Source organism: Phascolarctos cinereus, unplaced genomic scaffold, assembly GCF_003287225.1.
Source record: "Phascolarctos cinereus isolate Bilbo 61053 unplaced genomic scaffold, phaCin_HiC Scaffold_1;HRSCAF=81, whole genome shotgun sequence".
Lineage (NCBI taxonomy): Eukaryota > Metazoa > Chordata > Mammalia > Diprotodontia > Phascolarctidae > Phascolarctos > Phascolarctos cinereus.
In genome coordinates this window covers 235,586,883-235,647,830 of record NW_027555514.1, presented here as the reverse complement: position 1 = coordinate 235,647,830, position 60,948 = coordinate 235,586,883, and the positions used below count along the sequence as shown (strand labels likewise).

Genomic DNA, 60,948 nt, shown 5'->3' with positions numbered 1-60,948 from the left:
AATAGAAAACTTTATTATTGACAAATATTGTGTTGCTTGATTTTTTTTATTAAATACTATTGTGAAGGCAAAGTACAGGTAGGAAGGAATCACCAGCACCAGTTGTTCTTGGCTCCCCCTTTCTCATGATTTTAATTCTTGATTTATCCCAGTTCCACAACCTCCCTGGTTGAGAGGGCCACTCACAGTCACCACTACATCTGACTTCTTTAGATTTTATTCTCCTGTCTGTCCTAGAGACAAGTGTAGGCAAATATCTCTCCCTGCAACCCCTTAAGGTAGTAGACACAAGGGTGGATTTGTTCCAGAAGACCTTTTGCTAAAGAAAATAAGGAGGAGGAAGGAGAAGAAGGAGAAGAAGAAGGAGGAGGAGGAGGAGGAGGAGGAGGAGGAGGAGGAGAAAGCATAGAATCAGATAATGGTACAGAGCACAGATTTCTCATCCTAATAACACCTGACATTTATTTAGTACTTAGAGGTCTGCAAAACTCTTTACATAAATTTTCTCATTCAATCTTTCAATAACCCTGTGAAGTAGATAATGTTAAATATTATTATCTGAAATTAGGGAATGAGGTGGCCTGGTGGATAGACATGGGAGTTTGGGAGACCTGAATTTGAATCTTACCTTTCTAGCAGTGTGATCCTGAACAAGTTTCTTAAGCTCTCTCAATCTATTCCCTTCATATATAAAATGGGGTTAGTAAGAGTACTTCTCTCACAGGGTATTGTGAAGATTAAATAAGGTAGTATTTATAATATGTTTTGCAAAATTTGAAGTACCATATAGATGGGGGAGATGGGGCCCAGGGAGGCAGCATTTGTTTGCCAATGTTTGATCTGAAAAGGTCAGTTAGTCATGTGGCTAGACTTGAGGACTGACAAATTGAAGCTTGCGTGCTATGCTGGTACCCACAGAATGTTGAAAGACCCCAAGAGAGGCCTCCATCTTGTTGGGTGGATGCATTATAGAGGCCCTATGAGAAAATCTGGACAAGAAAAGCACAGGATGAAAAGCACAGGTTAGTTGTGGTCTGCACTAATGGAGATAATAGTTACATTGTGAAGATCATAGAGGCCTTGAAATATTAAAGCTGTGAGGGGATGACTTTTTTCTTCTTTGAAGAAATTATCTATTCTTTTTACCGTATGTGTAGTAAAAGGTCATGGACAGTGTAATATGGGAAAGAGAGTATATGGAACGTTGGACATAGAGTCAGAAAGTCATGGGTTCAAATCCCACCTAAGATGTTTACTAGCTGTGTGATCCTGGACAAGTCACTTCACCTTTCTCAGCCTCAGTTTCCCCATCAGAAAAATGAAGATAATAATAGCACCTCCTCAGCAGGGTTGTTATGATAATCAGGTCCAGCTTTTGTTTGAACATTTTCATTTGTGATAATATATGTAAAGCCTTTTGGTGTAGTAGGTGAAGAACTGCCTCAAAGCTAAGAAGATTTTGGTTCAAATCCTGCCTTCGACACCCTGGCTCTGAGGCCCTCAAAAAGTCCTTTAACGGCTAAGTATTGTAGGCAGTTAAGACTAAGTTGCAGAGAAGATGTCATCTTGTATTTGTAAAGGAAGTTTACCAGTCAGAAAGTTCTGAGTTCAATTTGGAGCTTAATCATTTATTGGATGTGTGTGACCCTGGGCAAGTCACCCAAACTTCCGTTTGCCTCTGCTTCCTCATATGTTAAAAAAAAAAAAAGATAATAATAGCACCCACCTCCTAGGGTTCTTGTGAGGATAAAATGTGATAATTTTAAAGAACTTTATATACCCCCTAGCACATAGTAAGTGCTATATAAATGGTAGCTATTCATTGACTTCCCCATGGTGGTAGGAAGCAGGATTTGAATTCAGATGTCTTTTGACTTCAAGATCAAGTCTTTTTCCATTGCACCATAGTGCTTCTTAAAAACAAAACCAAAACCAAAATCCCACAAAATAGCACATATTTGCACAGTACTTTAAGATTTGCAAAAGTGCTTTGATCATAGCATCAGTCAGGGGTGGGGAACCTGTGGCCTCAAGGCCACATGTGGCCCTCTAGGTGCTCAAGTGCGGCCCTTACATGAATCAGGAATTTGTGCTGTGAAATTTGGATTCAGTCAAAGGGCTGCACTTGAGCACCTAGAGGGCCCACATGTGGTCTCGTGGCCGCAGGTTCCCTACCCTGGTCTAGACCCAGATCATGTTTTTGTTGTTATAATAGCCTAGGTGGTAAATATACATGGTTTATTTTCTTTATCTTGGCCCTGTAGATAGGCAAAGCTAAATGGACCTGTAGCTTGAGGTATATTTCATATGAGGCAAAAGTGCAGAGGGTTTCAATCCTACCCCAAATCTACTTACTGGTCTTATTTCTACATTGAGACCTGCAATTCTTTCTTTTTTATTTTTTTTAAATTTTTTTTTTATTTTTAGGCAATTGGGGTTAAAGTGACTTGTTCAGGGTCACACAGCTAGTAAGTGTCAGGTGTTTGGTCTGAGGCTGGCTTTGAACTCAGGTCCTCCTGACTCCAGGGCCAGTGCTTTATCTATTGCACCACCTAGCTGCCCCCAATTCTTTCTTTCTCTCCCTGGGTCATGATGTCCTCATCAGTGCCCCTTTGGGTAAGGAAAGCACTTCCCTGGCTACCTTCCAAGGTTCCTCTGATGGACTTCAGGAATTCTACATTAACCTTGAAGAAGACTTCTTTCTTCCTTCCCAAGGGACCATATGGTCCTGGAGCCCCTAACAGTTACCCTGCCCTGATCTATTTCTCTATGACTTTTGTTTTGTTTACTTGAAATGCATTTACTAGCAGGTTGTTAAAGCTGAATTTACGTCATCTATTATTTTAACATAACACATGAGTCTACAGTCCTAAAGTAGAACTCTGATCTTGTTGCTCTTCCGCTTATAATTCTTCCAAGATTGATCATTGTCTACCAAATAAAACCAAAACTCTTTAATTTGGCATTGAAGGCTCTTTGTGGTCCACATTTCCAGCTATATCTTCCATGACTTCTCCCAAACATCGTCTATGATCCAGTCAAACTTGATTCCTCTTACTTCCTACAACATCTTTCCTCTGTTTGGAATGTTGTTGAAATCCTATCCATTTCTCATGGGCTAGCTGAAATGTTACCTTTTCCAGGAAACTTTCCCTCATCTTTCCAAGTTATACTATCATAGAATCATAGAATATTAGCATTGGAAGGGAAATGAAGGAACTAGTGTTCAACTTCTTGTCCAGCAGTTCATAATACCCCTGACAGTGATGTCTAGTAGATAGCTTGAAAAACAGGCTTGAAAATGGGGGAAAAAAAACTCACTGAAATAGAATGTATTCATCATATTTTTTGTGTGTATAAAATTGACTCAAAGATGGCATTTTTGAGACACTGATAATCCTTCAACATACTCACAGTTCTACAATTCCATTGGTATTGTTACCTCTCTCCAGCACAGATCTCAATTTATTCATGTTATCCAGCACAACTCTTGACACTGTTCTCCTTAAAAATTCTCCACTGGTGGGAGAGGTTGTGGGAAGGTCTCATCCAGTGTACTGGAAGGACTTCCTCTGGGTCTTTTAATATTGGAAGATCACCAATTAAGCACATGGGCAATCCATCAGATATCCCTCAGTTTTGGTGTGACTGATATACTGCCCTTTCTGGTCATATATCCAGATCTTTGATGGTATCTTTTTAGGTATTCATGTGATTATTGTTGTGCTACAGGTAACTTATGATCACCGCCTTGTCTCTCCATTGGCCTTTGGGGAGCCCTCAATATTAATTCTTTTGAGATTACACTTCATAATTCACAGCCATACCACGTATCTAGAAGGGTACAGGTTATTAAAACACAGATGTTAGCTTTAAGGAGACATTCTAAAGTGCTATGGATTTTTGAAATTAATTCAGACCCTTTTCTTCCTGTTACTCAATTCTGGGCTCTTCATTCTATATCTGCAGTGACTATTCAAGATATACATATAGAGGGACCAACTGTATGGACTATCTAGCCAACTGTATGATATATCAAGTTGTAACATTTGTAAGAAGTCTAGACTGTAAATTCCTTGAAGGTTAAGGACTTTGTCTTATTCATTTTCTTAAATTATCCTCTTTTCCTTTTCTCCAACAAGGCTCTCAGTAAATGCTTGTTGAATTGTTGACCTAAAATGCAAGTATTCAATGTCTAACATCATCTTTTCCCTTATAAGTGTCTCTTTTAAGCTGTGCAGTATTCTCCCTTGTAAGTTAAATCGTTACCACTTCAAGCACTTGTCCTAGAGAATTTTTCCTCTTGAAAATAATTTCTTAAGAGTGCGGTTGCTAAAATGTTCAATGTCTTTCTCTCTAGTGCTCACATTTAGTCACTTTTCTGCTTAAAGCCTAGTTGACCAACATACAAAAGGAGGAGAGAAATAGCCTGGAATAGTGAGAAAAGCACTGGGTTTGGAGATAGAGGACCTGGGTTTGAATCCAAACCACTTCAGCTGTCTGAGCATGTTTCTTAATCTGTAAATTAGACAGAAAACACAATCTCTGAAGGCTTTTCTAAATGATATGAACCAATGAGATTTGTGTTGGGGGTTAAGCTCATAGTGGGTTGGGATAGGAGAAGCCTGCAGACAAATGGTTGACTGCATCCTTTTCTGAGGTACATGAGAAATGTGGAGGGATGTAGTGGAGAAAGGGGGGCCATCTTTCCCTTGTGCCAAGGGAATGTGAGTTCCTTGAGGAGAGAAAGGAAATAATCAGGTTTGTTGACATATAAGCAGTTGTATGCTGTTGTTCCTATTCTTATTCCTCTAGGAAGCCAAAGGAGCCTTTGGTCATGGCCTCTAACCAAATTAACAGCAGGAATGGACTGGGGAGTGAGTTGGGATTTCATTCTTGTTTGCACATGTGAGATTACTTGTCCTAAAGACTGGCCTTTAATACATGCTTTCAATCAATCAGTGATCAACAAACATTTATTAAAGTCATCCTGTATGTCAGGCTTTGTGCCTGTTTATGGGAATACAAAGGCAAAAGTGATGTATATATGTATGTATGTCTGCATATATATACATATATAAATAACAATTTACAAAATAGATATAAGATAGTTTTTAAAGAAAGGTACTGTCAGCTGGGGAGAAGGGGCTAAGGAAAGGCTTCATGTAGGAAGAAGGTGATACTTGAATTGAACCTGGAAGAAAGTGAGGGGTTTTAGGAGGTAGAATAGAGGAGGCAGTGAATTCCAGCAATGGGGAACCATCAGAGAGGGGAAATGGAATGTCACATGCAAGGAACAATGTGGTCGGTTTGCTGGACCATAGTGTATATGAAGAGAAATAATGTGTAATATGTCAGGAAATATAGGATAGGACAAGGTTGAGGAGGGCTTTACAAGCCAAACTGAGGAGTTAATATATGACCCTGGTGATAACAGGGAACCATTGGAGTTTATTGAGTAGGGGAAAGACATAGAACTGGGTATTATGGAAATCACTTTGGAACTGAGTGGAAGATGGCTTGGAGTCAGGAAGGGCTTGAGGAAGGGAGACTAATTAAGAGGCTATTGTAATTGTCCAGGTGAGAGTTGATGAAGACCTGAACTAGGGTTGTGGCATTGTGGGTAAAGAGAAGGGGTGGATTTGTGAGAGGCTGTGGATATAAAAATGACAAGATTTAGCTTTTGATTAGATATGTGGGCCTAGTGAGAGTGAGGAGTTGAAGATAATTCCAGTGTTTCAAACCGGGGTGATGAGAAAGATGGTGCTTCCCCTCAATAGAAATAAAGCAAATTAAAAGACAGGGTGATTTGGGGGGAGGGGGAGTAAACTGAGTTCTGTTTTAGACATGTTGAATTTGAAATTCCTACTAGATATCTAGTTTGCAATGTCTAATACCTAATTCATGAAACATAACTAGAGCTCCAGAGGGAGACTAGGGATGGATGTACAGATCTGAAATCGTCAGTTTAGATGTAATAAAACAATTGTGAGCCAATGAGGTCACCAAGAGCAGGTATATAGGAGAAAAGAAGAGGTCCCAGCACAGAGCCTTGGGGAACACTCACAGTTAGGGGATAGGAAATGGATAAAGATCCAGCAAAGGAGACTGAGGAACTATCACACAAGTAGAAAGAGAACCAAGAAGGAACAGTGTCATGAAAACCCAGATTAGGGAGAGAATCCAGGAGGAGAAAGTGGGCAACAGAGTTAAATTCTGTGAGAAATTAGGAAGGATGAGAGCTCAGGAAAGAATGTCATGTTTGGCAATTAAGAAATCATTGGTAATTCCTTGAGAGAATTTTCACTTGACGGATGATGTTAGAAGCCAGATTGCCAGGGTTGAGAAGAGAGTGAGAGAAGACTCATGAGTGTAGATGACATTTTTCAGAAGTTTGGCTGAAAAGGAGGGGCAGTGTAGAATGATAGCTTGAGAGGATGGTCAATCCTATATTGGATTGTTGGGGTTTTTAATGCAAGGCAAGGATTGGGAACATCTGTAGGCTTCGAAGAAGGAACAAGTAGATGGGGACAGAAGAAAAGGGAATGAGGGGAGGATTATTGTAGGCGCAAGTGATTTCCTGAAGAAGACAAGAGGGGATGGAAACAAGGATGCATGTAGTGAGTTTGGCCTTAGTATTGAGGAGGGCCACCTCTGCATCCGAGTGTGATGATGACTGTTCTCTCACAGCAGATGTTCTAAGCCAATCATGTGATGCTTTACTATCTTAGAGGCATCTGGATGGAATGGTTGATAAAAAGTCAGGCATATAGGCAGGGAGACCTGAGTTCAAATCTGACCTCAGACACTTACTAGCTATGCAGTCCTGGGCAAGTCACTCAGCTTCTGCCTGCTTCAGTTTCTTTAACTCTAAAATGGGGATAGTGATAGCACCTACTTTGCAGTGTAGATTTGAGGATCAGATAAGATAATATTTGCAAAGTTCATAGCATGATGTCTTCTGTATAGATGGTGCTTAATAAAATGTGTGTTTCCTTCCTTAGAGTTGGAAGGCCTTTAGAGATCTCCCAATAGATGATGAACTTTTTGAGGGCAGGGACTGATTTTTGTTTTCTCTTTTTATCTTCAGTGCTTAGCACATTATAGGTGTCTAATAAATGCCTGTGGAATTGGACTGTGTCTATTCTAATCTACTTATTTTACAGATGAGGAAACTGAGATTGAAGTGTAAGTGACTTGTTCGAAACTAAAGAGCTAATCAATGCAGAACAAGGTAAAAACAAGATTTCTTGATTTGCAGTCCAGGGCTCTTTCACTTGTATATCTAAGGACTCAGCGACAGAAGACTGACTTCTTATGGGCTGTCGCTTATATTGTTTTGTGTCAACCAGATGATCAGTTTATGAGAGGTACAGCGAGGGCTGTTCTTAAGGGAACTTAGTCAAAGCTTCCTTTTGGTGTTCTCCTTTCCCCAAACCCAAGTATCCAGTACCTTCCCGACTTCCCAGGAACCCTCCCTTAAGCTCTGTCCTAGATTTTAGCTTTCTTCATAAAAACTTGACTGACATCTGTTCTATTGCCTCCAGGCTTTGTCAGATGACTAGAGTGAAAAAAAAAATTTGTGCTTAGATATTAGTAAATGATAATGACTTTAATGTTCCTCAAGGATCTATAATATTTGATGGTGTGGAGATTCTCTCCACTAATACAGATTGCGACTCCTTTATAACATGGTAGATATTCTTCAGGAGTTGCTATGGACAAAAAATTCTTTTCTGGAGAAGATCTTCTCCAAAGTGGGCTAGACTCGTCTGTGGACAACAGCTATATAATCCATCACTGGCCTGCACCCCAGTTTTTCTAGCTTGTTTGGGGCTTTGGTATATTCTTCCAGCATCACCTTTGACATCCGAAGATTATCATCGACCTCCTTGAGAATTCTGAGTAAGGTCTTTGGCTTCAGGCCCGTATCTCAGAGGGATGACACTAAAGGACTTTGAAGAACAAAGAGATATTTTAAAGTGTGTTGGGGACCCTTAAATCATGCCAGGTAGGTAAGTGGTTGTTTGTTTATTCTGCTTATTTACTCATTGCATACATTATCTAAATTTCTTCGAAAATACAAATTGATCTGTAAGAGGTCGATGACCTAGGGGCAGCTAGCAGTGGATGGAGCACAGGCCCTGAAGTAGGAGGACATAAGTTCAAATCCAGCCTCAGACCAAACATTTGACATTTACTAGCTGTATGACCCTGGGCAAGTCACTTAACCCTAATTGCCTAAAAAAAAAGAGGTCAATGACCTGCTCAAGAAGGAAGTTCCATGAAAGCAAGGACTATTTCATTTAAAAAAAAAATCTTTGTATCTCCAATGCCTAACCCATAGTAGTTGCTTAATAAATACTTGTGAAATGGACATGGACTTAAAGGTAGAGGTACATGCCTTGCATAGGTATATTTGGTAGCACAATACTCTGATTACTTGGTAATTCCCTTTGTAACTGGCATGCCTCCCATCTTGTGTATTTGTGTAGGACCGGTTTTGTTATTGTTGTTCAGTCATTTCAGTTGTGTCCAACTCTTTGTGACCCCTTTTGGAGTTTTCTTCGCAAAGATGCTAGAGTGATTTGCCATTTCCTTCTCCAGCTCATTTTATAGATAAGGAAACGGAGACAAGCAGGATTAGGTGACTTGCTCAGGATCTCACAGCTAGTAAGTATCTGAGGCTGAATTTGAACCCAGGTCTTTCTGACTTAAGGCCAGTGCTCTATCCACTGTGCCACCTAGGATCAGAAGCTCAGCTAAATTCTGTCAACATCTAGACCACAGTTCATGGATGTGGAGTTGGAGAACTGGGTTCAAATCTTTACTGCCTGTGTGACCTTGGGCAAGTAACTTTCCATTTCTATAAAATGAGGATATTGGAATAGATCAGGAATTCTTAACCTTATTTTGGGTTACAGACCCCTTTGGCACTCTAGTGAAGCCTACGGATCCCTTATCAGAAGTATATTTTTAAATGCAAAAAATCAAATACGTAAGATCACAAAGTAAATCAAATATATTGAAGTAGTTATTAAAATACACATCTTTTAAAGTTCACAGAACCTATACTAAGAAATCCTGGATTAGATGATTTCTAAAGCACCTTTGAGCTCTGAAATCCTATAATTTTGTGCTTCTTTAAACAGCAATTGAAAGTTGGAGTACTTGTGTATCTATTCAGTACCTCTGGCACTTGGCTTAGAATTTCCTCCAAGGTACTCAAAAGCATGTTCAGGGCTTCTCTTCTAGTGATTATTATACAGGTGCCAAATGAACCTTTCATTGTAAAATTTCCATAAGAAAAAAAAAGTCTCAACCATTTTCCTCAAAAGCATCAAATTACTAGCTGGTGAAAAGGTGATTTGGTAATAGCTAGATTGTTAAGGTTTACTCTTCATTGCCACCTGCTGGTAAATGAAGTCAAATCTGGTTTGACAGAAGGGGGAAAAGAAGTCATTTCAGAATTCCAGGAGAAAGGACAAATAAATATCTTACTACATGGAAATCTTATGCCACTTACTGGAATCATTCTGGAAAATGGTGACTTGATCTTTTGCAACTAGGAAATTCATTTAGAAAAAGATTGTGATTACATAACCATTTTACCCATGTTCTAGATTTCAATCTGCACATATTTATAACGTACCTGTCATGCTAAGTGTTGTGTGAGCCTTTGGGAAATACAAATAGATTTAGGACATTTTAAGAAATTTACCCTGCCTTTAAGAAGCTAAGAATACAGCTAGGGACACAAGAATAATACGCTTGAAATAACCTAAGAACAATTTACTCTGTGGAATTGACTATAAGAAGCTGCAATCACTTTCTTCTGAGGAGGATAACTAAGCTGGTGGAGAGCCTCAAGATCATACCATGCTGCATTTGTTGAAGGAACTGTCAGTGTTTACCCTGAAGAGGGGAAGATTTAATGAAGATGTGATTGCTGTTTTCATACATCTGAAGGGGCTGTCACATGGGAAAGGGTTTATACATGTAATGCTTGGCTTCAGAAAATGAAACTGGGACCAATAGATTTTTAAAAACAAAAAAAAAAACCCTTCCTAGTTATTAGAGCTATTCAAAAGTGGAATGAGTGAAATGAGTCTTGTCAACATCATTGAGATTCCTTCCTCCCCAGTAGAAGTCTTCAAGGAAAAGCTGGAGGGCCATGTGATGGGTATGTTACAGGCGGCTATGAGTTGGAATAGATGACTTTTGAGTTCTCTTACAAGCCCAAGATTCCAGGATTCTAATTCAGGGAAGAGAGAAATATAAATGTGAGTTAGAGTGATTAGAGAAGACTCCTGAAGAAGCCCCCTCGGAATGTAGCTGAAGTTCCCGTATACACAGAAATCATGGACAGCTTTCTGAAACCATCTATGCTGAATACATAAAACTATAGCCTAGAGTTTCTGTGACTCAGTTCTTAGCAAGAGGAGGGGGGGGGTTAATTTGTCTTTCCAGTTTTGAAATGAACTAGCTATCAGATATAAATGCAATGCATCAGAGAGCTTTATGGCTATAAACAAAGAAGCATGAGAGACTGGGAATCTCAATGACAATTCCTCATATTCATGTAGCAGTGTTTGCAGAGGGCTTCTCTCACAACTGCAGGAAGTGCTGTGCAAGGCAATCTCAGCCAGTAAGTAGAGGAGGCAGGACCAAGGGTGTGCTGGCGACAACTCACACTGGCTTTTTGATGGGGATTGTTACATTTTCAGTATGGGCATTTACACCACAGTAATTGGCAACACTACAAATCAGTTTTGTTGATTGTCTAGACATAAGAAAGTAATGGAGAAAATGTTAGTAATGCAGATTAACCTTAAAAGTATGTCCTGTATACATTTTTTGAGAGCTGGTTGTTAAACATTTTATAGGCACGCCCCCAATAGGATTCAACCCCATCTCTCCTGACTTCAGGTCTGTTGTTCATTACACTACATCCCAAAATTACCAAGTCTCTATCAGCTTTACACAATTATCCCTTGTTGGACTAAACAGAGCAGTTGCTCCTTCATATTCACAGAGGCACCTTTGGATTTCTAAACCATTTCTTAGAGAGCTTATCTAAAAAGTAATGCCTAGTTCATGACAGCCTCCTGTAGGTTACAAATTAAGTTCTCTGTGACCCCCCAAGGCATGGAATTTACACACAGGCTGTGGCTGAGTTTCCGCAATCAATTTAAACACATTTCCTGGGCAACATCGTTCCTGTTCATCCAGTGGCTTTCTACCTTGATCAAGGATTTTTCTCACTTAATTTCAAGATTGAGTCAATGCAAGCGTCTAGGCCCTATTCACATCTACTTCATATCTTAGACTGATGGATTCAGTTGAAAAGCCCATCTCTTTGTAATTGTTGAGGAAGGGATATAGGATACCCATCACACAGTAGGAAGGGGTCAGGCGGCACAGAGATTTAAATTTCAAACAGAAGAGTTTTTATTTGATCGTAGAGATAACAGGTTGTTGCTTGAGTTTTTTGGGTGGGGGTGGAAGGGGCAGTGCTGTTACATATGATCAAACCTGTGCTTTGGTAAAATCACTTTGACATCTGTTTGGAGGATGGATTAGAGTGGGGCACCATCACTTCAGTAGCAGCAGAAGGAAGTCACTTAGAGGCAAGGGCCATTTCACCCTTTTGCCTCCTCCAAATATCTTTTATTTTTATAATTTATATTTTTATTACCCAAATATCCAAAAATCACTTATTAGCTAACCTACTGGGAGTGAGCCTTTCCTTACTTAGGCTGATTCTTGGACAGCAGGCATGGTTCATCATTAGGACTATACTTTAGGAAAATCACGTAATATTCTCCCTGTGCTTCATTTTTCTCATTTTCAAAATGAAAGGGTTGGAATATATGGCTAGGGACATTGATTCTAGCTCTGTGACTCTATGTCCTGTGATCTTCTGAGCTAGTGAAGATGTATTTGTTTGCTGCCAATAAATTAAAAATAGGAACATTGTTGTCTGCAACAGCTAACTTTTTAAGATACTTCACAATAATGTTCATTTTCCCTTTTACTTTTAAAAAAATATTTTCTTCTTTATTCTTCAACAGTGCCTTACACATACCAGACACTTAATAAATTATTTGTTTTGAATTATTTTGTTTTTTTTTTTCTGGGGGAAAAGTAAAGAATTGGGCAGAAAAAAAAAGCTGTTCTGATTGTGCGTCTGAATATCTCTGGATCCAAAATCCAGACTCCTCGCACACCATACTCTATTTTCCACCTCTGTGTGCTTGCACTGACTGTATTTCAAGCCTAGAATACTCTCCTTCCTCACCTCCCATCACTAGTTTCCTGAACTCCCTTCAAGACAGCTTAATCCCACCAACTGCAGGAGGCCTTTTGGACCCACCTCACTCCCAATCCCTCAGAGATTAACTTCCATTGATACTGTACATATGTGACATATACCTAGTTACTTGTATGTTGTTTCCCCCATTAGAATGTCAACTCCCTGAAGGTGGGGATGGTGTTTTTGTCTTTCTTTGTATCTCTGATGCTTAGCACAGTGCCTAGCACATATTATGTGCTCAATAAATGCTTGTTATCTGGCTGACTTTTTAGCATTTTTGGCAGGGGTTGTCTATGACTTGGTTGTTCCTAGAGCTGGGAGTCACAAATTCTCTTTTCTCCTTTGCCATCCCAGAATCAACTTTTTAAATAGACAGAATAGGCAGAAGTTTTTTAACTTAAGAGTAACCTCTTTGCCCCTATCTAAACTCCTATTTACTTTAGATAGATTTGATCAGATTGCTTTCTTAATATCTAACACAAGGCTGTGAATGGTTCATATCCAACCCCCTTTCTTCACTTGCCATAACCCTGCTAGAGATTTTGTTTATAAAACCAAGTAAATTTTTCATTGGCAGAATAAGGCACTGTGAGGTGATAACACACCTTTGGGAGAAGGAAGATAGGGCAAATTTCCTTGTAGTCAAAAAGTATCTTTGAGATCCTCCAAGCTTCACTGTTGACTGATGTTTTCCAGTCCCCATCCTCCAGAAATTTGGTGGACTTAGGCTATCCTAAACCATTCACTTCAGCCTCATTCCTGAACCAAAACCTGTGTGATCTTGGGCCACTCACTTTATTTCTCTGGACGTCAGTTTTCTCATCTATAAAATGAGGGAATTAGGTGACCTCTGAGGTCAAACTACCAGTGCATTATTACAGATTACAGCAGACTTCCAAAATTTTGGGGAAATATGTTCTAAAGGTATAAAGATCCATGGCTTGTTTTCCCACTAAAGGACTCTAGAGGACCAAATTCTGTCCTTTGGGAAGTCTGTCCCAAAGAGAGTCAGGCTTTTCTCATGTTTTTTTTTTCTTTCTCTTTCTTTTTGGGTTTGTTGCTAACATACCAAAAAGCCAATGATTTTTGTAGTACAATTTTATATTTTGCTATTTTACTGAAGTTATTGTTTCTATTCATTGTTGTTTAGTTTCTAGGATTTTCTAAATAAACTGTCACATCATGGGCAAAAGTGATGTTGTTTCTTTTTCGCTTGTTCTTATTGCGTCTGTTGTTGTTGTTGTCTCATTACTCTAGCTGGTATTTCTAGAGTAATATTAAATAATAGTGGTGATGATAGATAGTCTTGCATTATACCTTATACTTGATTGGAAATGCCTCTAGTATTTCTCTGCTGCAGACAGTGAATGCTAGCTCTTGATTTTTGATAGATACTTTTTAGCATATTTAGGGAAAGGTCCATTTATGCCTATACTCTCTCTCTCTCTCTCTCTCTCTCTCTCTCTCTCTCTCTCTCTCTCTCTCTCTCTCTCTCTCTGTATGTATTTAACATAAAAGGGTGTTACATTTTGTCAAAAAGTTGTGTTTTTTTTTCCTGAACCAAAGTTTGGAGTTGATATTTACAGAGGGCTTTAAACCTGGAGCGGCTTTTCTAGGGGCTGACATGGGAAGGGGTGCCCCAAATAAAATATTTCCAGATCTGAGATTCTGTGATTCTTCTCTTCTGTCTCCTAGCATTATAGAGACTGGATTCAAATGATTGAAACTAAAGTTTTTACCCTTCTGAATTAATACTAATATCATACTTCAGTCACCAGCACACCTCCAATTGCCAGGGCACTAGACAAACTTTCTCTTTGTTGATTTCCACTTTCCCTTGGGATATGGTGCTCCCACCTCCTGCCCCTTAGACAGACACCCAATGCCCTCCAAAAGTTTAGCACTTTCTAAAATTCTCCAGCCTACACAGGCCTGCTGTGTAATGCTCCACATTCCCCCCTTAATCTTCTTCTCCCCCTCAATTAAAAATGGCATTTTCCTGAATGTTCATCAGCCCTCAGCCAGGTGTGAAGGGTTTGTCTAGCATGGTAAGCCAAACTGAAGTGGGAATGAAGTTTAATCTTCCCGGGGGAATGTTTGCATTTTAAAAGAGGACCTTGTTAACCCAAATGATTCTCTAATTGCTTTGCCTCAGCACGCTAAGGACTATGGGACCTTTCCATCTGATGTGCAGCTGAAACTTCCTATTTGTTTTCAAATGTGAGCTCTGTGGGAGCAGAAACTGTTTGCCCTCTTTGATTTGGATCCACAGCTTTGCACATTGCTCACACTTAATAAATATATTTTTAATTAATTCATTTATTCTAGTTGCTGGAAAGAGGGAGTTCTTTGTGAGCAGGGTCAAGATACATGTAGTTCACCTCACCTACCATCAACAAGTTAAAAATGTGGAGGCCACTCGGTAGTCAGGAATCATCCACCCCTTGCTGCTAATTCACTTTTGCAAGGGGAACGCGCAAGGCTCAGGAAAAACAGTCAGGGGCCGGAAACCTCAATCCTCAGTAGGGAGGGCCTCCGGCTGTTTACTAAGTCTGAGGGAATGGACTAGTGAGGAGCAAAGGCAAGAGCCGGCCGGTGGTCCGTGAGCTACCTGCGAGCAGCAAACAGACAGTGTACATGTCTGTTATGGTGAGGGCAGCTGCTTATTAACTGTGATTATTGGGGAGGGAGGGAGGCAGAAGAAAAAAGAACTAAAGTGTAGAAATTACCAGACTTTGTTCCAATTGCATCTTGGAAGACCGGAGTTCAAATCCACTTCAGATAGTTCCTTAGCTAAGTGACGATCCTAGGCAAATCACTTAACCCCTTTGTGCCTCAGCATCTTCATCTGTAAAATGAGGATAGTGATGTCACCAGCCTCCCAGGTGTCGTGAGGATGAAATGAGATAGTATCTGTAAAGTGCTTTGTACTATTTTCTCTTTCTTTGTTTCTCTTTTGAGTCTTCTTGTACAGAATGACTAAAATGAAAGCGGTTTACGTGATTGCACATGTATAAACTATATCAGATTGCTTACCATCTCAGGAAAGGGGGTAGGGAAGAAGGGATAGAATTTGGAACTCAAAACTTCTTTTAAAAATGTAAAAAAATTTGTTTTAACTTGTAATTGGGGAAAAATAAAATAGATTTTTAGAAAGAAGTGCTTTGCAAATCTTAAAATACTAACCAAATGCTGGCAATAACTTATTATTAATATTATTATTATTTTAAGTTACTCCACAGTAGCCTAGGAACCTCTACCTTCCCCATCTCCCTTCTAAAGGAGCATAGTTACTCTTAGTAACTATGTAGTATCTACATTGTATCTCTTCGTAATTAGTATCCACTAATTCTTCTTAGATGATTAGGATCATAGATGTAGAGCTGAAAGGGACCTCAGAGAACCATTTCATTTGCAGATGATGAAACTAAGGACCAGGGATATTAAGCGATTTGCCCAAAGTCAGACAGGTAGTAAGCATCAGGGGTCCTTCAACGTCCTGAAAAAAAATTACCTTTGAAATAGTGAAAATAACATCTCACTTTTATGTAGTTCTTTTAAGGGTTACTAGCATCTGTATAATACTTTAAGGTTTGCAAAGTACTCAGGGTACCTCATTTTAACTTCAGGATAACCCTGGGAGGCAGGTGACATTATTATCCTCTTTTAACATATGAAGAAACTAAGACTATGCCAAATGACTTGCTCAGGGCCCCACAGCTAGTAAGTGTCTGAGGCTGGATTTGAACTCAAATCTGTCTGGCTCCACTGTGATGCTACCTAGATATCTAAGCTATCCATCGTGCAACATTGCTTCTCTTCGTTAGAAGTGTTGTGTTCTGATTCTGTTCTCCAAGAAGAAAATGCACCAGCCACTCTTCTTTGGGGAGGTGGAGGGCCGTGGGTGTGGAACATTGCATAAACTGTCAGACCTGGTTGATGTTTTAGTTTTGCTGAATGTTTTTTTTCCTTCCTTATTTTTTATTCCCTGCTACAAGGTGTGGTTTTCTGATTGGATGAGTGGGAATAGATTTGGAAATGAAGGGTGATATGAACACAGTAAGATACAAATTAGCAAAAATTAAAAAAAATATTTATTATGAAAAGTGTAGTCTAAGGCTGGTTAAGACACTTAGATGAATAGTTCATCTCAAGTATGAAATTGTAGATTTATAGTTTTGGGGACTTCTACCCTCCACAGGAGGAATCGTAGCTTAGGCAAGGACCACAGAACCATAGTTGTAGAGCCTAATGGGCTTTCCAGCGTCCAATAGTTTAACCTCTTCTTTCATAGATAAAGGAATTGAGTTATAAGGAGGTTAAGTGACTTACTCAAATTCACATAGATACTAAGCATCAGAGATGATGAGACAGAAAATCATATTTCTAGAATTTCTATTGCTATGCCAAGCTTTTGTTTTACTTTTTTATAGGGAGACAGTGTGGCATATGGGGTAACTCTTAGATTTTATTAACTTTAAGGACTATTTTTTTCTTAATGAAACACTTTTTTATAAGAGAAGTCATTGGGAAAATAGGATCTATTTAATGGAAATTTACTTTAGATCTAGCTTTGTTGGAATTAACCTGTTTTGTTAAATGAAAGTTATATTCTTAGAACAGACTAGATAAGGAAGGATCTAAGAAAATGAATAACATGACAGTTTTGGAATATATTACATTACATTTAATGTAATTAATTGATATTATATTTAATATAATGTAAACATAGGGTAAAGGATAGGGCCTGGACCTATGATTTTATTGATACAGGGAACTTTCTCTACCAATTCAGGTTAACATCTTTTCTGCAACTTAGAGTCTTAAATAATTGCCTAGAGCACTAAATAATATGAGTATATTTAACGTAATTATTTAAATTATAGTTTAGTAAACTATAATTCTAAATTCAGATCAAACATCATGCTTTTGAAATTCCAGCCAATTTTGTATTTCTTGCAGAGGCGGGGAGGAGTCTTTGAGAGGAGACCTGCTCTTAATATTCGGATACTCTTCAAAATTACCAGTGTGAATGGAAAGGAAGGAATTTGCATGAGAGAAGTTGCCAAGGTACAATTGATAGGATTTTGCATCTGATTGGATGGGGTTGGTTAAGGGGATAGCAGTGGGGTGGGGAGGTAGAGACTCTGAGGTTTTTAAACATTTGCCTGGGCAAATGAAAGGGTAGTGGTACCACCACCAGAATAAGGAGCATAAAAAGAAGGGTAGGGTTGGAGAAAGAAAATGAATTCAATTTTACACATTTGATCAAGTGGAGATCTCTAGTATGCATTTAGAAATGTGGCACTTGTGCTCAGGGGAGAAGTCTGGACTCTGGGTCTATAGATGTAGGAGGCATCTGCAGAGAGATAATAATTGAGGCCATGTGACTGGATTAGATCACCAAAGAAGTGGGTATAGAGAACAGATTTGTAATGAGAATTGGAGAAGCAGAAGGTTTTTAGGCTCTAGTGCAACTAAGAGAAACTTGCTCATTTCTATATTCAGGCAAATCCATACAAATACTATATAAGCCAGAAGGGATTGTCAAGTATCCATTTTTAAGAGTAAGTATCCTCCATCTCTATAGATCTATAAGTTCAGTCACATCAACTTTTATTGTTTTTTGGGGAGGGAGGGGGTTCAGATTATTATTTTAAAGTTTATTGAATATAAATATTGCTATTTTTTCAAAGTTATGTAGTTGTTGTTGAGATCAATTACATCCAAATTCATTTTAAAAAGTTACTGAATTCTTTTCACTTTGGGGGTGACTAGATCAATGATTTTGTCAGTGTAATGAGGTGTCAAAGAGGAACTATGCCGATGCAGATTAGCACCCTCTCCACAACTTAAAATATTCTAGTGTTGTTTGAGGGCACTGAGAAGTAAATTCCTTGCTCAGAGTCACATAGCCAGTGTTTGTCAGAAGCGGGACTTAGACCTAGGTTTTCCTTGACTCTGAGGCTAGCCCTCTATTTACTACACCAGGCTTCCTCCATCTGCTTCCCTCCTCCCCACCCCATTGATATACAAACATAGATACAGGTTTGTAGAGGTCATCCAGTTTAATTCCCTCATTTTGAAGATGAGGAAACTGAGGCAGTGGAAGATTAGATGCTCTGCTTGGTATCACACATGTCATAAGTAGCAGAGATGGAATTACATCCAGTTCATTCCAGTATAGAGATGGATTTTTTTTAAATGAACTAAATCTTCTGGCTACATAGCAATAGCCTCCTATCTATCTTCTCCCTTCCAGACTTTCTGCTCTCCTATTCATCCTGTAAAACTCTTCCACATATAATTTTCTTTAAGCACCACTTGGAACTCCATCACTCTCCTGTGCAAAAGACTTCAAAGGATCTTCTTTGCCCAGTCAAAGAAATCCAAACTCAGGCTGACATTTAAGGACTTGAAAGTTTGGAAAGTGATGTGGCATGGGGGAGGGGGAAGAATGTGACTTCTGGAGTAATAGTGAGAAGCGAATAAGCATTTATATAGCACCTACTATGTGACATTCTGTGCAAAGAGCTTTACCAGTAGTATCTCATTTGAGAATCTTGAGAGATATGTGCTGTTATTATCCCCATTTTACAGTTGAGGAAACTGAGGCAAACAGAAGTTAAGTGGCTTGCGCAGGGTCACACAGTTCGCAGGTGTCTGAGGCCAGATTGGAACTCAAGTCTTCCTGACTCCAGGCCCAGTGCTCTATTCACTGTGCCAACAGCTGCCCCAAAGGATCAATGTTTGAAACCTAATTATGGCATCTATTTCTTATGTGCCCTTGGGCAAGTTCCCTTCTCTGTATTTCACTTTCCTGTCTGTAACAGAGAGTGTTGGACTAGATGAGCTCTGTTTATGTCAATTTTTCATAATCCAGCCCCAGTGGGCTACACCTATATAAAGTTTAGCTAAATAATGCCCTCTGACCTAATTGAACATGCAGTCTACTTTTTCAGCTTTGCTTCCTGCTAGTATATATATATATATATACATATATATATACATATATATATTTAAAAAAGACTGAACCAAACTGAACTACTTGCAATCTTCAGATACTTGTTTCACTAATACTGTCTCCATTCATTCAATTCAACTCAATAAACCTTTATCTATAGGAACCTACTATAGACATACAATCCTTTTACCTAAAATGTTCTCTTATTGCCTTACCTCTCCCTCTCATATAATCATTCGATCATACATTTAGAGCTAGAGGAAACTCATAGGGCACTGAATCTAACCCCTTTGTTTTTATAGTGAGGAAAAAAGAGCTGAGGGGGAATGAATTACTTGCCCAAGGTCGCATAGGTAATAAGTGGCAGCACTGGAATTTAATCCCAGAATGTTGATTGTTATTGGAGAAAAACTCTCTAATTAAGCAAGCAAGCTAGCAATTTAAAAATGCCTACTATGTGCCAGTCCACTGTGCTAGGTGCTGGAGATTAGAAGACAAAAATTAAATGTTCCCAGGGCAAATCTTGTCCAACTATGAAGAAAAGGGGGTTCTAGGGACTCTTACTTGACTTGTGGGTTATTTTAATTGGACAAATAATATCATGTGAGAGACCCTGACATTTTTATCCTCATACTTATGGTTAGAGACCACTGCCTCAGATCTGCCTTGCCTGATCAAACCGTCATCCACCAAGGCTTAGTACACGTTATGATAAATCATCTCATGGAAGCATATTTGTTTAATATCTCATCCTCCCAGAGCCCATTAACTATGTGAAGAAATGAATCCTTATAAGGAGAGATCTAGACAATTGCTCCTAGGCAAAATGTATCAGACTTATTAACAGCAGCCTTCTGGAAGCAATGACCTTACCTTTGTTGTCTAACATATTAACCACTCAAATCATGGGAGCTGTGAGTCAGCTAAGAGCCATGGGAGATAACTTTGTGTAGGTAGTTAGATAAATTGGTATAGGTAGGTGAGGAGAGCCTTCCAGAGGCTTTCAGTTATGTTGTAGAGCTATCCCCCAGCTACTGGCCTTAAGACTCATTCTGAGGAAGCAAAGTCTTCAAACCAAAAAGGGATAAGGAATGATTACACTATAAGGAATCACCAAAGACCAGACACCCACAGTGGAAACCCCACAATGACCCAAGACAAGGCAAGGCCAGGAGCCAAAAACAAGATCTTGCAAAGTCAGATCAAAAGTTGGGAGAAAATATCCGAAGTTAGGTGAACATGGAATTCTTTAACTGCTAAATTCTTTAACAATGCTAAATGAAAGAACATGCAGTGCTATAGATTTGGGCACCATAATAAGTTTTGCATTTGCAATTTGCATTTGCTAATTTCATTTTGACAGTCACTTTCAACTATAGACATTGGATAGTGACCAGCAGCAATGCTGCTAGCTGTTTATGACAAGGTGTCTGGTGGACAGCCTAGGAGAACCGGCATAAAGTCACCCTCTTCCATGTAACATTGGATTAGTTCTATGGAATAAGGTAAACAGCATGCTAATGAAGTCCAGAGATGACCCTAAATTGTAAGGAAAGTGTCAGCACAAGTGAGGACAGATGAATAAAATTAAGGGGCCAAAAAAAGGTTAAATACGAAGGTGAGAAAAATATAATACAATTTGACTTGGGGGAAAAACATTCTAACGTGGGAGTGAATATGTATTTGAGAACATCCAGTGAATGGGGAAGTTTCAGAAAACTGTTTAAGGCTGAAGGAGAAGTAGCAAGTCCCAAAGTCCATTGGTATGAGACTTCCTCCTCATTGGTGGAGTTCAATTCCTCAAGCCTGTGAGGGGCAGGGTGGAGTTGTTGAGAGAGACAGGGACAGAGACAGACAGAGATAAAAGAGAGCTACAGACAGAGAAGCATTAGTATTCACTAATGAGGAGAGAGTCCCATACCAATGCGAAATGCTCAGTAAGAGAAAAAGCTATGAATAACTTTTGATATATAAGACAGTGTGATATAATGGTTAGAAGGCTGAGGTTGGATTCAAAAAGACCTAGATTCCAATTCTGTCTCAGAAACAGAATGGCTGTGTGATGGTGGACAAATTACTTAATCTTTCGGTTCCCCAGGCAATTCCTCAAGATAATAGGTTGCAGATGTGGCATTGTGGTATTAATCTATATAAGTGGAGGGAATTTTCACTTTGGGAGTTCACCACATTGTTGAAATCAGATTTTTAGATTAAAAAGATGAAAAATCTGTAGGTATTTTGAACAGATACTTTCTGAAGGGTTGAATGAAATGTGGAATATACATCAAAACTAATTTTTCATTGAAATTAGAGATATATTTCTACTGAAAAAATTTGGGGATGGATATTGGGAGTTGAGGAAATAGTGTCAAAGTTGCTGTATAAAGGGAGCAGCATGAGGATGTTGACAATTGGTCTGCAGGGTCTATCATGACCTGTGATAAGAGCAGCAAAAGGAAAAGAAAGAGGCAAAAGTGTAATTAAGGGACCAGGGTTACTTTTCCTGTTCTCTTTGCTCTTGCTGCTCTCTTGTCTCTGCTCTTGCCACACCTGGGAAAGATTTGTGAACTCTTATGAGCTCAGAACGAAGAGAGCAAACAGGGAGCAATTACACCATTACCAAAAAGCAGATGGGAAATGCAATTCCATTCCTAAGGTTATAGTGTAACTTAGTGGTTAGATGTGTTTATACTGATTTCCCTGTGGGTGAAGGGAAAATGAGTTTGAAACCTCCCCGGGGAATTCTGGGAGTGGTAGTCCTAGAGATGGACAATGTTCTCTCTGGTTCCGCTTTGAAGTCTGAGCTAGGCTGGGGTGGAGTTGCATGAGGCTTAGTGTTTGAATCTCTCTGTGACAGAGAGGCCAGAGTGGAGGAGGAAGAAGGGGTTGGGGGAAGGATAAAGGTGGACAGAGAAGAATTATGATGGAGAGAACAAGTGATCCAAATGGGCAGAGCATAAATCCTATCAATAGGGGCTAAGACTATAATGTTGAGGTGAATGTTCTAACAGAAAGTCAAATCCCTGACTTAGAGGCAACTGAACTCTTTTTCTCTAAGAAGCTAAGGAAACCAATCAACTCTCCCCTTCTCTTTTGTTCTTATATCTTCCTGCAAATGACAGGCATTGACTATGAAATTTTCGTGTTCTTTAAATCTGTTTATAGTTTATGATTTAATTAGTGTCTTTGAAAACATTTTCCCTTGACACAAAATCTATGATCACTTGTAACTGCTTTGTGATGAATGTCTATATGTTAATTCTGTATCAGGGAGGGCAAAATGGAGGATGCCAATGACTGGATGAAAATGCGTGAAATTTCTCCAGAGATTTAAGCTGTTCTACAAAATGTTAATTTCTCCTTAACTTAGGGCTTTGCAAAGTGAACTTCATCGTTATGCTTTTCCTAATAGTTTTGTAAGCTCTTAAAATAGTAGACAGAGTGAGACCAAACTTAGGTCATTCATCATTCTAACTAGAGCCTGATCTAGCTACTACATATGGACACCCCTGGGAAATTCCTGCCTCTGAAGAGGAGGGGTTGGAATTAGGCACAGAGTAAGGGTAGGTCAAGTTCCTTGGGTCACCTAGTGGGAAGAGAAGAATGCCTGCTACCTCTGGAGGCAGGGAGAGTTATTTGAAATTCCAGCAGTGGGAGGGAAATGTCCTCATACATATAGCCAAACAATGTCCCGCATTGACATCTGCTGGTTAATAATAGGGGCGTAGATGTAGAGGTTGAAAGGACCTTTGAAGTCATCTAGTCCAGTGGTGTCAAACTCGAATGGAAACAGGGGCCACTAAACCATATACAAATGGATCCCTGCTAGCTGCATGTTGATGTAAAAAACCCCCACCATATTTATATATTTATTTTTTAAAATTTTTAAATTAATGACAACAACACATAAAATCAGATAGGAACTACATTTACTCTGGTTTGAGCCCCACATAGAAGTGCTGTGGGCTGCATGTGGCTGGTGGGCTGTTTGTTTTATACCTCCTATCTAGTCTACCCCCTTTGGTTTATAGGCAAGGAAACTGATGCTCAGAGAGGTGAAATAGTGGGCCCAAGGTCACACAGTGACTGGCAGAGGCAGGATTTGAATGCAACTCTTCTGTCTCCAAATCAATCACTTTTTCCCCACTGCAATTCAATTCAAATTCAATCAATATTTCTTAAGGTCCTACTATGTCTAAGACATTGCCACTGGAAGTAGAGATTCAAAGATGAAAAACTTCACAAATCTTGTCCTAGAGAAGTTTATAATCTAATGGAAATATAACACACATGTACGTGCATGCATATATGCATATGTATAGATATGTATGTGTGTGTGTGTGTGTGTGTATGTGTGTATATATATATATATATATGTATATATATATGGAGAGAGGCAGAGAGAGAGAGAGACAGAGAGAGACACAGAGAGAGAGGGAATACCAAGTAGACTTTGTGTTGCAGGGTATGGACAAAGTACTCTCAATTTGAGGAAGGAGTGATCATTTTCATCTGGGTAGGGGACAGAATGGGGATCAGGAAAGGCTTCACTGAGGAGGTGACATCTGAGCAGAACCTTGAAGAAAGAAAAATATTTCAACAGAGATGAAGTAGGGGCTCTTACTGGGGTGGGGGGCAGGCACAAAGTATATTTTGTTCCTTGTACTCTGTATAGCAAATGGGAACTTCCAGTGTGAGTTGTCCAGTTTGGATGGATTTTAGAGCACCAGAATGCAGGTAATTAAGAAATGAATCTGGAAATGTGGATCAGAGTCAAATTGTTGAAGGTTTTAAATGCCATGCTGGGAAATTTGTATTTAATTCTACAGGCCACCCACTTGGCCACTGACAAAGCCACAGGGAAGCTTATGTTCATTTTGTCTTTCCTTCAGTTTTATAACTTGAAGAGTTACAAATACCTCCAAGCAAATATAATATATAAAATCTTTCCCCTGTTTTCAAGGTTACATTATAACTAAATCCCTACATTAGGTTTTTATGTAAAAATAAATTCTCTTGGAAGTCTTATTCCATTGAAGCACTATATAAATGATGTTATTCTTATTATTGCAAAAGAATGACAGTGACCTTATACATCTGGTTGCAGAACTCAACCTCCCCTCCCCCCACCTCTAAAGTATATTTGTAACTTTGAGGTCAGGTACCTCATTTTAAAGCACAGTAGAGTAATAAAAGAACTGTAAAGTGATATTTAAATCCAAAGTTCACTCAGAAAGGTTAAAGGAAGCAAATAGGTGAAACTTCACTAGGAAATAGCTAATAACCTACAAATGCTAGAGAGAAAGAAGAAATGTCATGCTGAAAATAAAAGAAAGAATTTAGAACTGGGTGGGGGGATATGATTTCTAATATATAAGCATGGTTTCTAAAAAATAGCTGGGTTTAAAGGAAAGACTAGTCTTGCAAGTAGAATATTCCTGAAAATTAACAACGCAGAGCACTAAAGGACATCTAAAGTTTTTTGAACCCTAGAATTCTCTGAGTCTGAGATGATATTTCCAGCAAGGAGAAAATTATTCAGTCATTTTTCAGTTGTGTCTGACTCTTTGTGACCCTATTTGGAGTTTTCTTGGAAAAGATACTGGAGTGGTTTGCCATTCCCTTCTCCAGCTCATTTGACAGCTGAGGAAACGGAGACAAACAGGGTTAAGTGACTTGCCCAGGATCACACAGCTAGTAGGTATCTGAGGCCAAATTTGAACTGATGAAGATAAGTCTTCCTGACTCCATACCCAACACTCATCCACTGTGCCCCTAGCTGCTCTTGCAAGGAGATAATAATATGGTCTTAATTCAGGGTAAATAGGCCCTGAATACTAGTATGCTATCCAGAATGAAACTCCAATGAGACAAACACAAAGGATATCATTGAAGAAGGAAAAAAAATTGCTGTTTAAGGAGATTGATATGAATTTCAAGGAAATCATTGATCAAATTAGATTTAAAAAAAGACATATGTGTGACCTTGGGCAAATCACTTAACCCCAATTGCCTCAAAAAAAAAAGAGACATATATAGATAATGTTGGCAAGGGCAAGTAGCTGAGTATGAGTACAAGAGTGGCATTGTCCTGAAAGAATTTCATCAGGGAACACTAACTCTCTGAACGATCTGAAGATCAGAATGAATAGTGAAGAGGTGGGGGAAAGCTTTTAATTTTTCTTAGCTTTGTTAGGTGCCGGAGAAATATCAAAAGGGAATAAGACCATTGTTCAGGGTGGAGCATACAATAATAGCAGCCTATGGAGAGAAGGCAAAACTACTCAAATCTTAATTTGTGTTCTCAGAACAATTTGAGAAGAAAAAATAAAGATAGTTATCAGGAAATTGAAACCCAAGAGAAGTGAGGAGATGATTAAGAGAAAACCTCCCAACAGGTTCAGCTCCTTAGTCCTAGATGAATGACATCCCAGGACAGTGGAATTACTGGTAGCTATGACCCAACAGCTGGTGATTTTGGAAAGATCATGAAGAATGGGAGAGGTCTCGGAGGATTAGATAGAGAATGCAGTCTTAATTTTTTTTTAAAGGATGTAATAATGATGTAAATAACCATAATACATAGTACACATTGATACAGCATTTTCAAATTTTCAAAGCAGGTAATCTCATTTGATCCTTGCAATAATCCAGGGCAATAAGTAGTATTATTACTTCCATTTTAAAGATAAGGAAACTGAGGCTGAGAGAGGTGTAGAGAATTGCCCAGGCCAGGTCACACAGCTAGTAAATGTCTGAGGCAGGTTTCAAATTCTGGTCTTCTCTCTCCAAGGCCAGCAGTCTATTTACTGAACTACTCTGCATTCACTCTGATGTTATTTATGTGACAACAGTAAGTCCCTTACTCTTCCTGGGCTCCACTTTCTTCATCTGTAAAATGAGAACATTCTACTAGCTAGCCTCTGAGTTTTTTCTCAGCTTATATATTCCTATAAACCTATGATTTTCACTTTGTTTCCTGGTAAAATTACAAAATATTATTAAAGGAATGGTTTGTTAGCATTCAGAAATGGGAGTAATAATCATTGAAAGCCTAGCATGAGTCAGTAGGTTGTATTAGGCTAGCCTCATTTTGTTTTCTGACAGGCAGCTAGGTGGTGCAGTAGTTAGAGATGTGAGTTCAAATCCATCCTCTGAAACTTGCTAGCTATGTGACCTTGGTAAGTCACTTAACCTTTGCTTACCTCAGTTTCCTCAACTGTGAAAAGGGGGTAATAATATCTCCTAAGGTTGTTGTGAGGATAAAATGAGATAATATTTATATATTTTTTCTTTTTTTTCTAGACAATTGGGGTTAAGTGACTTGCCCAGGGTCACACAGCTAGTGTCAAGTGTTTGATCTGAGGCTGGATTTGAACTCAGGTCCTCCTGACTTCAGGGCTGGTGTTCCATCTACTGCATCACCTAGCTGCCCCGAGATAATATTTTTAAGGCATTTAACACAGTGCCTGGCACATGATAGGTGCTACATTTATTATTCATGTTGATAGGGTTCTTTGGATCACCAGGAGAATCACGTAGATACCACATGTGCAGGTTTTAGGAATACCTTTGACAAAATCCTTAATAATAACCTTGTGGAAAAGACATAAATATGTGGGCTAAGTGGTGGTACATTAGGTGAATTTGGAACTGGTTGAATAACCAGAACCCACAAGTAGTGATTAATGATCTATGTCAACCTGGAGGGAAGTCCCTCCCTGGTAGAGAGTGCCAGGAATTTGTCCTTGCTATACCATGCAACGTTTTTATCAGTGATTTGGAGAAAGCCAGGGTGTGATTATCACATCTGAAGATGACATACATCTGGGAGAGATAGCTAGCACATTACTCAACAGAATCAGGAAATAAACATATCCTGCCAAATTAGAAAATTAGGCCACATTTATTAAAAAGTGAAATTTAATAGAGAAAAAGTCATATGCATGGGTTTTTTTAAAAATCAACAGTTTATGTGCAAAAGACATTTAAAGTTTTAAGGGAACGCGAGATCAATTTACATCAACTCTGTGTCAAAATCCTTTGGCTCTAACATGGTAGCTAAAAAAAACCCCTTATTTCAAACTTTTGCATTAACAGAAGCATGTTAAAATTGTATCTGGTATCCCTCTTTTCTTGTTAGTATAGTAAGTTTGTAAGTAACTAATATAAAGGGGCAATAACAGGGAATAAGATTGCATAGGGGAACCTGGAAGTCACATGCTAACTGTCCCAAAGATCAAAGGAGCATAATTTACAAATTTTATCATGTATTAGCCAAAATTCACATCCTGGTAATATGTACTGAATCAGCAGAAGCCATTTAGGCACTGCTGTCAGGCCATCTGGTTTTATGATATGTAAATCCCAGACAAATTCCAGATCTCCAAAGTTCCAGATCAGCAGAACATCAAAAGGTACTAATAACTTTGAGATAACTTGGACATGTTAACTCTAAAGTTTTACAGATAACTTTGAGATGGTTTGGACATGCTAACAAACTAACCCTAAGATGGCACCGATAAGAGTTAGCCTGTTCCTCCCAAAAAATCATATGAAAAAGAGACCTTAAACTTCTGCCCACCCCCCTCCATACTCTTCCATCTCCATTGAGGCCATGCTATCTAGTGCATCCAATTCTAACTCATGATTATGTCAATGATTCCATCTGCCTTTCCTCTTCCTCATTGTCTTTCCATGCTCCCTGCCTCCATTTATCATTCTATCCCCTTCCCCACCACATCCCCATGCAGTTTGCCTCTGTGCCCCTTTCACAATTGTCTCGGTAACCTCTGTGCCTAAAGTGTGATTACAGCTCAACTTCCTACTGCTTTCATGGGCTTTCCCAGTACCCAAAGAACTGGGTGTGACATAATTTCATAAATTAATTCCAAATTCAGAGGCATAGCTACACTAAAGCATAATGGGAAATAATATGATGGTACAAGCAAGGTCCCACTCTTCAGACTAGGCATGAGTGGAACACCCCCACCATCCTCAGAAGAAGATAGCGTCAAAGGAGAAGGTTGAATTTCGCTAACAGTCAGCTCATTGGACTGCCCCCATTCAGTTTTCTCCCCACCTGTCCTGGCCTTTGGTTTACACCAGCTTAAATCTCAAGTTAAGGCTTCTTTATTTCCTTCCTCAGGAAGCAATTGCCTCTGGCCACCAGTGACTGTACTATAATTATTAGCATTATGTGAGCTCAGTCTTGAGTGAGGAAAAAATAAGATCAGATTCCTTGAAGAAGCTGCCTATGGCAAAAAATGTAAGGTCCCCTGATTATACCAAAACTGCCTGGTAAAGGACTCTAGAGAGGGAAGAGTTGCAATAACAACTGGAAAAGACATAAGAGAAGCAATGTGGTGGAGTAGAAAGAGTGGCATTTGTAGTCAGACTCTGAGTTCAAATCCTCTTTGTCAATTACTACCTGGATGACCTTGGCTAGGTAACTGAAGCACCTTAGGCCTCAAAGTCCTCATCTGTTAAAGCAGAAGGTTGAACTATAGAACCGTTAAGGTCTTTTCTTGCTCTACTATTAGGATCTTGAATTTCTGTGATCCATTGAATTGGCTGCCCTGTGAGGTGAGTTTGCTACTCACTTGTACTTGGTTCAGATGGTGTTCAGAGTCAGTTGACCTGGCCCCTGACACCACTGGGAATCTACTAGGTTAATTTATTGGGTAGCTGGAATATCTGTCAGGATTCCCGAGTCAGTACAAATTGTCCAATCCCTTTTATCACCAGGATTTTTTGACCAAAGTGGTTATCATAGGGTCCCACCTAATGAGAAAGGCTATTCACCATACTGGCCCCTATCTCACAAAACATAGTCGCGCATTGGACGATGCAGAGGACAAAAAGGTTACTGCAGAACTCTAGTGTATGACCTTCTCAGAAACTTGAGGAAACTTTTGACTTACTCCTTAGAGCAGAGATTGGTAGCTAGCAAATTTGCCAACTCTAGCACAGGTGGAGAGGACTGTGATGAGAATATGCCAGCTTCTTTTAAGTCACACTTGGCACGGACTACTTCATTCTAGTGAATCTGTTTTTGGAGGGCTTGGCTGTGCTCCTATGAGAGGCACTGTGGTATAGTGGATATTAAACTAACCCTTGAAGCCTGGAAGATATGGGTTCAAATTCTGCCTCTGAGAGATACTATGTGACTCTCTCAACACTCTAGGAAAATCTCTTCTAATTTGCAGAGAAGATACAGATTTGTATGGGTAGAAGGAGTTTTCCATATTAGATATCCAGTTCTTACTCTCCTCCCTTCAGAAAAAAATAGGCCAAGAGTATGTGGCTACTGATCTTCCCATAAGTATCTGTCAATGTGCATACAACTAGTCCCAACTTGGGTTACAGTTGAAGCTGTGTAGGGGCCTCCATTACTTCTCTGATTCATATGTCAAGAGATTATATTAAAATAACCCATTGCTGCTGAAGTTCTGGTCCTACTGGGTTTGTCCTGCCCTCCTTCCTCCTCATCCTGCCCCCTTTCTAAGTTGTAAGATGCCATTTTGGTGGTGGTAGACCTCCCTGACCAAGGGTGCTGATTTCCTTCTCTGTGCTTGGCTCCCACCTTGGCTGAAGCCACTCAACTATCTCTGAAGGAACTTTTGCTCTTCCAAGGTCTTCCTTCTGGTTTTACTTTGAATCAAGGTCATTAACTTATATCACATATCTGGACTGAACAATTCATAGCCATCTAGGTAAAGGTTCATTTTTTACCACAAGTGTATTACTAATGGGTACTCCTTGCAATGGAAAAAACACATAAATGAATCCTGGAATATTAACTTCAGTGCTACATTTCCTACCAGCAAGATGAACAAGGAAATGATAGATTCAAAGAGAGTCAGCTTTAACTCCGTAGTATGCTGGCAGTGAGGTGGGCCTAAAGAAAGGAGATGGGAGTCAGCCCTCAATGTGAATGCTTTAGTATCAGTAAAGGCCTTTCATTAATGCTATCATACAAAGCCAAAGTCACAGACACCACTTCACTCCTCAAATTGGTATTGTAATGGTAGGGATGGTATCTATTCCGTAGCTCCTCTGATGATGGGACAGCACCCACACATGCAAGTAGGTTTGGGTGGAAGAGGCATCCCACTGGAATAAAAGAAGAAAGCTTTGAGGCAAAAGGATTTGCTAGAGCTAGCTTGAGTCTTGAGCTTGATTGTTAAATTTTCAGCATGAGCATTTACTCTTTGGAAATCAGCAAACACTATAAATCAGGACTTTATTAAATTTTTGTTGTTGAATACCTAGACTTAAGAAAGCAGTGGAGAAAACATTTTTTTAATAATTTAGATTCAGCTTAAAAATGTATCTTGTATTTTTGGAGATCTGGTTGTTAACCATTTACCAGCAAGCCCCTGTCCAATGGTAAAGATTGAAAAATGCAGCTTACTGACACTTCCTATATCTTGAAGCACATTTTTTAAGGGCATTGAAAGATCATTTTCAAATTTTAAAGCTATGTTAAAGAAAGACTCCAAAAGAATGAAAGAAATATAGATAGTTTTGCTTTAAGAAAAAAAAAATTCAAACCAGAAGACATTACTGACCCATATGCTTACTTTCTCCTCCTTATAAAATCTTTATGAGAACATTCAATACATGTATTAAAGGTGTCCTCAATTAAAATATGAGAAAGGAATGGACAGGTTTGCATTGACAGTTCACTACAGAGACTACATCTTCATAGTCACATAATTGAGAAGATGTAGAGAATAAAAAACACTACTATATCTATTGCTTTTTCATTACAAAAAAATTGACTTAATAGAGCAAAATTCAACTTAAAGGCTCTTCTCTAACAAAGCGTCTCTGATTCATATGTTAAGACTGCAAATGAGTCAATCAGTCAACGAGCAATTATTAAGTACTTGCTATGTCCTAGGTACTCTGCTAATTGCTGGTGATAAAAAAAGATAAAAAAGCAAAAATAGGTCTAGTTGTCAATGGTTCCTTGTCTTTGTTCCATGATCTTCTGAGTATCAGTATAAAATGAGGCGTTAAATAGGGAGACAAGCTTATCAAATGTGACTACCAGGGTCATGGGGATGACTGGTGTAGAGTCTGAATGAAAGAGGGATCCCTATAATGATAAGGTCTTCCTAGCGTTCCTCTTTGTGGATGACATGCCATAAACTGCATGTACCACAAGACCTCTACAACGGGATCCACTACCATTCCTCAAAAGTGATTGATTGAAGGGTGGAGCCAAGATGGTGGATTAGAGGTAGCAACCCAGCCAAACTCTCCCGATATTCCCCTGCAAACAACTTTGCAAGTTGAATTTTGGAGCAGTAGAGCTAACAAAAGGTCAGGGTAAGATATTTGTCCAATAGGAGGTCAGCAGGTGAGGTCTGTGGCACCAGGTGACTGAAGCACCAGTAACAGGTCTTGGAAGCAGCTGTGACAGAGACAGCTACAGCCTGGGCAGCTCTCGGCTCAGAGATGGCAAAGGGGTTAGACAATTGGTCAGAAAGAGATTACAGGGACCTCTCTGCTGGCACAGGGTGCAGCTGGTGCTGACTGGCAACTATTGTCCACGCACAGTTGTGGGTCCCAGGTCCAGGGTAGAGAGGAGCACTTATGATTAATGGATCACAAAGGAGCAGAGACCCTGTTCACAGTTACAAAACAGAAAGCAGCACCAGAGCTTGTAGTTGTAGGAAAGCAGGGCACCTGGTCATAGTTCCTAGGCCAAGAGGGATGCTAACACTTGTAGCTACAGAGGAGTAGGAGTTCTTCTTGGGTAAAGATCAGAGCAGAGAATGAGAGCAGTGACCACATCTCTCCCTGGATCACACTACCCTGGAAGCACCTAAAATTTGCAAATTTGCAGAACTAGCTCTGCAAACAGCTGCAAGAAAAAGCCTGAAGCTTGGGACAGTGCCTCCCCACCCCAAGGTGACCAGAGCCCAACTTTAACATAAAATTTAAAGTCAAGAAATGGGTTGGAAAATGCACAAATAACAACAAAAAAAACTTGCTCATAAAAAGCTACTACAGTGCAAGGGAAGACAAAGACACCAACTCAAAAGAAGATAACAACATGACAACAGCTATAACCAAGTCTCAAAGAAAAAATGCCAATTGGACCCAAGCTTAACAAGAATTCCTGGAAAAGTTTTATAAAGAGATGAGTGGTAGAGGGAAAAGAAATGAGAGTGACACAAGAAAACTATGAAAATAGAATTAACATCTTGGTAAAAGAGGCACAAAAATGCTGAAGAAAATGACACTTTAAAAAAACAGAATTGGCCTAATGGGAAAAGAAGCACAAAAATTCAATGAAGAAAAGAATTCATTCAAAAGCAAAATTGGTCAAATGGAAAAAGAGGTACAAAAGCTCGCTGAAGAAAATAATTGATTAAAAATTAGAATTGGAAATCTGAAAACTAATTACTTCCTTAGACATCAAGAAAAATAAGACAAAGTCAAAAGAATGAAAAAAATGGAAGAAAATATGAAATATCTCATCAGAAAAGCAACTGACCTGGAAAACAGATCATGGAGAGATAATTTAAGAAATACTGAACTGCCTGAAAACCATGATTAGAAAAAGAACCTAGACATCATAATTCAAGAAATTATAAAGGAAAATTGTCCTGATATCTTAGATCCAGAAGGTAAAATAGAAGTTGAAAGAATCCACCTAAAACTTCCTGCAAGAGGTCCCAAAATGAAAACTCCCAGGAATATTATAGCAAAATTCCAGAGCTCTCAGGTCAAAGAGAAAGTGCTTTAAGAAAGAAGTAATTCAAATATTGTGGATCCATAGTAAGGATCATACAAAATTTAGCACCTTCCATATTAAAGGAGTGGAAAGCTTGGAATATGATCTTCTGGAAGGCAAGGGAGCTAGGATAGCTTTTTTTTTTTTTGCATGATTTCACATGTATAATTGATGTTATATTGCCTGCCTTCTCAGTCAGTGGAGGAGGGGCTGAAGGGAGGAAGAGAATTTGGAACTTGAAATTTAAAAAAAAATGTTAAAAATAAATAAATAATGAATCTTAAAAAATTTTTTTAATTAATTAATTTAGCAATCTATATAAGAAAAATGAAGTGAATGAATAAAGCAGGCATTTGAGTTAGTTCAGTAGTGTATTTATATTGGGTAGGTATTTCAGATGGACAATGAACTGAATCCAAAATTGAATAGGAGAAGAATGGACTAGATTGTACTTGGGAAGTACTGCAACACTTTCGATAATTCCATGCCATTTTTCTTGTAAAAGCCAATCTTTTTCTTTTCTTTTCTTTTCTTTTTTAGGCTAGGTCTCACTCAAACTGGAAGTGAAGGGACCATTCATGGGCCTGATCCCAATACTGATTGGCATCGAATCTTTGACCTGCTCCATTTTACTGACCTGGACCTGTGGGCCCTTCCCTAAGCATCCTGATAGCCCTATGCTTCTGGGGGCTTGCCATATTGGTGTTAGATAGTGCAGACAACCAGTTAGCTTTAGTCCTTCTGCAACTTACAATTCCTGATCTCAAGAGATCCCTCAGAATCAGTCACCCCCATCAATGGGTGTTGCAGGAATGAGCCACCATGTCTGATCCAAGCTTGTCTTATTAAAACACCAGTATTTTCCTAGAAAAGCTATGTGGCTGTAAATCATGGAATGCCATCATCAATGAATGAAAAAAATAGCATTTATTGAGGACTTACTGCAACACAAAGCACTGTACTCAGCATTAGGGATACAAATAGAAAAGAAAGTCCTTGGCTCACGGAACTCCTGTTAGAAATACACGACACAGTCTTAGAAAAATCAAAATTGTATTTGGCTTTAGGGACAGTAGAAAAATGTATGTTGTATTTAAATATGCTATATATTCCCAGTGATGAGCTATTCCTAAGAAGGGCCACAAAAGATCTCACTAAACATATGTATGACCGTCAAAGGAAGCAGGATGATCACATAGAGATATTGAAGAAAGATGGATGGACAGCCCAAATATTGAATTGGTATCAGTGAAATACTAAGAGGCCTTGAGAAAGGCCTCTGTTGGGTGGATCCTCTATGGATGATTTTTTGGAGGACATGCAGAGGATTTGCACAGGATAAGAAGGCACAAATGAATTGAAGTTTGCCCTGGTGGAGGGAGTGCTCACATCTACAAGATCAAAGATCTTTTGGAATATCAGATTGTAAGTTGGGAATGTACAAGGTTTGACAGAAGAGTCTCAATGAAAACATTTAACATGTAATGCACATCAAAGCACCTGATTTAATATTTAAAGATCTCCCAAAATCAATGCTTTAGATGAGAATGAATGGATGGATATTAAAGAGAAGCCAATTTTTTTTTATCATAACAAAAGAACTTTCTAACAATTAAATTTATATGAAAGTAGAATGGGTTGTCTTTTTTTATTTTATTAATTTATTTTGATTTATCAACAATTACTTCCGTATTCTCTTCAGTTGGAAATTTTTCTTCCCCTTCCTCCCCCCCCCCAAGACGGTACACAGTCTGATATAGGCTTTACATTTACATTCCTATTAAACATATTTTCACTTTAGTGAAGTTGTAAGTAAAAATTCAAACCAATAGGAGGAACCATCAGAAAGATGAAACAAAACTCAGCAGAAGGTAAAAATAAGTGATAGCGATTCAACTTCCATAGTTCTTTCTTTGGATGTGGACACCATTTTCCATCACAAGGCCTCTGGAGATGTCTTAGAGCCTTGTAATGCCGAGAAGGGTTCAGTTTAACAATATTAGTCATCGCGTAACATGGCTGTCATTGTGTACAAAATCCTCTTGGTTCTGCCCACTTCACTCAGCATCAGACCATACAAGTCTTTCCAGGTTTTTCTGAAGTCAGCCTGTTCATCATTTCTTATAGCACAATAGTATTCCATTATATTCATATACCACAACTTGCTCAGCCATTCCCCAATTGATGGGCATCCTCTCAATTTCCAATTCTTTGCCACCACAAAAAGAGCTGCTATGAATATTTTTGTACATGTGGGTCCTTTTCCCATTTGTATGATCTCTTTGGGATATAGCCCTAGAAGTGCTATTGCTGGATCAAAGGGTATGCACATTTTTGTAGCCCTTTGGGCATACTTCCAAATTGTTCTCCAAAATGGTTGGATCATTTCACAACTCCACCAACAATGTATTAGTGTTCCAATTTTCCCACATCTTCTCCAACATTTATCATTTTCCTGTTTTGTCATGTTGGCCAATCTGATAGGTGTGATGTGGTACCTTAGAGTTGTTTTGATTTGTATTTCTCTAATCAATAACGATTTAGAGCATTTTTTCATATGACTATAGATGGCTTTAATTTCTTCATCTAAGAACTGTCTGTTCATATCCTTTGACCATTTATCAATTGGGGAATGGCTTGTATTCTTATAAATTTGTCTTAATTCTCTATATATTTTAGATATGAGGCCTTTATCAGACAGACTGGTTGTAAAAATTCTTTCCCAATGTTCTACCTTCCTTCTAATCTTAGTTGCATTGGCTTTGTTTGTGCAAAAACTTTTCAATTTAATGTAATTAAAATCATCCATTTTGCTTTTCATAATGTTCTCTATCTCCTGTTTGGTCATGAATTCTTCCGTTCTCCATAGATCTGATAGGTAAACTATTCCTTGTTCTCCCAGTTTACTTATAGTATCAGCCTTTATATCTAAGTCATGAACGAATGGGTTGTCCTCAAAAGCAGTGAGACTCCTGGTAATGAAAATGGCTGAGGCTTGCTGATTGCCTATCCAGGGATGTTTTAGACAGGATTACAGTTTAAGGTAGGGGCCATCTCCAATAATCCTGACTGATATCTAGCCACTGGACCTAGATGACTCCAGAGGAGAAAGTGAGGCTGATGACTTTGCACAGCTCTCCCTCACTGAAATCATACTAATTTGCAAGTCATGGCATCATTTCCCTGATGTCATGGTCCTCTTTGAGAACAAAGCACAAACCACATGGATGAGAAATAACTTCCGGCTATGGGATTCTGCAATTCTGTGAGAGTCAGAAGCAGGGCCATAATTACCAGGAACCACGGGGTTAAGATAACTAAAGATAACTGAGATAACTAAAACTGGTGTTTTCTAAATAACCTTTTTTTTCTTCTTTTTTTGGCTAGGCAATGGGGTTAAGTGACTTGCCCAGTGTCACACAGCTAGTAAGTATTATGTGTCTGAGGCCTGATTTGAACTTAGGTCCTCCTGAATCCAGGGCCAGTGCTCTATCCACTGTGCCACCTAACTGCCCTTAAATGACCTTTTCTAAAGAACTTCTTTCAGTTTGTGGCTCTTCTCAGCCCATCTTTGTATTGGGCTCAGTCCTGATTTCAGCTCTCAGGTTTTAGTGCTGTCTGCTAACTCCTGCAATTAAATTACTAGAGGGCTGATTGTAGGATCTTTTTCTGTAACCTACAAGTTTCTTCATTAACTCCTTAAAAGTCAATGATTTTGTTGCAAAGAGTAATTTGAGCTAAGGCTGTAATATTCAGACCTGTGATGTCATGGGAGTAAAATGCACAGACAAACCACTCTTGCCCTTTAGTAATGCAGGCAACTCAAGGTAAAAAGAATTCTGGGCATCTGACGAAAGGATTGTTTTTGATATTTTACCGCGAATACATCTTGCAAGACAGAAAACTTGTCATGAATTTATTAATCTAGTTAATATACAACTAATTAAATGACTAATCAGTACTCTATTTCTTTAGTAGAATAAATTTAAGTATTTTGGAAAATATTTTAGTAGGATCATAAAACATCCCCATGTAGCATTGCTGCATTCTAATGTATAACTGTTGAGTTTGTGCAATCAGTCTTTGTGTTGCAGACACTACAGATACATATGAATGAATAAATCTGTACAAAAATGTAGCGATGACAATAAATAAGATAATTTTTTAAAAATATGTGTCTAATTCTAGAGTTGTATCTAGGAATTATAGCCCCTGGGACAAATTCATTTGAGCTGGGGGTAGAGGGAGGGATGATAGATGGTATGAAAGGCAGTGTCTAAGGTTTGACAGCTCCTTTGTGTGGATGAGGTCAATTCAAGACAGAAGTCATGGGAACCGAAGAGGTAAAGGAACCGGGAGGCCAAGATCTCTGAAGGGTGCTGGGGCTGGGATGGAGAAGACGACATGTCAAAAACAATAGCCAGCTAGCATTTATACAATGCCTTAAGGTTAGCAAAGAGCTTTACAAATATTATTTCATTTGATCCTCGTGACAACCCTGAGAGGGAAATACTATTATTATCTCCATTTTACAAGGAGGAAACTAAGGCTGGTAGAGGTACAGGGACTTGGGTCACATAGCTAATAGGTATCTGAGGCAGGATTTGAATTCGGGTCTTCCTGACTCCAACTATAGTGCTCTCTTCATTCAGCCACCTAGCATAATGAGAAGGAAGAGTTGGAAGTCCATAAATGATAATAATGATAACTAGCATTTATGTAGCATTTTGAAGTTTGCAAAGTACTTTACATATGTTACCTCATTTGAGACGCAACAAATTTGTGAAGCAGGTACTATTGTTATCCCCATTTTACAAAGGATTAAACTGAGGCTAAATGACATCTCAAGGTCACAGAGTCTGGAGTAAACTTTAAACTATGAGAGGTGGTTGCTGAGCAATGGTGGTGGTGGTGGGTACTCTGAAAATGGCAGAGGGGAGCAAGGACTCTGCTGACACTTCCTCCTGGCTGTACGTTTCAGGGGGTGGGAGAAAAAATCATGGGCTAAAGGATATAGTATCTTTAGAAGAAAGCTAAGTTTCTATGAGCACCAGATGACAGAAGAAATCCGAGAGGAAGAGAAAGATCCAGGATCGTATGATCATAGATACCCACTTGGCAAGGACTTTGGAAGCCATTAGCTCAAACTTCTCACTTTATAAGTGAGAATATTGAAGTACTAGATGTGAAGTGATTTCTTCCAGGTCATACAGGTAGTAACTGCCAGAGACAGGATTTGAAGTCAGATCCTTCCTGCGATTCTAAATCTCGCAATCTACAGTGATGCCTTCCACATTGCTACTTTCCCCTTCATGGTTTCAATATATTGCAGGTCAGCATAAGAAATTAAATGGGAATTTTGGGAGAGTTTTGCAGAAGCTGCAGATGACACACAAAGGCCAGCAGACAACACAGAAAAAAGTTTAGAAACTCAGAAATGCATATGTGTGTGTGTGTCTGTGTCTGTGTGTGTGTATATATATATATACATATACGTATATATGGTATTGTATAACATCAACATATTATGTCTTTTAACACTGTAAACACCCCATAAAAGAAAAAGAAAAAAATCAGACTTCTTCTCTGGTATGAAGGGAGGGCCAAAAAATTTTATGTGGATTTTCCAGATCACGGGGGTGTTGTGTCCCTAACCCCAGTGATGTGGAAAGGATAACTGCATATTATATACCATAATGAAGAATGATCTCACAGGGCTTAGTAGAAATAGAGAGCAGCAAAGTAGAGTTACTGGGGATGAGCTATGAGGCAAAGTGTCCTACATTGTGGTGGGATGGGAGGTAGTGGTAGGTTTGGCCAGCAGATCTTACAAAAATTCCAAGGGATGGTTTCCCCAGGCCAGGAAGCTCATGAAGGTTGGGAGTTCCAAGGGTGAACTGAAGAGTGGGACGCAGTCAGGCAAGAGAGCTGGCTGGTCTCATCTTCTCTCTCTCCCCTGCCCCTTCCCTTCCTGGAGTGGCACACGTGGATGTCAACATGTGGGGCATAGACTGGATCACATTGTTCTAGTTCTAAATCTGTCTAACTTACATTATAGTCTATATTTTAGGGGAAAAAAACCTGCTATTGCACCCCAGGGGCTACAGTACTTTTTTACTTCCTATTCTAAGGCATTTTCTTGGACCAGGTTGTCATGGGATACTGTACCCTTAATGAGATAGGGCTCCCTGTTCGCACACTCATTGGCTTGTTAAATCCACTGTTGCAGTGTTGCAGGGACAATTTTACTTATGCCTCACATCTGGGGCATTGCCAAGAGAGCAGAGAGTAAAAAGGCACTCATACAATATGAATCAGATCTGTGACAGGTAATTTATTCCTACATACAAAACAAGCTAAATCAATCAATTATCAAACACTGTGTGCCAAACACGTACTAGGCACTAGGGGAGACAACACGTACTATATGTAAGTATATAACATACAAAGTAAATAAATATAAATATATGCAAAGGTGTTAAATACAAGCTAGTTTAGGAGGGAAGGTGCCAGAGCTGTGTCTTAAAGGCTGAGGGACTGAGGGTGTATATTCCAGGCTTGTGGGATGATCAGCACAAAGGCAGAGAGATGGGGAGAGAGAGAATTGTGTGTGAGGAATGAAGAGAGGGCCAGTTTAGTTGGGTCCCAGAGCACTGGAGACGGAGTAATGTTCAATGAGGCTAAAAAGAGAGATTGGGGCTAGATTGTGAGCAGCTTTACAAGCTAAATTTAGGAGCTTATATTTTATCCTAGGGGCATAGGGAAACCACTGGAGTTAATTGAATAGGGGGTCACATGGTCAGATCTGTACTTCAGAAAAATTGCTTTGGCAGAAGAGTGTAGAATGGACTAGAGTAGTGAGAGACTAGGTAGGAGCACCAATTAACAGGTTGTGGCAATAATAAAAGCAAGAGGTTAGGAGGTCAAGAGTTAAGGTGAAAGTTTCATGAGTGGAGAGAATGAGTGGATACAAGATAAAATATTTGCAAACATGCATTAGCAAAATAGGATTCAATGTCTTAATTTGTAACTTATTATATAATGTATATTGATGATACTTTAACTTCACCAGACTATAAAGCAGTTAGTGAGATTGCTGGTTGGGCATTTACCATATCAACTCAGCCATGTTGTATCATTGTGCTTCAAACCTGAATCTCCCCTGCATGTCACATTTGTCTGCTTCTGTAGTTAATTAGTCATATGTCTGCCATAACCGACCATTTCTCGTATTGAACCTTGTACCTCTCACCTGTTTGAATTCTCAAACTCACCTCTGAATCTGGTCAAGTGTACCTTGAGAACTGTTTGGTTACCTATTCAGGAAAGGAAACAGGAAACAGGAAAGAAAACCAGAGGGCCAGAAACAAGTTTGTTTAGTTGAATCCATGCTCCACATGGGGATTGGTGATAGAGGTGAAAGGAACAAGTGACCCTAATTCTAGGGTCTTTACCTAAAGGTAAAGGGTCTAGACCCTTTACAAAGGAGTCTAGTGACAGAAGGCACTACTGGCTGCATACAAGATTTGTAGCCAAAGGGAGCAAGCTGGAAGTAGTCAACACTTTTAACTGATTTAATGCCCCATTCCCCTGCCACTGTCATGGGGAGGTGGGGAAGGGGGCTGACCAGGGGACCACTCAGAGCAACAGTCTTACTACAACACAAAGTCTTTTCATTGCTGGGCCATCACCTTGCTAAAAGTGGACCCCCAAACACCTATATGATCACCTGCACCAGGGATCTCAACAGTGGGCATGCTCCATTGCGGGTAGGGTGGGGAAAGGTGCAGTATTTATGGATGGTCGTTACTATATTCTTCCCTGAGTTAAATATTTGCCATTTTTGGAAAATATCAGATTGAAATTAGGCATAATGTTGTATGCCTACACATAATAGTAATAATACTAATTAATAGTAGGGTGCATTTATAAAGAACTTTATGTTTTGCACAGTGTTTTATGAATATTATCCCATTTGATACAATAACTCTGGGCGGTAAGTGCTATTATTATTCTCTTTTAGAAATTAGTAAACTGAAGCAGACAGAGGTTAAGTGACTTTCCCAGAGTCACACAGTTAGTAAGTTGTGTGAGGCATAATTTGAACTTGGGTCTTCCTCCTCCGGGTCTATTCACTTTACTGCCTGTCTAGCAATAGGGAAGGCTGAAGCTGGTGAACCTGGGATTTCTGAGGTGTGGTAAACTAAGTCAAGTGTCCAATTAAGAATAGCGCCAATATGGCAAGCCTCTGGGAGGAGGGCTGTGTATATAGGAGCAGCAGACTATCCAAGAAGCGATGCACCTGTCTAAATCAGAAGAAATGGAGCCGATGAGCAGTGGGACCAGGCCCATGAGTAGCTGTTCCACTTCTGGCCCGGGCGACATAGGGAGAACAAGTCCCAAAAAAAGAAGGGGAAAAAGAAAGTTTTAGGTTAGATGCATTTAACATGTTTGTCCATGTTTCAGTGTGAGGAGGCTCCAGTATCATCCTTGATGTTGTGCAAAGTTCATCAAACCTCATTACCTGCTTAGCACTTTTAAACAGTCCTGTTCCAACTCAGGAAAATAGAGAAAAGGAAAACAAGCAAAAAAGAAAATTGGAATAAACAGACAACTAACAAAGGGAAAAAAATTTCAAGAAAAAATAACTTAGAACCAAGCTTCCCCTTTCAGAGGGAATAGTCCCCAGTGAATTCACAGAACACATGTGCTTTAGGGATCACAGAGATTGATCCAGAGTCCATTGGATGTCACCCTCCTTCTACCTTCAGATGAGATAGCAAACTTTTCGTTGCTGTTCTTTGTACATTTCAGTTGTGTCTGACCCTATGACTGCATTTGTGGGGTTTTTTTTTGACAAGGATACTGGAGTGGTTTGCCATTTCCTTCATTAGTTCGTTTTACAGATGAGGAAACTGAGGAAAACAAAGTTAAGTGACTTGTTCAGAGTCATACAGCTAGTAAATGTCTGAGGCTGGATTTGAACTCAGGAAGATGAGTTTTCCTGTTTACAAGTCCAGTGTTCTATCCACTGTACCACCTAACTGCTCCAGAAAGCAAACTATCCTGGGTGAAAATGCTTCCATGCTTTCTTTTAGCACCTGGGGTGATCCAACTGGAAGTCTGGACAACATTTCCCTAAGTATCCCTTCTACACTGAGAAAATCATGTTTTTTCCCCAGGGATCCCTATACAGATAATGAGATCCCATTGGAGGTTCAGACAAAAAGTTTCTCTCTGAATCACAGAGTACTCCAAATTATCCCCATTGGATTCCTGCCACTGCATAGGACAACCCTCATGCTGTTCCTAACCCATCCAGTGATTTGACAAGAAAGGTTCAGGTCAAAAAAGAAGGAAGATGAAGTCAGGTGAACCTGGAATTGATTGATTTCAGACCCTCAAAATTCAGACCATTCCACCAATCTAATCAAGGGGCTGGAGTTATTACACTTGTACCCACATGGTCATCAAAACCAGGAATAGCAACACTGAGCATGCCCTGTGGGGGATAAGGTTTTCCCTCTCCTCATACATAAAAGAATACTGTATAATACAAATATTAGGCAGCACTGAAGAATGAAGTATATTTTACACCAAATGCAATCAAACACTATTTTATATACATATCACTCACTGAGGATGTACTTCAATGTATCAATAATCATACCAGCTTAAGGATGCTTAAGCTCACCTGCATCAGTGCCTCACCATGTCCAGTTATCCTGCATGATTCTGGTTTTCCCTCTAAATCAATTAATTCATTAAACAAGCATTTATTAATCATCATCTATGTGTCAGGTATCACGCTGGACATTAAGAACCCAAGGACAAAAAGCAAAATAATTCTTACCTACAAGAAGCCTGCATCATTTAGGGAAAAAAAAAAACAACCAAAAACACATAAAATTAAGTATGTGTAAAGTAGATACAAAATATTTCCTGGAGTAACAATAACAATAATCATGATAATAATAGCAAACATTTATATAGCAATTACTATGTGCCAGGCATTGTGCTAAATGCTTATGATTCTTATATCATTAGACCCTCACAACAACCCTGTGAGGTAGATGTTGTTGTTAACCCTATTTTACAGATGAGAAAACAGAGGCAAACAGAGGTTAAGTGACTTGGCTGAAGTCACACAGCTATGAAGTATATGAGGCTGGATTTTAATTTAGGTCTTCCTGATTTCAGGCATGGCTGTCTATCCTCTGTGCCACTTAATAATTGGGAGTGGGAGAAGGATAGACTTGCAAAAGAAGGTGACACCTGAACTAAGCTTTGAAGAAAATTTGGGATTATTAGAGGCAGAATCATTCCAGGCGTTGGGGTATGGTCTTGGCGAAGGCAGGAGGTCAGGAGATGGAATGTCATGTAGGAGGAATAGGAAAGAGGCCAGTTTAGCTGGAATAACCTAATAAATAAAGTATAAAGAAGAGTACATAATGTACAATAATTCTGGAAAAGAAAGCTGGAAAGTTTCTCTGGTAAAGGTCTTACCTCCCAGATATATAAGGGAACTGATTCCAATTTAGAAAACAAAGAGCCATTTCCCAATAGCCAAAAGGATAGAAACAGGCAGTTCTCAAGGGAAGAAATGCAAGCTCTCTCTAGCCATATGAAAAAATGCTCTAAATCATTAATAACTAGAGATATGCAAATCAAAGTAACTCTGAGGTTTCACTCCCACCCATCAGATTGGCAAAGATGACAAAAGAGGAAAATGTCAAACGTCAAGGCTGTGGGAAAGCAGGCAGATGAATGTGCTGTTGATGGAGCAGTGAACTGGTTCCAGCCGTTCTGCAAAGCAATGTGGAATTCTGCCTCAAAAGCTACTAAACTGCATACCTTTGACCTGGCTCTACCATGACTTGGCCTATCCCCAAAAGAGATCAAAGAAAGAAGAAAAAGATCTATAGGAATAAAAAATATTTGTAGCATAGTAGTTCCTTTCATAGTAGTTCCAAACTGAAAACGAAAGAGTTGCTCTTCTGTAGAGGAAAGCCAGAGTAGTATAATATTATCGTGCCATGAGAAATGATGAAATGGGAAGACCTCTGTGAATTGATGCTGAGCAAAGTGAGCCAGAGAATAATTTATACAACAATATCATAGAGAAAAATAACTTCAAAAGACTTTAGAACTCTGATCAATGCAATGATAAACCATGAGTCCAGATGGCTGAACATGAAACATGCCACTTTACCTTCTGCCAGAGAAGTAGTGGACTTAAAAGGCAGAATGAGTCATATATTTTTGAACATGGCAAATGTTCAAATTTCTCTCCTGTCTTGCTTAGTGATCTCATTGAAATTAAAGTGGTTTGTTGGGCCATGCCTATTTGTTATGAAGGTTCCACTTAATTTAGTTAATTAGTTAATAATTACTTATTTGCTGTTCCTCGGGAGAGCAGTTGGTGAGAAAGATAAATACTTAAATAAACAAGCAGACAAATAAAAAAGGAAAGGCTGGAGCTAATATTGTGAAGAGCTTTTAAAGCCAAACAGTGGAGTTTGGGTCTTATTCTGGAGGCAATAGAGACATTAGAGCTTTGCAAGGAGAGGAGCAAAATGGTTATACATCAGTTGGCATCTGTGTCAACGATGGATTGGAATGGAGAGAGATTCAATGAAAGGAAACCAATTAGAAGACTGTTGTAGTAGTATAAATGAGAGGTGATGAGAGTTTACGCAAATGGTGGCTATATAAGTGGAGAATGGGATACACATAAACAATGTATATATGTTTATCCCAACATCTTTTTTTATCCCACATGTGTGTATATGACATTTCACATATATGTATATATCACATCCCTTGTGTGTATATATGTATATACATATATGATACACATATAAGCTATATGCATGTGTACATATATGAGACACATATCCATGTATGGTATACACCCATATGCATGTAAGAGATGTTGTGAAAGTAAAAGCAATAAGATTTGCTGCCAGGTTGTATACAGGGAGTAAGTGTGAGTAAGGAGCTGAGGATGACAATCAGGTTGTGAGGCTGGGTGACTAGGAGGATGCCAGTTAATGAGAAAGTCAGAAAGAGGAGAGGGTTTTGGGGGAGGGAATAAGGAATCTTGTTTTTGACATATTAATTATGAGATACTCATTGAATATCCAATTTGAGATATCCAAAGAGGTATTTGGTGATGTGGGACTACAGTTCAGGAGAAATATTAAGGTAAGATCTGGAATAATTTCTAAACCAAGATTACGGTTGAATTCATGGGGACTGATGAGATCACTAAGCAAGATAGTAGAAGAAAAAGAGAAGAGGGGCCAGAATATAGTCTTGGGGGACACCCATGGGTAGTAGACATGAGCTGGATGAAGATCCAGCAAAGGAGACTGAGAAGGTACAATCAAATAGAAAGGAAGAGAACCAGGAATAATCAGTGTCACAAAAACCCAGAGAGGAGAGTGCTTACTGGAGAAGACAGTGATCAGTAGGGTTAAAGTTTGCCGAGAAATCAAGGATGAAGATTGAGAAAAAGTTATTAGATTTGACTATCAAGAAATCATTGGTGACTTTGGAGAGGAAAGTTTCTTTTAATGATGATGTCAGAAGCCAGAGTGCAGAGAATTTAGAAGAGTGGAGAGGAAGGAGAAGCATTGATTATAGATGGCTTTCTCAAGGAGTTTAAGGGGAGAAAAAATATTTATAGGATGACAGCTTGTGTGGGAGGCTTGAAGAGGATATAAAAAGATTTGGAAAAGTTGATGTGGTGAGTGAGATGAAAAACTGATTCAGTTCAGTCATTTTTCAGTTGTGTCTAACTCTTTGTGACCTCATTTGGGATTTTCTTGGTAAAGATACTGGAATGATTTGCCATTTCCTTTTCCAGCTCATTTTTCAGGATGAGGAAACTGAGGCAAATAGGGTTCAGTGACTTGCCCAGGGTCACACAGCTAATAAGTGTCTGAGTCTAGATTTGAACTCAGATCCTCCTGAATATAGAGCCAGTGCTCTATCCACTGTGCCACCTAGCTGCCCCTGCTTCTTTACACTCTTAAAAATTATTGATGACTCTCCCAAAGAGCTTGTGTGTGTGTGTGTGTGTGTGTGTGTGTGTGTGTGTGTGTGTGTATGTGTGTGTATGAATTATAGGTCAGTCAGTCAATAAGTATTTATTAAATGGCTATTATGTGCCAGAGACTAAATCTATCAATATTTACCATATTAAAATTAAAATGTTTTAGTATAATTATGAAAATAGTTTTGACCTCACAGACCTCCTGAAGGAGATTCAGGGACACCCCCCACATTGGTCCCCAGACCATGCTTTGAATACCACTAGTATAGAGAGTGAAAAGAGTCCAGGAATGAGCCTCCACAGGGAAGAAAGTTTTGTTTTTTCCCTCTGCTTTTATAATACTATATGGATGCCAGCTAAACAGGCTGTCCATCTGTTGTGCCTCACTCTAACTGTATAATCCTTTTACTTCCTTTTCTTGTCATATATGTCTCTGATATGGAATTTTACCTTTTATGCCAATCCTTACTGGCAATATTCTGCAGTCTGCTTCACCTTTTGGTTGCTAATAACTGTAGTTCTTCTGAGATCTTGATGTCCCATAATGTATAGCTATGAGGCATCAGTGAGGATATACTGGGTTTTTTTTTTTTAATGGGCTTTTGTGGCAGTGGCTTATGATTATTAACAGTACCATTTCCCAAATGTAAACCAGCCTATTCACCTATTGTCCTGAAAGAGTTAAATCAGTTGCTAATTTTCTTCCATTGAGTGGCTTATTCATTCAAAGACTCTGGCTCATTATCTGGTTATTATGGATTATTGGAAATAAAGGTGCTATGGTTAGTGTATGTGCTCCCCAAAATTCTGCCTCTGCAAAAGGCTGTTTTTCACTGGTGTCTTTACATTGGGTGAAACTACATTGAAACACAATGAAATCAAAATGGCTTTGAATGCCCAGTTAGTCACAATGGGAATACAGTGCATCATTGTCAAGTACTGAGTAATGTTAATTGTCTAGCTCTGCCAGTTTAAGAAAAGAGATAGTGTGAAACTAGTGAAAAACTACAACAATAGAAGGCTACAATTGTTTTTCCCAAAGATTAGCTCTTCAGTTCAATTCTAAAGGCAGGACATTTCATGTATGCAGATTCAAAAAAGTTGTTTAAGAGGTAGAAAGGGTAAATTTCTTAGGCTTTTCAAAATGGTACACTTATAGGAAGTACCATTTTAATAAGGTCATGGAAATGGCAGATTTGGGCGGGGGGGGGGACAAAGTGCCCATATCTTATTTTCTGCCACTAACATTCTGAAAATTTGGATAGTGGGATAAAAGGATACCATGCCTTGTCCACCAAATACCCAGAGAAGGCAGTGTTGCATAGGAAGATGTGAAGTCAGAGGACCTACCTAGATTTAAATTCTGGTTTTGCCACTTCCTACTTTGTGACCTTAGACAAACCACTTTATTTCTTTAGGCCTCAGTTTCCTCTTCTAGAAGAAGCAGAGGTGGAATGGACTGCATCTCATGGAGCCTTCCTGGTTCTGGTTGACCATGAAGGAGCTCTGGGTTTTCCTTTCAGCTATGTGGTGACTCAGTGCTAAACAGACTTGGTTTTAGTATCAAGTGACAAATTCTGAATGGTCCCTTGATCTTCCCTGCCTTTTAACAGCAGTAGGGATACAGGTGACACATTAGTTAAAACAAGAAATAACTTCTGACTCACTGTCTTTCAACTTTCCCATGTGGCAAAAAGTACACTTCTAGATTCCCCTGGAGGAGGCAGTTGAAGGAATGGGCTGTGCTCTTTCTCCCATCCCACTGAAGTTCTTTGCATTAAAGCCCATGCTACCTTTTCCACTTTATATTTACTTTCCTGAGTAAGAACACACATGTTTTTTGAGGTAGATATATATGGACTTACAGGTGACCTCATGAGTTCTCAAGGTGCAGAGGTCTTGAATCTGACTGGCAATGGGGAGAGTATCTTCAACGGAGAAGATGACAAAAGGATTGAACCAAGCCTGGCTGTTTTTATCAGCAAACATGAATTTTCACTCATTTCTTCAAGCCTTACTTCTTAAATTGAGACTTTGTATTAGGGCCAGGGTCTGTGCACTTCTGGAAGGAACTTTGGGGCCTCATTTGGTCTTGATCTGAGTTATTAGGAATCCTGCTATTTATCTAGAAACTGGGTACCATATTCCTCAAGGATTTCAGAGGTGACACAGGCCACAAATCCAAACTTTCAGTGTGCCCTAAGCAATCTAACCTAGGGTACATTCTGATTGTTGAGCTTTTCGGGCTGTCTAATCTAGTTTGGGTCTGGATGACATGACTGCAGGCTTTTCCCTGTTTAAAGCTCCAGTAGGCAATTGCTGGTCCTAGTTCCTGTTAGTTGGCTAAAAGGCCCTTCAGGTTCCAAGTGAGAGAACCATAGGTTCAGATCTAGTTCTGCTCCTTGCCCTCTTAACTCAGCTGAAGACTCCTCCCATGATTGGTGGTCCAAATATTCATTATGCTCCAGAGTTGGAGCTACAGAGCTATAGGTTCACCCCTGGCCATACTCCTTGTCCTATACATAGCCACAGGCCCTTACCTCTCTTCCTGTCCTTGATCCTGCTCCAGGGACAGAACTACACAGCTGCTGGCTCACTCATGCTATTGCTATCCTTGCTTTCAAAAATTTGCCTAAAACACAAGTTCTGCCCCAGCCTCTCATTTTAATTCAAAAGTGAATCTTTATGTTTCAAATGTGGTTGTCATAAACCATATATTATTAGATTCTTTTTCCTAATCCTTTCTGCTACTGACCTCTCTTTTATGGGTGAGTTTTTCCTTCCATTATATCTTCTTATATTTTTTCCTCTTTTCTCCCATCTCCCACCTCTTTTTGCAAAAAGTAGGAGGAAAAAAAAGAAAAGGAATCTAATCAACATGAGAAATCTATAATTAAAGTGACCTGATCCTTTCCTGATCCTCTTCTTATTAAGCCTAGGTTTCAGTCCCTGAGTTTGACACTTTCTCTTTCTAATTCCTTGTGATCTATCTTCCTATGTTGACATTTCTTTTGCTGGTGCAGATTCCCTCTCCAATTCTCCCCTCACTCTTAAATCCCTCCTTCCTGTCCCCACTGTTTCCCTGTTGAGTTTAGTGTATTGCTGAACCAGGCTCTTTATGCATATGTGTGTGTGTGTTTGTGTGTACTCAACCCTCCTTTGACCAGTTCAGATAAGAGTGAAGTCCATGAGATGCCACTACCTCCACCTTTTCTCCAAGTTTGTATGCTTTTCTTCTGAAGCATACTCCAATCATGCAGAATAGTGAGTTTCTCCCTCTTCTCCCTCATGTTTTTCCTATAAATACCTTTCCTCATCTCTTTTTTATCCTTTTAAAATGAGCAAAATGGAACAAAATCTTATTGAAGTCCTGTGTTTTTTTTAACTTAACTCCTTCTGTGTCTCTTGAAATCAGTAATATTCTAGAGAGACAGTTGTTTCTTTTTCCTCATTAGAATATAAGAGCTTCATCCTTGTTTAGCCTTTTCCAACTGTTCAAATGTATTTACCTAAGTTTCTCTTATTGCCTGTATTTATATTTGTCCCTATAGGATTATATTTAATTTTTCAGGGTAAGTTATTCTTGGTGGTAAGCCTTCATCTTCTGTCTTTTGGAATGTCATGTTCCAAGATTTTCTCTCCTTTAAAATAGTTTCAGCATAGGCTTATGTAAGGGAAACTGAGGAGGATAGATCCTCCCCAGTTCCCTGTGTAACTGTCTTGTGACCTAATGGTGTAACGGCCTCATGACCTGACATAAAGATAAAATGGGGTCATCAAAGCATGGCCAGGATCAAGGAGACTGGAACATTAAGTAACAACTAAACAATGTTACCTGGGAAAACAGTCTATCTCAAGGAACACTTTTTCTTGAGAAAAGCATGTAATTGTCCAAGGAATTGATCACCCAATAAACAGGTAGTTGGAGCTCTGATCAAGCTCCAACCATTGTTAGAATGTGAGCGTACCCTGGATCTGAGTACTCACCAAGGAGATGTACACAAAACAAAATATCAAGATTGTCTTTCCCTGGTTTCCATGGGTATAAAAGGGGTCATCTGGCAAGGGATCTTTGGAGACTTTGATGTCAGAGATAGGGACACCGAATCTCTGTTGTGTTCAGAAGCGGACCACGTGCACGGCTTCTGTTGAGTCAGAGCGGAACTCCGCTGCTCCGTTGGCCTCCCTGATCAGACCTTTTGGCCATTCTCCAGCCTCCCTGGTCTATTAGGTATTTGAGCTTACCTGGTCAGTGAGTGTGTATCCTTTCTTTTCTTATTCCTACTTTCCTTTATGTTGATTATTACTTATTGCATTGAATGTTATTCTTATCTTTATTGCTTGTGTGGTTTTTAATCATTAATAACCATTGTAAATAAATGTGATTATTTGTTAAGTTTACACTGAGTAGGCGTCATTATATCTTGAGATCCGAACCTAAATTGAATCTGCATAGTACTTAATCCTTTCGATTACAGCTTGTGTGCTCCTGACTGTGGTTTGTTGGTACCTAAACTCTTTCTTTCTTTCTGGCTATATGTAGTTCTCTCCTGATTCAAAGTTGATAATTCTTTCCACTATGCCACATAGTCTTACCCTATACCATACTTCAATTTAGATGATATCTATACAACATCCAAATAATTATTCAATTCAGTGAAAGCCTTGTAGAACTTGGTGTGGCCAGTAATGCTGCAACTAGAATGTGAATAACTAGTTTCACTACCAAATACTGGCTACAGAGTATTGGGAGACAGGCAAATATTGGAAAGAGAGCTAAAATGCATAAGACAAATTGATGGTATACACTGTAGTTATTATCTAACTTTAGCGTAAACAGAACTCAAATATAAAGACAGACTTTTATTTTAGACTGAATTCCTAAAGAGACCACACATACAAACACATATACTTCATAATTTTTTTGTACCATATGAAAAATGAAGGGATTGGATTAAATAATCTCAAAGGTATTTTTTTTGTTTTGGTTTTGGTTTTTTTAGCTTTGGACTCTCAAGCACTCTGAAAGGAAAATAAACCTTGTTTTTATATATTATATACACATATATTATATATTATATTTTATGTATTATATACTTATATATTATATAGATTAAAGGGGGATTCTGTCAAGGAAATTATTATGTTTACCTATGTGATCTTGAATTTTCAAGAATTTATAAAATCATTAAAATCTAGGATAGGTTGTGTCTATGTGACATTAAAACAGAGCTGTAACTATCGAAGGACAACTATATCAGCTCAAGGATGACAAAACTTAGAGGGTGATGATAATACTATATTACTATTCCTTCAGCTGATAGAAACAACTGAGCCTAATGGTGAATAAGAATAATTATTTAATAATTTATCAAATTTAATAATTTAATTAATTTATTTGTTAATAAATTAATAATTTGATATTAATTTAATAATTATTAAGAGGAAGCTACAAGATAGTAGCTTTCTCCTAGTTCCCCCATATCTTAACCCAAGTGAATTGCTCTCATGCCTGAGCCTTCTCCAGTAGCTGCCTCATGGCACTATGTTGTCTCTCAAAATCTGTGGTTGCAAAAAATTCAATAGAATGAAAACATAAACTGGATCAAATAAGAAACAGAAAGCTTGTGCGCATATGATGAATAGCCTTTCAAATTTAAAAAAGACTAGTTTTGAGAGCCTTTCAGAAAATATCTCACATTTCAGAGGCTTCAAAGAGTGTTTCAATGGATCTCATTTAAAAAAAAAAATTATTCAGATGCACACCCCCTCGAGATGTCACACATAATTCTCACTCACATTGCCAGGCTGGGTCCCCAGAGAGGTAGCCAACCACTATTAACTGTACCACTAAGAGGCTGGGTTTCAAATACTGTTAGAGTGCTTCATATTAGTAGCCAAAAGTCTCATTTAGCTTTTAGCAAAGGTACTTACTAAGCTGGTATAGTAAGAACAGTAGTTACAAAATAGTCCACCCAACTTGGAGTACACAAAAGGTCCCTAAGGAAAGTGAGGTCAGACTTAAAGAACAAGCTCTACTCCTCGTACAAATAACTTACTAACAGGTCTCTTTCAAAATGGGTTGACTTTCAAATTTATTTGAAGTGATTCAACAGCAGCAACTTAAAATTATTATATTATCAAGTTAAATTATTATACTATGTTATGGAAATACTTATTTTATTCTGTAAATTAAAAATAAAATAAATTTTAAAAAATAAAACAAAATTGATTTTAATAGTTGAAAAAAAACCCAATCACTTAAATTTTAAATTTCTGATTATGGGCAAGGATGATCAGCTCCTTTGAAAATAGATAAATAGGATTCTGAAAGCCCAGTCCTCATGCATAGATTGAATATTTGCATGGTGCCTTAAGGTCCTACTTTCTCTTAAATATCTTCCCTCTATTGTGATGCCATCTTGCTCTATTACTTGGTTTGAAATTACCATTAAGGATGGCTAGGTGGTACAGTGGATAGAGCACTGGCCCTGTCAGTCAAGACAACCTGAATTCAAGTGTGGCCTCAGACACTTGACACTTCCTGGTTGTATGACCCTGGGCAAGTCACTTAACCCCACTTGCCTCACCAAAAAGCAAAAAAAAAAAAATTACCATCAGGAGAATATTGCTAATGTACAAGACAAAAAGAGCTTGAGTATAGTCTTTAGGTTTTGTTGTTGTTGTTGTTCTGGTGTTTCAGTCATATCTGACTCTTTGTGATTCCATTTGAGGTTTTCTTGGCAAAAATACTGGAGTGATTTACCATTTCCTAGATGAAGAAGCTGAGGCAAGCAGAGTAAAGTGATTTGCCCAGGGTCACACGGGTAGTAAGTGTCTGAGGCCAGATTTGAACTCAGGGAGATGAATCTTCCTGACTCCAGGCCCAGTACTCTATCCACTGTGTCATCTAGCAGCTTTATCTGTCTCCAGATAAACCTTTAAATTCTATGTTTTATTTAGACATAAAGCAATCTCTCTAAAAGGGGAATGAACTGCCTCTATATGCGTTTAGGGTAACCCTCTTTGAAGGTCTTCAATTAGAGATTGGACAACTATGTGTTACCTGTGTTATAGTGGGGATGCCTTTTATGTATAGGTTGGACCAGATGGCTTCTAAAATCCCTGCTAACTGTCAAATTCTGCAATTTTATGAAAAGGGTGAGGGGTTAAGGAGAGTTAAAGAAAGTGGGTGGTATTTGTTCTAGCCCTTTGTCATTAGAATGAATTGATTTATCAGATTAGCAACTCAGGCATAGAGAGTTTAGTTCTTGGGGGATAAGATGCAAGGCAGGTAGGTTTGAAGAGGGTAGCAGAACCTGACCGTTTTCTCTCCAAGCTCCTCTAGTGTTCTGTGTTTTAATTTTGTCTATGTCAGAGAGAGGGTGACTACTTACCCAAAATGATTCCTAGCAGATAGTCAATATTCTGCTCACTTCAAGTTACCTGGAAAAGTGCTGCTACATGAGGCTGCTCTTTTTCATGTGTTTGTCTCACACCTTAAATTACAGCCCCAGAGTAATCCTGTCCCTTATTTCAAGCTTAATAGGTATATTTCTGAAAAGGTAGAAGGATAAAAACATGGATGTAAACACACATTTGAGAATGTTGATACACAAGCAAATTTTGTGTATTATCTGCAACCAGTTTTTAAAATTAGGCTATTTTATCCTCCCAATTCAAAGGAACAGTGAATGGAGCCATAGGGCAATCAGTTGTACTAGCCTTTCCAGCAGCAATTGTATCATTAATTTAATTATTTTTCCCACAGCAAGAAATGGAAAGGGAAGTGGTACATGATGGCAGGGCAGGTGATGAAGTGTGGGTGTTGGGTAGGCCCTCAGTTCTTGGTGGATAGTTACATGGGATGAGATCTGGGACCAAATGGGTTAGGTGAATTTTCACTCACCCACCAATCAGGGTGGAGTGCCAGAATTGAGGGGATTAGTTCCCTCAATGTGATGAGCCTTGGTCCTCTTGGGAAGGGGGCAACTTTAGTGGAGATGGCAAGATGCCTAGGCTGGTGAGGTTTCTTTGTGGATAGCTAGATCACTGGCCAGTCTTCCTCAGTAGGTTGTTGGAAGTCCCTACCCCAGTGAAATTCCAAGTCAAAATATCCCCACCCCAAATAATAATGCATCGTAATGTACTTGATGACATTGATGAAAATAAACCATTGACTCTCCTTTTCCCCATTAGAATCTTAGTAAGTAATGTTAAGAAACATTGCTTGTAGCATTCTTTTATTATTGTAAAACTCTGCAACTCACACTAATCCTCTTGAATATATTAAGATTCAGACTCAGATTTTCCAGCTTTTCTCTAAGGGCACCAAATATAAGAGATTGAAGAGGATAATAGATTATTACAATTTAGGCTTAATCTCCCTATCTCTAATAATCATATAAAAATTTAACCTAAAAGCTTAGTTCAAGGTTAAAAGTACAATACACTGACTTTTTCAAAAGTGAATTACTATATTTGTTAAAAAAATACTTTCTATCTTTTTTTCCCCTTCTCTGTCTCATAGTTTCTATTGTGAATCTGAGATAGGGTATCCATTAATCTTCTTTTTACAATAGCAAAAACTAACTCTTTCTACTTCTGATAGTACAGTAGCTAAATAAAGGGGAGGCATTCTGGTACAATGGAAGGTGTGGAGGTTCTAAAATCAGAGTATGTGGGTTCAAATCTTGGGTCACTAGTTATTGGTTAAGTGACCTTAGACAAGTTGAATCTAATGGGATGAAATTAGACAGGGATAAATTTGAAGTCGTACATTTTGGTACAAAAAAGTGAGCTTCACCGGTATAAGTGTGCGAAGAGGCATGGTTAGACACCAGTCGTTCAGAAAAAGATCTGGGGATCTTAGGCAAACTCAGTGAATCATTAATATAATATGGCAGCCAAAATGCTAACGAAATCTCAACTGTACTGAAAGAGGCACGGCTTCTAAGAATAGAGAGGTGATATTTCCTCTGTACTCTGCCCTTCAGCCTTATACCTCATCTGGAGTATTATTTTCAGTTTGGCCCACCATGATTTAGGAAGGACATTGATAAGGTGGATACTGTCCAGAGGAAGGCAATCAACATGGAGAAGTGCCCAAAGTCTATGTCATATAAGGATGAAGAAAATGGGGATGTTTAACCAAGAGAAGAGAAGACTGATAGCTATCATGAAGTATTTGAAAGACTATCCTTTGGAGGAGGGATTCACTTTGTACTCTTTATTCCCAGGGGGGCAGAATCAGGAGCATTTAGTGGAAATTGTGAAGAAGTATATAGAGGCTTAGGATGTCAGGGGAAACTTCCCACCAGTTGGAGTTGTCCGAATGTGGAATGTGGAATGGGAGGCCTCAAGAGATGGTAGTTTCTCTCTCCTTGAAGGACTTCTAACAAGAGACTATACAGTTACCTGTTTGGAAAGTTAGAGTGGAGATTCCTTTTGTGAATGAGGTCTTTTCTGACTCTCAAATTATGTGATTCTGTGAACTAAACTCACCTCTCTGGGCCCCTTTTCCTCACCTGTAAAATCAGTGGATTGGCTAAGTGACCTTTAAGTCTCCTTCCAGGTTGGAATCTGAGTTCTACAGCATTTGGGAAGAGGCCTAGGGGGCAGGGAGGGAATGAGGAATATGTTTTCCCAAAGACTTGTTTGATATCTGTGAGCAAGACTCCCAGTGGAAGATTCTGAGATCAGTGCTTGATAAGTTTTATTTTAAGTTAATTCAGCTGGTTTATTGGTTCCCTAGTGTTTACCTAACATTATGGTGGGCACTGTGGGGAATAAGAAGAAAGAAGAAAACATGGCCCCTGTTTTCTTTCTTTTTCTACCCCCCAAAAAAACACAAATATAATTTTGTTTATGAATTTTAAATCTACATACATTTTATTTTCAGATGCATTTATATTTTTTCAAATGCCATACAACTATACAAAATACCATAAAAACAATTGTTAAAATATCCATTTAATCTTCTTCATTCATTTACTTTTTAAATATAGATTTTTATTGATATATTTTGTTTTCACATCATCTCCATTTCCCCTCTGTACTTTTCCCCTTCAAAATCGCCAGGCAGCCTTGCCTTATGACAAAAGACTTTTTAAAAATTCAGGAAGAAATTAAAAAAATTCAACAAAACTAATCAATACATTAGAAAAAAATCTGGTGTATATGTAATACTCTTTGCCCATGGACCCCATGCTCCAGAGAAGGAGGTTTCTTTCAATATTGTTGAGAGTTGAGATATATACACAGAATCAATTACACAAGACAAGACAGAATTAATTTTAAAATGTTCAGATTACTGTAGGAATGCGGAAGAGCTAATTTTCATCATCTGGTGATTGGGGAAGGTTCATGGAATAATAGCAATAGTAGCTCACATTTATATAGGGGTTCAAGGGTTGCAAAGTACATTACATATAGTATTTCATTTGATCCTCACAACAATTCTGTAAAGGAAATGCTTTACTCTAAAGTAATGTAAAGGCACAGAGGTGGAGATGGAATATTGAGTATGGAGAACCCAAGTAGGTCAGTTTGGCTGAAACATAGCAGGTACAAAGGTGGATAATTATGGGAAAAAGTTTAGAAGGACAGACTAGAGCTGGATTGCTTCAAAGTAAATGCTTTTACTTCCATTTCACAGAAGAGAGAACTGAGTATTTGAGGTGGGATCTGAACTTGGGTCTTCATCCTAACTCCAGAGCTCTATCAAAGTCCTTCTAAGAAGAGTAGGATTTACATGGGCCTTGAAGAACAGGTAGAATTTTGACTGGTAGACACAAAGGAAAGGAATTCTAGGCTAAGGATAATATAGTGCATAGTCATAGAATTTGAGAATGTGTAGGGACTCCTGGGGTTATCTAGTCAGAAGTCAGTATAACCCATATCCAAGAAGGAATCCTATCACATTCCTGACAAGTACTCATCCTTTGTTCTTGTTGTTGAATTGTTTCAGTCATGTCTGATTCTTCATGACCCTATTTGGGGTTTTCTTGTCAAAGAATACTACAGTGGTTTGACATTTCCTTTTCTAGCTCATTTTACAGATGAGGAACTGATGCAAATAGGGTTAAGTGACTTGCCAAGGGTCACACAGCTAGTAAGTATCTGAGGCTGGATTTGAACTCACAAAGAGGAGTCTTCCTGACTCCAAGCCCAGTGCTCTATCTGTTATGGTGCCATCTAGCGGCCCAAGTAATCATCCAGCCCCGACTTAAATGTTCTTCAGTGGGGAACTTCCTTATTTTTATTGAGGACACCACTCTTTTAGTCACCCAGGTTTACAAACTTGGAATCATCATTGACTCTTCTCTCTTATTCCTCTCACCTTATCATTCACCAAGTGTTGTTGATTCTATATCTCCTTCCCTCTGAGATTATCTCCAGTTTCTCCTATATTATCTTGTGTTTGCATAGTGGTTTGTATTGTTGTCTATCCCAATTAGACTGAGACCAAGGACTGTCTTTTTGCCTTTCTTTGCATCCTCAGTGTTTAGCACAGCGCCTGTCATGGAGTAGGTGCTTAATAAATGCTTATTGACTGACTGTTTTGTACCTGCTACTCCTCTGTGGTACCCAGCTTAGTGGCTGTTATGTAGGCAGTTTTCTCCTCTTCCTTCCATTTTCAAAGATGGTGAATAAATGTTTCCCTATAGTTTGTATAGAGTAATAATGGATTATGGAAGGTAGGAGCCAGATGGTGAAGGGCTTTGAATGCAATCATAAGAAGTTTGGACTTTCTTCTGTTAGTGATTGGAATTCATTGAAAGAGGTGTTTGTTTTTTAAATCAGTGGGGTGACCTTTTTTTTTAGGAAATAAACACAAACTTAGATTTCTTTAGTGCTTTATGATTACAAAAAGCTTATATATAACAATGTTGCATTTCAACTTCATAATAACTCTGAAGTAGAGAACATACTGTTACCCCAGTTTTGCAGATGATGAAACTGAGGCTATGAAATTTAAGGATTAGAGAAGGGAATAAGCATTTATATAGCACCTACTGTGTGCCAGGCTCTGTACCAAATGCTTTACAAATATTATCTCATTTGAGCCTCACAACAACCCAGTGAGGTAGGTGGTGTTATTATTCCCATTTTATAGGAGAGAAAAATGAGGCAACCAGAAATTAATTGACATAGCTGCTAAGTTTCTGAGGCCAAATTTGAACTCAGATCTTCCTGACTCCAAGCTCAGTGCTCCAAGCTACAAGACTAGTAAATTGTGGAGTTCGAATCTGAACGCAGGACTTCTGCTTTCATGTCTAGGTCTCTTTTTTTTTTTTGCCATACTCTATTCTAGAGGTAGCTAGGTGGTTCAATTGATAAAATGCTGGGCATGGAGTCTGAAAGACCTGAGTTCAAATCTGGCCTCAGACACTTACTGTGTGACCTTGGGCGAGTCACTTGAACTTTGTTTGCCTTAATCCACTGGAGAAGGAAATGGCAAACCACTCCAGTATCTTCACCAAGTAAACCCCATGGACAGTACTGGTGTGCTATGGCCCATGGGGTCACAAAGAATTAGACATGACTGAATGACAACTCTATTCTAAGCATCCTAATTCAAAATTAAATGGGAGTGGTTTGTTTTTCACCGTATATATGAGGGTGAGGGGTTTCAGAATAGATTCTAAATCTCTCCACTCCAGAATGACTACCACAATGTTTGTGGTGTGTCTATGCCTTAGGGGAATAATCTCTGAGGATATGGAACAATCTTGTCCTTGTCATGGTATAAATTGTCATGGATAATTTATATCCTTATTTATTCCAACTCTAGCTGATTAAGCAGGTGTGAAGTATAAAGAATGCTGGGCTTGGAAGCAATAGGGTCCTGGGTTTGAGTCCTGTCTCTAACATTTGCTAGCCAGGTCATCATGAACATGTCCCTTAACTTTTCTGAGCCTTGGTTTCATCATCTGTAAAGGGCGGGATAATAAAATCCATAGTATTTTCTTCCTACAGTTATGGTAAGGATCGAATGAGATGATGTCTGTAAAGTATTTCTGCAAGCCTCAAAGTGCTATAGAAATATCAGTTATTATTATGTAACACAGATTTCTCTACCTGTCTTTTCTCCCAGGAATAGTGTTTGCTTTTGCTGCCAATCCTATCACTTCTTCTCCCTCCTGTCTGATTCAGGTGGTTCAAACTGTACCAGGCATATGGTACAGTGGAAAGAATGCTGGACCTTAAGTCAGGAGAGATCTGGGTTCAAGTCATGCTTGGTACTTACCAGGTATGTGACCAGGGACAGATTACCTCATCTCCCTATGCCTTATTCTCCTCATCTGTGAGATGAAGATAATATACCTGGAGCCCCCACCTTGCAGGGTTATTGTGACAGACAAGTGAGATTACAGGATAATTACAAGAACTGGAAGGAACTTTAGAGATCATCTAGGCTAACCTTGTTACAGAAGGGTAAAGTGAAACCTAGAGAGGTCTAGTGACTTCCCCATGGAAACATAAAGTATGTCAAGTACATTACAAAACTTGTCACCACACACACACACACACACACACACACACACACACACACACACACACACAGTCCCAAAAGTCTTAGTGCACTAGACTCTTGGGACACCCTATATTTGGTCTGGATCTCTGCTTTCATCCATGTAGAGAATCCTAGTCTATAAACTTCCTTGTAGGATTAAAGGATCATATATATGAAGCTAGGAGGCCCTTAGAGGCCATTGAGTCCAACTTCAATTTTCTAAGTGAGGAAATGGAGGTAGGTGACTTGCACAATGCTGCATACCTAGCAGGTGTCTAAGAGGGGGTTGAAGATAGGTCCAGCACTCTATCCATTATTCCACCTAGTTGCCTATTGCTTACTCAGTGCTCAGTAATTCCCATCATTGATGACCAGCCATTTTATGCAATTTATAGTCTTTGAGAATCACCTGAGTATATTGAGATGTTAAGTGACTTGCCTAGGGTCAATGAGAAGTCTTGAACCCAGTTTCTATCTGATTCCAAAGGCTGACTTTCTGTAGGCTATATTGTTCAAGTAGACTGGGGGGGGGGAAGGTATCATTCAAAAGGAGAATAAACTTCAAGATCTCTCAAACCTATCTAAAGAGAGAGAGACAGACAGACAGACAGACAGAGACAGAGAGACAGAGACAGACAGAGAGACAGAGAGAGACAGAGAGAGAGACACACACACACACAGATACAGAGAGCCAGAGAGAGAGAGACAGACACATAGAGAGAGGCAGAGAGACAGAGGGAAAGTTATTGCACAAACAAAAATATAATTGCCATGGAAAACAAACTTTTTTTTTTTTTTTACAATTCTCTATTAGACTGGGAGCTCTTTTAGAGCAGGGACAACTTTTTCTTTCTTTTCCTTCCTTCCTTCCTTCCTTCCTTCCTTCCTTCCTTCCTCCCTCCCTTCCTTCCTCCCTCCCTTCCTTTCTTTCTCTTTCTTTTTGTCTCTTTTTTTCATTGGTCTTTGTTTCTTTATCTTTCTTTTCTTCCTTTCTTCCTTCTCTCTTTTCTTCCCTGCTTCCCTCCCCCCTTCCTTTCTTCTTTCCTCTCTTTCTTTTTTCTTTCTCTTTTTATTTGTCTGTTTCTTTCTCTTTCTCTTTTGTTTCTTTCTTCTCTCCCTCTTTCTCTGCTTCCCTTCCTCCCTTCTTTCTTTCTTTTTTTTCTTTTCTTTCTTTCTTTCTTTCTTTCTTTCTTTCTTTCTTTCTTTCTTTCTTTCTTTCTTTCTTTCTTTCTTTCTTTCTTTCTTTCTTTCTTTCTTCATTCCTTCCTTTCTCTCTCTCTCTCTCTGTTTTCTTCCTCTCATTTTCTCTTTCTCTTTCTTTTTGTCTTTTTCTCTT

General features: G+C 38.9%; 1 long non-coding RNA gene across 2 annotated transcripts; it reads left to right on the top strand.

Moving 5' to 3' along the window:
* Positions 1 to 399: 399 nt before the first annotated feature.
* LOC144454397 (uncharacterized) lies at positions 400 to 34,667 on the top strand. Of its 2 annotated transcripts, none has more exons than XR_013482749.1 (3): positions 400 to 8,011; positions 17,279 to 17,386; positions 33,574 to 34,667. It is a non-coding gene; the product is annotated as an uncharacterized LOC144454397 (long non-coding RNA). The 2 variants fall into 2 exon arrangements; XR_013482750.1 differs by lacking the exon at positions 400 to 8,011 and adding an exon at positions 13,737 to 14,965.
* Positions 34,668 to 60,948: the final 26,281 nt, after the last annotated feature.